This window comes from Sturnus vulgaris, chromosome 3, assembly GCF_052056855.1.
Source record: "Sturnus vulgaris isolate bStuVul1 chromosome 3, bStuVul1.hap1, whole genome shotgun sequence".
NCBI classification, from domain to species: domain Eukaryota; kingdom Metazoa; phylum Chordata; class Aves; order Passeriformes; family Sturnidae; genus Sturnus; species Sturnus vulgaris.
The window spans coordinates 24,617,318-24,689,406 of NC_142245.1; the positions used below are offsets into that span (position 1 = coordinate 24,617,318).

The following is a 72,089-nucleotide window of genomic DNA, read 5'->3' on the forward strand; positions in this document are numbered from 1 at the left end:
CCACACATCTTTATATATGGCAGCTTTATCATTGAAATATCAGCAGCTCAGAAACAAATATCAAAGGAAATACTTTTCCCTTCATTTTAGTTCAGTGAATTGTTAACAGCTGTTGCTTCAACTGCAATTTGGGAATATTCTGTAAAAGGAGAAGAAACTTCATGGTCTGAAGTCCACGTCCTACATATTCCTTCCTCAGAGGCTTGTGACAGTGGCTTGGTCATATGTGGAGGTGCTTGAATTTCCCCTTGCTAAGCTGACAGAGCTACAGGGAGCCTGGGCTTGCCTGGGTCTGTACCTTGCATCAGTTTTACACTGCAGCTAAGTGGCTGTGAAGCTCGTCTGTACTCACAGACCTTCGGACAAACATGCTGTGGCAGTGAACGCCCTTCACTTTTGGGGCTCCCACTGTCTGTGTCACACGGTGCTGGGGAGGAGTGTGGAGTTTCCCAAGGGGAACTCGGGGTGATGTGGAGAAACCTGTTTGTCTCCTTTGCCACCCCCCTGAAGTGTTCAGTGCAGTGGAATCCAGGGCACAAGGGTTTCTCCTGCTACAGGACCATCACTCCCAGCCCGTGTTTGTGCATTTACCCACCTTTCTCAGGACCCATGGAATTGGCTCTGTGATTGAGAGGCTTGGTGTTCCAGAGGAATTGTCAAAATCATGTGCCATTGTGAGATTTCACACTCACAGAGTCATGAGTTGTGAAAGCACATACTTCCCTGAGCAACAGGGCTTAGCAACCCTGTGTCTCTCTCTGTTATAATTATCTGAAGCTGTGGCTGACCCTTCTTTTATTTCAAGTACAGATGGAATTGGTTGGAAGGCTATAAAGCTGTTAAGAAGGCATTCAGTAAGACTGTATGAGACTAACCATTTAGCACTGTTTTCTTGGGAAAGCTAGATATTGTATAATTAGTCCCTTTTATTTGTTTTTCTTCTGATGTCTTCAAGTGTGTTTGAGTAATTTTTCCTCATTACCATATGGGATAAAATTTAAATTCCTGTAAAGCAATAAAGACAAAACCAAAAAACCTGTTCTTGCTTCCAGAAGCTGAAGATGTAAGAAAACACCAAACACTTAAGGCTGTATATAACACTGAGCTGGCACTGCTGCTGCTGTTCTCTTATACCAGGATATATAATACATGCTCCCCCAGAAAGCAACAGTGTTCAGCTTCCAGGGAGCACACCCAGACTTCTCGAGGAAACCCAGAAACCACAGCAAAGAGGCAGATTGAAAGGATCCCCTAATGAGTAAATACATCCAGGGCTTTTAGTTCCCCATCTGCTGTTTTGACAAATGTGTGAGAGCTGTTTTGCCAGCAGATATCACTATGTGTGTCCAAATTACAACTGAGAATGAGAGAGAAAAAGCATTTCTCTACTCATAAGCGACAGGCAGATTTAGGAATGTCTGCTGGAGTTTATGTGCATTATTAGGCACATTTTTAATTCTTTTGCCAACCTCTATTACGAGGTCATTTCACTTCAATGCAAATTAAACCATATTTTTTCACCTTCCTATGTTCTTTTTCTTTTCATAATATATATTTTTAATGTGTTGCTCAATCACAGCCCACTAGAACAACATAAAAGCCTTTAACTGTCTGAATTGAACTACTGTGGCCTTTCTTGTCAAAAAGAGCTCCTGGATTTATTTCTGTGTACATTGACACTATAAAATGTTACTTTCTTTTCTCTCTTCTGCAGGCAAAGAGCTATAAAAATCAAGTTTCATTGTCATTTCAACCTTTGTTCTAAAACATTATGATGTGTAGAAAATTGATTATACTGGAATTTAGTATATACAACAAAAGGAAACTTTGTTGAAATCCAGAGGGCCATTTCTGTTCATTTGATAAATGTATTAGTTTCTTTGGTTTCCTGAATTACCAGGTAAAGGGCAACATTTTCCAGATCTAACTAATTTCACTGAAACATATGAAAGACAAATACCAGAAGTCAAATCTAACATATTCTTCCCATGGGCCTTAAAAAAAAAACCCACCCCAAACTCTTTATTTTGAAAAGCTAAAGTAAGAGTTCAAAATTAAATGGATGATTCATGTGAGATATGTGAACTGAACAACACATCAAGCTGTTGCACCAGCTGATATGGCCTGGGTTTTCTCAGCACTGCTAAAGAAAAGAAACAAGAGGTGAAGGAAATAGATTGCTGTGCTACTCCATCTACTCAAGTGTGGCAACAAAGCAGACCCACTGTGAGGAGTTCTCTGTGCCAGGGTGAGAGCTTCCAGCTCCATGGGTACGGGGCCACATTTTGCTCCCTTTGTCTCCCCTGGGCATGGAGGAGCTGAGTGCTGGACACTCCATGGGCAGAGGGGTCTGCTCAGCACTCTGGAGCCTTTGCTCACAACTGGCAGCCCCAACTGTGCTTCCACAGCTGCAGCTCTGCAGCCATGTGTCATCCCATCCCATCCCATCCCATCCCATCCCATCCCATCCCATCCCATCCCATCCCATCCCATCCCATCCCATCCCATCCCATCCCATCCCATCCACAAGCAAAGGGTCCACCTGGGTTTTGCTCTGGATCTTGCCAGTGTGAGGGATACAGCAGCTTCTGCAGTAAAGCACCAGGAGGAAAAAGCAGTTTGAACTAATAAAAATAATAGTTATCAATTCACTGGCAAAATCACAGTATGTTATATTTCTTACTGAAGGTACTGAAAGAAGAAATCATTTTCTTGTGTCTGATATAGCAGAATGTAAGCATAGTAAAAATTATAATATATGCTGCTATCTTATTTTTTCTTTTTGAGTAGTGATAACTTTAAGCAAAGGGAAATTTTCCCTACTGGACAAATGAGAATTCTTAATTTAATCTATAATCTGAGAGATGCTATGGTCCCCAGCAAGTATTAACCTCTGCCTCTGGATGAAAAATAACCCCTTTGCCAGGGTCACATCTATTTCAGTCTAGACGAAATAGCTCCTAGGTGCTGTAAGGAGAAACAATGATGTCTGAGTGCCTCCTGGAGAACATTCAAACCTTGAGCATATTTTGGTTTGTACTGGAGTTGAACTTGATGTGATAGGTCTGGAAAAATATAGAGCTGACAGTCTATATACACAACCGGGATTTCAGTCCACATGGATAATGAGACCTAAGCACCCAGCCACTTTTTTTTTTGTGCCACTGTCAATTTAAAGTGCATTTTTAAATGAACAGTGGGGTTATTTGGGTCTATTAATTACAGTAATTGTTTCCTGCGTGGAAACCACATGTATGAGATGTGAAAGGCGCGTGTGTGTGAGCAGGAACGCTGGCGTGTGTGAGACTGGAGCAATTCCCCTTTGAAGATTTTTTCTAATCCCTAGAGAAGGAGCTTGTAATGAGCAGCAACATTTATGCTGAGGACTTCAATGCTCCTTGTTGCCCCATCCATTGCCTTGCCTTTCACATGGAGATTAAAGTCAGTGGTTGAAGCTGCTCCTCCTTTTCCCATGTGGCTGATATAAATTCTACATCAAATGGAAAGGAGGAAGGGCAGGTTTGGTTGTCAGCAAAAAATGAAGGAGAGGTCTGAGTGCAGCAGGAGCAGGGGCTCCGTTCTCATTAATCTGGAGGGCAGCAGAAGAGTAAACATAAAACCTTGGGAAGATGCCTACTGTGCCCTTTAAACAAAGAGCCTGTGATTGGCATAGTAAAAAGAGCAGTGCTGATGGGTAAATGGGAAAATGCTTTTCCTAAGGTTTACCTGTTAATGGATATGATGAGAAACTCATGCAGACTTTTATAGTTTATATAAAACTTGAACACTTCGATTTGTGCATTAAGCAAGTACAATAATGATCCTGTCGTTTAATTTCTAACCTGTGTTCTATTACAAGTCTCTCCATTTTAACTTTCACAAGGAAGTTGTCTTTTTGCCTGATTATAGTATTTTTCCTAATGCCAGGGAAAAAATGTTTGGGAAAAGTTTGGGATTAATCTCATATTGTTGAAATGCAGAATGTTATTTCCCCATTTACATCTCCTTTTGCTGTAGTGGCACATCTCAGATGTGACTCAGCCCATGTGTGTCCCTACAATTTGCCCTGTGGAGCAGCTTAGTTTGGAGAGAAGAGGGAAGGGATGAAAAAAAATTAACAATGCATCCTGACAGAGGGCAGCCAGGCAGTGGGGGTTTATTAGGGAAGAGCTATGCTGGGATGAGAGACAGCAGATCTCCTGAGACACCTAAGAGCAGATAGTTTGTATGTTGGAGTCATGGCATGGGCATAAATCCCTCCTCAAATGCAGCAGGGTTCATGGGGTTCATGGTTTATATTGTCATGCTCTCAGCTTGATTTTAGCAGTATTTGCATATTCTCCTTTTTTTTTTTCTTCTGTGCTGAGGTCCTGTTCTTTGCTCATCTGCACCGAAGATGAGTGGCAGAGACTCTGTTCTGATATAACTAGAAATATAAAAGCAAGAGAAGTAGAGTTAGCATGAGGTTTTTTTATCCAACACTTAGTTTGGGAAGGTCCCTGAATATGAACATGGCAAAATTTACTCCTGACACAACTGGGACAATAAACAGTCAGAAATCAATCCTGTTTCCCCTTTTTTCTTTCACTTTCTATCCTGGGGAAAAGTTCATATTTATTTATACTGGTCCTTTTACCTCTTCTCATCCCATCTGAAGATATATGCAAAGACATCAAGGTTCAGAAACGAGGCTATGAAATAAAACTTTTTGTTAGTTCAGCTAGAAACTTGAACCACCACAGAAGATTATTACCAAGGTTTTAGGCTGGGTAGACTTTGGTACTTTTGAACAGAGATGAACATCAGCAAAGATTTATGTCAGCAGTGAGATCCAGCTAAGAGGAAACCACATTTTTCTCTCTCAGAAACCCTGTTGCTACCTCGTACTGTTTACTGTCTTAGTGAAACAATTTCAGGATTTTTCCAGAGTTTAACGTGAAGGTTGATGATATTTGAGTCTCTGCTGATTTTGATGAGTAATAGATGGTTTCTTTGAAGCCACTGTTTTAGTACTAGGTAACATCATGTCACATGAGCACTAAATATCCAGCTAGGCCAAATGAAGAAATAGCTGGCCTGAATTCCTGGCCCAGTGACCCTCTTCTCCTTTTTCCAGGTGGTGAATTTTGCAGTTCTGTCCAGTGTTCATGCAGTGAGGTCAAAAGGAAAGCTTTAATCTTCTTGGCTCCATTGTCTGTACACCAACTGGTGGGACAGGATTCCCATGGCCATTTTCTTGTGTCAAAGCCAGAACAGAAGGAAATTTGTTCTTACCTGGGTTTATTCACCAGAACAAGGAGACTCAGCTGTTTTTTGTGATGTGAGCATTCCAGGACAGAAATAACTCTGGCAGATGCTCACATGCTAGTGCATTGATACACAAAAGGATAAAGTTCTTGTGAGCTCATAAAGTTCTGGGTACCAGAAAAGGAAATGAAGAAAAAGATGAATCTAACAAGGAGTCTGTGTTTGATTCCAGCAGGTATTTTTAGGGAAGGTGAAAAATAAAATATGTTCTTCCTGAAACTTTCACCTATTTCAAAACACTGCATATTTTGAAGGATTTTTATGATTACCAAGTAATCCATGCAAATATTAATGCAGTAACATTTAATTAAGATTAAATAGGTCAATTTATTGTTTCAAATGCATAATTTAAAATGGTGTCTTCAATCAAATAAATAAGTAAATATAATAGTCTCTATAAGTGAACTACATCAGCCTAATGGCTTGCTATATTTTTATTTGCTTTATTAATGAAGAAAAAACCAAACTTCTGCATGAGTTATTTTATGTTCAGGTATGATTAATATCCCCTGATCTTGAAGCATCAGGGGATATTAACAGGCAATTATATTTTGAGTTTAAAATGGATTGATTATTCCTTCCTGAGAGAACAGCAATGCACAGACAAACTGCATAGAAATAACATGTCAGCAATGTCACACTACTGTACAGATTTTAAAGATAAATTTCCATCTGGCAAGCAGACATTGAGGAAGGAACTTCTGTTAATGTGGCTTTCACACAAAGTTCGTCGGGGATAAAACCCAACTTGAAGATTCATTTCTACTTCTCACACTTGGCAAATGTTAATTTACTCTAGATATTTCTTAAAGAGATTGAGTAGAAATAAGGGAAAGATAAGGAAAAATATGTGTTTCTTCTCTTGTTCCACTGGCAGTTTTGGACTACTGAGATGGTCCTCCTAAAAACCAAGAGCCAAACAGGAAAACAAATAAAATTTAAAAAAAGACAACTACAAACTGAGAGCAAAACTGCTCTGTAAATATTAATACTTCACTGAGAACTTCAGTGTGCTGAACAAACAATTAATTTAATCTCTGTGAGGAAAGATAATAAAAATTTAATTCACAAATTAGAAGGCAGGAAGAGACCCTGAGCATACTGGAATGATATCCCTGCTGACTCCAGTGCTCTTTGCAGAAGGTCTCCTCTCATCTGAGCAAGGTCAGGGCTGCTGACTGCCACAGGATGCAGGTGAGAGCCAGGTTCTCTTCTTTCACCCCAGTGCTAACCCAGCATCACACAGGGTAAGATAATGGAATAATACACATAATAGAGAGCACACTGAGTTTGTTTCCCTGAGGTACATACCATTGATAAACATGAAGAATTATATTCTGTTACTGTAGTACCACTTGACCTGAGGTGTTCAAGGACTATTTGCAGGCACTGCATATTTGAAAGAAAAATCAATCAGACAAAAAACATACAGTATTTTGTTAAGCATACTATGGAAGTTATCTTTGCTCATGGAATTGAAGTTACTAATACTGAAGTGCTACTGGTAAAAAAAGTAAATATTAAATCCAGCAGAAGAAATGAATAGAGATAGTTGAGAGATAGAATTTTAAACTGGGACAGCAGCTGGAATTTCAAAACTTACTTCACCTGGAGCTGAAATGAAGTGTCAGTTTCAGAAATTTGAGAGAAAAATATTGACAATGATATCAAAATATGTTCAACTACATGAAATTTTAAATGGTGATGAGATCAAGTGTTCATATAAAATATTTTGACATTATTAATGTATGTTTTGTGAAGGAGATTTCCTTTAAGTGTCTGATTGTCATTGATTTTTTTTTAATAACACTTCAGCTTCATAGTTTTTAAGGGCTAGATTTGACTGGCACTGGCTTAGTCACAAGGAAAGATGCAGCTGGTTCATAAGCACCACTGGACTTGGTCTTTGAAGGCCAATTGTACAATATCCATCAAGCATGCTCCATGCTACCTTATGAGATCTCTCGAGATAAATAGTTTAAAGCAATATGGTCTGTAGTCTTTGCCACTAATAGGAGTTACCCAAATCTGTCCAAAAAAGAGTGTGTCTTTTGGATATTTTCATATTTACATTGCATATCACCTTTCCAATGGCCCCTGTAGATTTGTTCCCCATTTTACAGAAAGCTGATTTATTTGCCAGTTGACTCTCTGTGGTTCCCTGAAATGAAGGTTTGTTTTAAAAGTGAACTATATTGTAATTCAACCTGGTAAGTGTGGGAGACAGCTGTCTGCAGCCCGTATTTTGAAATATTGTTTTAATAATTGTTTCTTTCCTTTTCTTAAATCAGTGGTAGAATATTGCCATTATGGGATTTTAGGTAGAAACACCCATTTCTTATAAGAGAAACAGACTTGCAGAGTATGAGGCTTGGAGATAGGGCACCTGTTAGTTATTTTCTCAAAATAAAGTTTCAGTCACAAACTGGAATCTGGATTCAAATAATTAATCAGACACTAGGATGAATGAAAAAAAATAATTTAGCTGGTAACAGCCAAACTAGAAGACTGTCTCTGGCTGAGCAATGAGCTTTAAAATCCAGGAGAGGAGGAATGAACAGGGCTTATTTTCTCTGTGACAAACAGGGTGAACCTGGCTTAGATGGAGAAGCCAGGTTGGGCAAGTAGGTCAGAAGATGCAGCTACAAGTCAATGAAGAGGGTGAACAGATTGGATGCTGAAGTCAAAAGTCATTGTTTTCTGTGCTGGAAGTACTCACTAAGTACAAAAATTTGCCAACCTACTTGGCAATCTGAGTATACTTTAACTTGCCTAATATTAGTTAGCCACGTTTCAACATTTTGACCTAAACCCCATTTGTTTTTGTAGTCACCTACAGAATTACTGCAGAGCATAAAGCTCTGAACTTAAAAAATTCTGGGTAAATAAGGCCTTGATTCATCAGTATCTGCCAGATTAAATAACTTCTTAGTACACATCCTTTAGACCTGGAGATTTCTTATGGTCCTGTATAATAAACTGTTTGTGCAATTAGCAATAAATTTGTCACTGTAAGTCACTCTTTAAAGCTGGGAACAAGTATAACATTTATCAGTGTGTTAGAGTTTGCAGTTAAAAATAGCCATCCTGTTTTCATATGGCCAGGGCACTTTCAAGCTTGTTTTCTCCAGCTCTGTTGATACAGGGAAGGTAACAGGATCAGCATGAGTATGTGATAGAGAATGGTATTCTTTGTACAGAAATGAAGCTTATTTGCTGAAGGAAAATCTGCCAATTTTGGATTCATTGCATCACCACCTCTTTCAGCATTGTCTTTTGGGCTTTAATGAATGTTTACCCCTACTTGTTTTAATTGCATTTATCTGAATTGTGCAGTCTGGAGGCATTAATGTTAATACACTAAACAAACATGCAAGGTTAACACATCATGCAAACCCAAGCAGCACCCAGTGCCCAGCATGCAGCTGGAGCACTTAGGAATTCACACACAGCAAAGCAGTTTCCTCACATTGGACACCGTGGTCCAGCACAGGCCCCTGAGGTGCCAGGCTGGCAGATGCCTCTGCACCAAACTCCACGGTGAAGTTCCTGAGGCTGCTGCCAGCAGCACTAAAAATGGCATTTAGACTATGTAATGTGGCATTTACCTTCATAGCCTTTACCAAAACTGGTGGTTATTTATTTGGAAATCTCAGATGTGAGGTGTTATTTGATTTAGGGAGCAGTCTGTGTAATTTAGATATCCTTAGAAAACACCTTAATTAATACCATTTCCTTGATTGCTGATTCCTAATTAAATTTAGTGTGCTGCATATATTTATTTAATTTGCAGTATATTTTTATTTCCTTTGGTTTAATTTTGTAATATGTCTTTTAGGCCACTTATCACGTCTATTAGCTTTGCAAAATCAAAACAGATACAAGAAAGAGTTAAGCTCACTAGGAGCTTCAACCTGTAAGAGGTCTCTTTTATATCAGTAGGAGAAGAGCAATCTGAGCCCCCACAAAAATCATATCTGACCTTTGTGTGGAGGGTAGTGCTGGGCAAAGTTAAGTCTGAGAAGGAAAAGGGGGAGACTTGGGGCAAGAAGGATTCCAAAGAAAGGATTTAATTATATTGGAATTAACTCTAAACCATTCAACCGGACTGAAACAAAATTAATTATAAAGCATTTGTTTTGAAGAAGCTGAGCCAGAAAAAGCACAATGCTGCCAAATAATATTCAATAATTGTATTCAAAAATTAGAAAAAGAACCCTTTGGGACTCTTAGTAGATCATTGAAACCAACTGCTCTTTTGATGAAGTATGTGTCTTTCTCAGATTAAATTACGGGGGCTGTCTCATGTTCTCATGAGATTCTGTAAACCTATATTACATTATTTTAGTAAAAGCAAAGTAAAAAGAATTAATTGGTGATCATAGACTTTCTAAGGAAGGGCAGAGCAAAATTTTAATGAGCAGTTACTCAGCTGTCTGTTTTATTGCTTTCCCCCAACCTGAGCCTCTCATTTTCTATGGCACTGGGAGAAAGTTCTTTTCTTGAACAATTTCACATTTCCTGGCCCTGCTCATGTCTTGCAAGTGATGACGTGTCTTAGAAAATAGAGCAACAGAGAAAGAGAGTGATGGCTCTTGAGTGAGTTGGGAAAAAAACAAGGAAACCTTAACAAAGAGAGAAAGTGATGTGTTTACCTTTTGCTTTGGCTTCAGCCATGTCTAGACACAGCTTTATGTGCTTAATGGTACCCACAGGAGCTAGGAGAGAGTCATCTCACTCATTAGTGCCTCCTTGAGACATTGGCTTCAAGGAGGCATTAGGCAGTGCCACTAAAACTTCCAGCATCAGGTCTAGCAGGACCTGGCAGTGTGATTTTGGCTTCTTGAAAACAAAAATCTCGAGTGGCGTTGATGTGTGCTTCAAAATGCATCCAGCTCTGGCACAGGCTGCTCACAAGCAATGCAACTCCCCTGTGAAACCTGAATATGGGTGCACATTCCCTGCTAAATAACTTCAGGCAATGCCTCCACGTTTGTTTTAGTTTGATGGATAAGGCTTTCCGAGATGTTTTGCGTAGAGAACTCAAATGTAGCCACCAATGAGAAAAACGTTAATTGGATCAGACAGTTCTGTGTTAGATCTCAGGTGCCCCACAGCTGTGAGCCTTTTTTCTTTTCAACAGTGTTTTAGTCAAGAAGTGGAATTAATGTTTGGTTTGTCTTAACATTTCTGATTTTTTTTCCTGGCTTAACATGGCTCCTTTCTTGCCCATTTTGAGACTCCCACTGGGAGATAATTGAAGTTCCTCCTGGGAGAGTTTCTGCAGAAAAATGGTGGGGTTTTTTTTCCAGGCTCTTTTTCTGTTTTGCCTCACTTAAAATTGATGGAAATATGGCTGGATGTATTGATCAATTTTTAACAAGGCTATGGGTGACAAAAGCAGGCAAGGATGGCTGATGTGCAGTGTTTTCTAACAAAACACAGCTAAGGCTCTTGGATATTTAGGCATTAGATTTATAATTTTTTACTATCTTAGGGAGATTTTAATGTCTTCTGTTTCATGAAAGCCTTTCTTGACAACATACACTGAGAAGGGTGGGCTGTGTGTGGAACAGCTTGGAATATGGAAAGATTAATTTGGCATTTCGGGATGTGAGCCTCTTAATGCTCTCCTAACAACTGTCACAGGGCTCATCCTCACAGGTAAGCTTCTCCCAGGATGATTATTTTGTAGGGAAATTTGTGCTGTCATTTCCAGATTTTAGTGAAAGCAAAGCCAGTGCTGAGTGTTCTGACCTTGCCTCTACATACAGGTGTTAAATCTTTGTCCAAAGCTCAAATCAGGAGCTCTCCCTAAATTAAGAGAGATTTGGTAATCTCTCAAGGGTTTTGCAGCTCTCTACTGTGACAATGTAGGCTTATAGAATTATTTAGGTTGGAAAAGACCTCTAAGATCAAGCCAGCACTGCCAAGTCCACCCCTAAACCATGTCCCTAAGTTCTATATCTACATGTCTTTTAAATCCCTCCAGGGATGGTGACTCCACCACGTCCCTGGGCAGCCTGTTCCAATGCTTGACAACCTTTTTGGTGAAGACATTTTTCCCTAATATCCAACCTAAACCTCCTCACATGAACTTCATGGTCTCGGAACCTCACGAAAATAATGCTGCAGCAAGGTGAAGGAGTGGAAATAAAAATTCATGGCCAGGTTGATAATTGCTGAGTGGCATTTTTTGTATGAGTACTTAGTGATTATGCATGGCCCTGCTCCTGCTGAACAATTTAACCCCATCTGGAAAAGGTTCTGGATTTACTGGAGACCTACAACAGGCAGTCTCCCTTAATCTCATAATTTCTTTCCTTTTTTTCCCCCCACAAATTTAATGTTGTGAATCAGAAGTAAATAGCAGCAAAACATGTCTAGAAGCTGAGAGATAAAATGGAGATGTATGAGACAACATGTGGGTCATATCTTGATGATCCTTGCTTTCCAGAAGAGCAACAGTGCCTGCCTCCAGGTAGGGAACCTGTATGGCTTTCTGCCATACAACAGGCAGGGCAAAAAGGACATTTGAAGGGCATTTTAAAAAGCTGTAATTGCTTAGAAAGCCTGGTAATTCTTACACATCTCAGACTATCCCAGCCACTCACAGTAGGCTTGGAGGGAGAGAAGATCCCAAATGTCTTCCTGCAGGGAGTGGGGGCTCTGCTGTGCTCCTAGGGTAGTGCTGTACCATGGGAAGCTGTCAATGGGTGGAAGTAAATCTATTCCTGTGGCCATTGTAATGTCCATAAAGGGGCTACAGAAAGAAAGTAACACCACAGTACTGTGGCCTTGCCTTTGAATACCCTCTCAAAGATATAATTAAAACCACCGAGCTTATTTCAGCCGAAGTTCGTAAGGGATGGGTCTGGCATCATGCCGATTGCAGGAAGGCTAATTACACCATAAATTAAACTTTTTTTTTCCTAACCAAACATTATGACCTTTAATAAAATTGTTTTTACAACCAGCTGTCAATAAATCATCCAGGAAAGCTAGTGAGAAATGTTCTGTGAACACTCCACTTCTGTGAATTTCATTAGCTGCAGTTTATTTGATTTTTTGTGAGCTATGATGGTTTTTAAATCTCAAATTAAAAGCCCCGAACCATAAAAACTAATTCAAGAACATTAGCATCTTGGTCTCTGAAAATGAGCCTCTCTAATTGCAGAAATTAGTCAAGATTTTATAACGATCAGGAGGTCATTAAAAAAAAGAATAGTGAGTAGGCTGTGCTTGATGCTTGACCCAGCTACAGCAGCTCCAGAAAAGTTGGTTTTGTTTTTTTTTTTAATACGCCCTTAATGGAAGAAAACTGTCTCCTGGTAGATCGATTTGAAAGCACTGTGAAAGCCTTTTAACCCAGAGGTTTGGTTTCTGAGACATCACTTTTCTGGCCTTGTTTATTCTCTTAGGTGAATCAGGACTTGAGCTTGGCCACGTGCAGGAAGTTTTACTGCGTGTTGTACCCTCGTGTCTGCAGCAGTGAAGTATGAGGTAGTGTCAATAGGCTTTACTTCAGGACCTCTTTTTGTTTTGCATTCTTAAGGCTCCTGTACTACTTCATGGTAATTACAAATATTTGCAAGAAATATACTATACTGCTTGATTTGTGACTTTAAGGTGGACATATTTTAAACCTAGGCATTTTTATTAGATTGGTACCAGAAAATGAAGCTGTTAACATTCTACTCCTCTGCCTCGTAAAGCTCTTCTGAGTAGAGGAGAGGGGTTATTTTGTGTTGTAGTAATATCTAGAAAGCCTTTAGGTTTGAATCTGATAAGAAAAGATGGCAATCCTTATTTTCAGCTCTCTTTTGGAACCGCTAGTTTCCTCACATATCTGTTTTCCTCTCTTTATATTTTGGCATAAAAATTTCAAGTCCTTCTTAACTTTTGCTGTTCATCTGACTTTCCACAGCTCATTTATGTGGAATATGTATCATAAAAATGAGATACACCTTGCTGAGCCTCATATGGCTTCCACGAGTCCCTCTTCAAGCAGTTTCTGACATCTCACATAGATATCTCTATTCCTGCCTAGTGGTGTATATTCAGAAGGTTCCCCAGGAGCTCATCTGTAGATTGTGCCAAATCCCTCATCATATTTTCTTTTAGGGACCTCAAAATGAATATTTAATTTAAAGGAAGGGCTGATACTTTCTATCACCTACTTTTCATTAGTGAATTTTAAATATTGCCTATTTTCCTGTACTCTCTTTTTTTTTCTCCCAGACAGTTTTATCCTTTTTCCTGTCTATTGTCACAAGCATTTGTTCATTGAACAAAAGGTCTGTAGTCATGTTTATACCAAAAAGACGAAAAAATAATGTAAAAAGATTTAGAGTCTTTATTTCTCATTGGAAAAATTTTAGGGAACTTTTGAGATATCCATCCACACTCATTTCATGAGCTCTTCTGAGTGTCAGTCTGAGACACCAATTTCCCTCCTGCATATTTTCCTCCTCTGGCTCTCACAAACAGGTCCATTCACTCATTTCTTGCCATACATGCACGTACACTGCCAAAACCAGCCTATCAAACACAAATACTGTAACGTTGTAATTCACATTGTTCCCCAGCTTCCAGCCCCACATGCACCAGTGTTCCCATGTTTATCTATGGAATAGTGATGGAAGTGACAGTTTTTATTGCATGATTTGATGTTACAGTGCTGGTTCCCTTTGTCTGCTAATATAGTGCAGCCTTGTCATTTCTGGAGCAAACAACTTTCTGTTTATTCCTCATACTTGGTTTTTAGTGAGACTGTTATTATGACTTTTCATGTGATCTTTAATATTTTAAGAATTTCAGTTAAAATGGGGGGGGGGGAGGGGGCTGCTTCTGCAGGTATTTATGACATTTTCCCATGTCCATTTGACATGGAATTGCCCCTTAAATGTCTTGGCAAAACAGTTTGAACTACTGTCCCAACCCAATTAAACACTGAAACAGAAACTCTAAACTCTCCTGTGTGTAAAATAAATCAATTATAAATTAGTAAGATGTAGGCTACTGATGAGGGCAAGAGAAATCAGAATGTATAAATATGAGTTACTTGAACTCCATGAAACACACACACGTCTGCATGTGCACACACACATAATGTTAAACTTGATCTGGACTTTTTCCTTCTGGCTTCATTAATCAACTGGCCAGTTAATCTGAAATATTTCACGTCAGCTTCACAGATCTGTTTTATGTATATACATTTTTCAGCTTTTATTTTGTTTGAGTTTTTTTTAATATTACTTGGCTTGCCCTTCCATTATTCTTGAACATTTAATGTTGAAAAAGTGAATTACAGACCCCCATGGACTGATGCAACACAAGAAGGCAGATGTTTTACACTATTCTCGGGTCACACATTGTTTGTAAACGGAATGTAATGGGTCCAATAAAATGCTTTACAAAAATTACCAATTTCTCATAGTGGTAGGCATCTCATTCTGCAACCATGTTTATTATATGTGGAAGTCACAGGTACTTCAGATGAACAGCCCCTATTTAGTCCCTATTAAGTACTAAGTTAAATTGATATAACTTTATCCACATGGAATATGCATCATATGTATCAAAATTGCCTTGCTGAGCAGTAGATAGTTTCCACAAGTTCTCTGCCTACTGGTCTGTCTATCTATCTATCTATCTATCTATCTATCTATCTATCTATCTATCTATCTATCTATCTATCTATCTATATCTATCCATTTGTTCAGATTACAAAAAACTGACTTTTGAAAAGGTACTGTGCTTCTCAGAAAAGATTTTTTCCATGTTGATTTAACAGGTAATTTTTTAAAGAGTACTCTCTTCACACATTTTCACCACAGGTGAAAATGGAAACCTTGGATACTGAGAGAAGAGAGCCCCTCCATGGGACTTGTGCTTGCTAGGATTTTGCCTCAAACTACTGCTGCTTTTTTGTTTTCCTTTTCCTTTTTCCCCCCTTAACACCCTCAGCATTAGCAGGACTACTCTTTTCGTTAAAACTGGATCTTTCTTTTATTTGGCTTTGTCTTGCAGCAAGACCCAGAGTTCCTACGAGAGACATTATAAATACCAACCGTATCAATAAAGGGCTACATTTGAGGGATACAAAATGTTGCCAGCTGCAACATTTTTGTTCAAATTGGCATCAGAATTTTCAAGTTTGGAAGGAAGTTTTTTAACTGAGGCCTCGTACCAGGAGTGGATACACTCAGCATTTTTAATGAACATGTGATTCCCAGCAGCCCCTGGCTCATCATCAATTGGCCAATTTTAAAGATGTTGTCATGAGATTTTCCTGAGTTTTTGAACTGTTGTCCTTTTATAGCATTTTAGTTGTGCAGGGTATAAAAGACAAGTATTCCTTTTGTGGATAAAGTTTTTGGTTATTGAATGTGTACCCATTACTCTATACACTCTGCTATTTACCTTCAATTCTGAAGTGAAAGTAAGAGGCTTTTTACACTGCTGGAAAAGTCCCTGGATTGTGGGAATGCTCAGGGAAAGCCAAGATACCAAACACCTGTTTTTCACTAAACTTGAGGATGTTGGGTAGGTCAAGAGGGGAGCTGTGGGTTAGCTCATTCCACTGTAAAGCAATGAAAGCCATAAAATATTATGAGCAAAAAGCCACCTGTTCTTGAATTAGTGCTTGCCATCTACCTTTGTGGTTTAAATTGAAAGTTCAGTATCTAGGCAGCCTGTTTTCCTTTTGCTCTGACTTAGCCACAGTGTATCAATTTATACAGTGCCTTCCCAATCAGCTCCAGCTCAAAGCTTTTTGCAAAATATAAATGCAGGTGCACAAATGCATCCCTTCCTCTCCCAGGCACACCAAACTAATAGGAAAGCAACTTTCCTGTAAACAAAGCAAAAAAAAAAAAAATAGGTGAGTGTCAGAAACTGCATTCAGCATCAAAAGTACTGGAGATGAATTTAAGGAAGACAAATCTATCATGATGAATGGCTGCAAGATCAATCCTTGATTTACTCCAGGTGCTGTATTTTACACAACTAAATGCTTTCCAAGTAGCAGCTCTCCTCTGGCAGCTTCACAGTCCTCCTTTGTTGGACAGGAAACTTGATGGTCTTGGTTTGTTGAGATTTAAAATGTAAGTGTGGAAGAAAAGAGTTGATCTTATAGAGAAGCCATGTACCTGACAGAGGTACTCTGAAATCTGAAGGGGCCTTGCTATCCTGTTACTACATTGACCAAAAGACAGCTGGCTGAAGGCAAGAAAATCAACTTGAGAGAGTTTTATCATGAGGTGCCTCAGGGGGCTGTAGCCTAAACAGATTTGCTCTGTCCTGCTCTAAAGGTAATGTCTGTGCAGCTGACTCTCAAATTACATGCAGGTATGTTTATTTCAGGTTTCAGTATGAATCCTTTGACTCTTGTTCTTCTAAAAAATGCTTTTTGTTGCTGATCTCAGTGATCTCTCTGTGCCTGTTTTTGCTTGTGGCTTAGGCTATTTAGCCTGTTGTATTCGCTTAGTGTGCATGCACTTCAGTGGGCTCTGGAAGGTGAGCCTGGAGTGGCCGTGTCATGTTCCCAGGAGGAACTGTTTTTTCATTAAGTCCATGGCTTCTAGGATATTCAAGACAACAGTTATTTGCTGTTATTAATTTACCTATGATGTCTAAGTCAGACCTAAACTCATCCTCCCTCTCCTACATTGTCAGTGAAGAGAGAGCACATCCTTGAGGTAGAGATTCAGGTATCACCTCGCAGGACTGAGGCATCATTTCTGGACATGCAACTCCTCTTCTCTTCTCTTCTCTTCTCTTCTCTTCTCTTCTCTTCTCTTCTCTTCTCTTCTCTTCTCTTCTCTTCTCTTCTCTTCTCTTCTCTTCTCTTCTCTTCTCTTCTCTTCTCTTCTCTTCTCTTCTCTTCTCTTCCCTTCCCACTTATCCAACAACTGTGCAGCCCAGATCAGTCCAGGTTCTTTACTGTTAACATACATTCCCCAAGCAGTACAAAATTCCCAGAAGTTCAGCTTGCTTGTGTTTCAATGGTTTGATATTTTCACATTTCTCTGTGATTTTGTTTGCTTAAAAAAGAAATATTGTCCAAAGGAAAATATTCCCTCAGATAATGCTATAAATTTTAGTCTAGCTCTGATTCTTCTTATTTTGGTAACTCTGGCTTATTTAAACTCCAGGATGAAATAAGACAAGTTTAGTTCTGCAAGCAAACAAATACCAAAGAATGTTAGGAAAATGACAAGAAATCATTTCAGTCTCTGTAAGAACTACACACAGATTAACTGATGGATTTTAAAGCCAGTATTTCAAAGTTAGCTTGTATGACTTTTGTTAGAAATACTATAGAAAACCCTTTAAAAAAATCGCTAAAAGATGAATGAAGTGCCCACTTGATTTAGTATTCATACAGGCTGCTATTTACCAAAAGAAAAACCTCATAGTCTGTTCTGCATACTCCAAATTGACTTCCTAAATCTCTGAGCCTGTGCTACCATCTATTTCTAAAGCTCTCTGGTAGCACCATTAATAATCCTTTTGATATTCTTTTCTCTAATAAACATAAATCATTGTGAATTTGGTATGAGCATGGACATTATAAGTCTTTCTATGGTATTCTGTCAGTTTATAGAAACACTCAGACAGACCTGGATCTGACTAAAACTCAAGCAACATTGAAAACTTGAAGGAATCCCATCTCATGCTGTGAGTATGGGTGCCATTGTGTACTGTGATGTGAATTTTGTCTTCATTGTGGCCAGTGAGACAATGAGGGAGATGCAGGACTGATTCCTGCCTCCCCTGAGCTTGGAGAAGTCTCCCTGTAGCATCCCGGGAGCACAGTGAGACTCCAGGCATTGGGCACAGGGTGCAGACCCTGCACACAAAGGCAGGGCTGGTGTAGCTGGTCCTGCTCTTTTGCTTCTCTCTTTTGGTTGCTCAGGTTAGTGATGGCAAAGGTGTCTCCTTCTTGGGTGGGGCTGCTGGCCACAGAGCTGGGCTGCTGCTCTTGGGTCTGTGTTTCTTGCAAAGCTTCATCTCTCAGAGCTGAGATGGTGCATGTGAACCATGGCTCTGATATTGTCAGGATGTGGACTTTTGCTGTGAACAGGCCTGAAGTCGACAGAGGAGCAAGAAGGTCCTCCTCAGATGGCTTTTCAGCCAGTGTAACTTGCTGCTGCTGTATGAGAATCCAAGAATAATTTCCACAAGTGAAGGTTTGCCTGCTTTGGCTTTTAAACAGACTTCCTCATTCATCTCAGTTGGAATGCTGCTTATATTTCATAGCATGGGGCAGTGCCACACATGCAGGACCTGTGTAAAGGAGAAGCTACTCATGCTCTGCTCTTCTGGTCCCATACTCTGAATTTTCCTGCTCACAGCAGAATTTCTCCAGCTGTGGGGAAAAGTGAAGTGATGGGCAAATACGTGTGCAGTATCACAGCAAATTCATTGCCTTTTGCAGGAGGAAAAAAGGCAGGCCAGAAAAACTTCATGGAGACAACTGGACCAGAATTTCCTGTTTTGGCTTTGAATTAGATTTAGTACATGGCTCTGGAAACTGTGGTTGCTGGTCCTTATGGCAAAAACTAAGCACTGGCATAGATTAGAAAAAGAAAATAAAATCATATTGTCACTTCGGTCCAGTATGAACTACAAAGATGGATTGAAGAAAAAAGTAGAATGACTCATCCAGCACAGCAAAACTGATCTCCTTCCCTACCCCACACAGACACATCTCTTCACTGCCACCTCAGAAATAAAGTCTATCTTGAAATTGCTGACAGACAATTTAAACTCTGCTCTACATTCATACCATGCCTTTATACTGACATTTTAAGTAAGGTTTTTCTTATACATTTTGGGTTTGCTTTTTTGGAGGATTAGTTATTTCCATTTAGACTGGGAAGGCAGAAGACAGACTGGTGTAGAAGCTTCACATGGCTGGCCATTTTTTCATGCCTCATTTTTTCGTTTTTTTCAGTGGGACATTAATTTGGCAGTAATTGCAAATGATCTTTGCACTCCAAAGGTATAAAATGTCACATTCTCGACATCTACTCAAAGTAAGGAAATATGCCAGCTTTTTAATGAATCCAAATACTGGTCTGCATGATGTGAGGGAGGTAAATTACATCCTTTTAGGACACAAACAATAAAAATAATTCTTTTTTTTTCTGTTAGCCTTCTAACTATGGTTAAATGTTTTTTTCCTAAACAGCTTCTTCTAATATCTTTAATTTGCAGTATTTTCACTGATGCCAATTGTTCTGCTGAAGTTTTGCAGAGAATTTAAACCATAGTGGTTTGTTCATTGCACTAGATGAATACAGATTTCTTTTTGTCTGTAAGTGTGCTGTATGATTTTTATGTGAAATTGATTCTGTACAACTGTAACTAACAGGATTTTCCTGGAAACACTCAGAACATCTTGTACCAATGTTTACAATAAATATATAAGAAGAAATTGATAGCTATCAGTTTCCAGGAAGATGGGAATTAATACAAAGCCAGCCTCTGAGTGTTTTTCACAGAGAAAGGTTGGGGTTTATTTTATTTCTACTGAAACTTGTCATGTTATTTGAATTCCCTTGACATTTTTTCATACTTTAGAGTCTTTTTAACATTGTCCAACCATCGACCATTCTGGCCTTATGTGGTGCCTGGGAAATGTTAATTGAGCAATCCTGAGTTTAACCCTTCCTTCAAATACTTTGTAAAAATACAGCTGTTAATAACGTTTATTTGGCTTCAATTTAGATATGAAAAAAATCCATTTCAGGAGGTTACTGAAAAAAGGTTTAGACTTAATATGTGTTCCCCACATATTAAGAGCAATGGCATGTGCTGTAAAGAATAAAAACCACAACACACAGACATCAGTCCTCATGGGCTAATGGAAATCTAGACCTGATTAAAAACCCATTTCAGGACTTTTTTATTGCAGGGGTGGGTTTGATAGCTGTCAGTGTACAGGAAAATAGCACATCTGGAATCTTACTGTGTACTTGTGCTGGCTGGTATAACTCAACCTGTGTGTCAGATTTTTTTTTTAATAGCCAAGATTTATTTGGTTTCTATTAATTTTTTAAAAGTCTTTGGTAAGTATGCTTATTAAGTACTAAATTTTTACCCTCCACAAATTAAAAGCTATATTTTAGTAGTGAGCAGTTTCCTTTAGAGAGAAGTAGGAAAGCCAGAAATACACACTTGTAATGTAGAGAGTTATTTGATTACAAACGTACCCCAGTGGCTTCTCAGGGATGACTATTTTGCAGCTTTTTTAATGAAAGTTGCATTTTTCTTGTGACTTTTCTATCTAGTTATGAGAAATCTAAAAGGAGATATTAAAAGTAGTAGGCTCTGAATACTATTATATCAAGAGTTATTTTTCCATTAGGAAATTGTATGTGTCTAGGAAATTGTAACTATTGTTTAAAAAACACTTGGATTTGCTTGTAAAACATGAAACTTCAGTAAAGAAGAGGCTTTTTTCCCAAGCAATGTGTTGGAGAAAATTGAACAGTCACCTGCATATCAAGAACTTCAGTGTTGTTGTTACATGTTTTATATGTAACCGTAATATTAATTAAATAAGTGAATTTGTAATCATCCTTGAGTTAAAAGCAAGAACAGAGCAATAAACATCTTTTGATGGTCCCCCACAGCCTGATATTTATTGTCTAGTTAAACTTTTAATAGTGCAGTTGCAGAACTTTTATACTTTAATTGCTCTAGAGAATTGTACAGCTGAAAAATTTCATATATTTTCATATATTCAAATCATGGTCTAAAATCATCAACAACCTGGATAGTGCCTGTCTTGGATGGTCATAAAAATCTCCTACACATGAGTTATTAATGTTTTAGTGGTGTCATTTTAGTCCTGTTCTACTTGGCAAACCCACAATATTTTGAAGTTCTTGCAGGTTAGTGTTACCAGGGGAAACTGTAATTCTTCAATGGGAAGAGAGCCAGAAGGGGATAAATTTTAATCACATTCTATTATCTTCAAGATGGCAGTGTTTTTGAAGCAAATTATATACTATTTATTCCATTTATATACATACCCATTTAAATGTCATTCTGGTGTGCAAATGACTCTTTATAAAAGTCATAATAAAGGACCTCTAGAATGTCAAGACAAAGTGCCCCAAAAAGTCCAGCTAGTTCATTTTGGCTGAGGGGGAGCAAAAAAAATGTACACCTTTCTGGCACAGAGTCACCCAGAGGAACAATCATTCATCAAGTACTCATAATCTTGACACAGCAGAGTGTCCATCAATTTTATTTTCACCAAAGTCAAATGAAATCTTGTACATAAGAAATTTGGAGACGTGGTGTGATTCCTTAATTTTGCTTCCAAACATGCCAATATTTTCAGTTTCTTGAAGGCTTTAGAGCAGTGTTCAGTAGTGACTTCTCAGATAATTATCTGTGTTTTAGAAAATGTACTATGTGCATTTCCCTACACTTTAGAAAGTATTATGCATGAGAACAAACGGTACTTTTTGAAATATATGAGCAAAGTGTACATCATAAAGCTGTAGCCTGGCTTTTCTTACTAAACAACAATACTTGATCTTAGAATGTTGTGATTCATGGGTGGTCAGTGGGAGATATTCTAGGCCTTTTTTTTTTTTTTTATGTTGAATGATCCTGGCTTTTACCAGGCTCTTTCCTGGGCTCTTGCACTGGGTTCCTACTTTATATTCCTGATTAGTCTTAAGAGGTGTAAGCCTGGGGACAAAAAATTATTGATTGGCAAAGTCAGCTTTGCCAGACAAGATCCCTCTTGATCTTTAAGTCTCTAACCCAGCTGAGAAAGCTATGAAGTCACTGAGAGGCTTGTGGGCTTTGCAAAGACAGGAGTCTGCAGTTAGAAATTATTGAGAGGTATCACTTTATGTTGTCTTGTGTAACAAGGGACTTCTCTGATTTTGACAAATAACAACAATTTGGAGCTGTACATGAGTGGACAATTACTACTAAAGGTGTGAAAATATCCTCACAAGAGTGCAGCTCTTGTGTCGATTCCTGGATTTCAAGAGAGAGGATGGATCCTAACAATGACTCTTAACCATTTCTGACAGCTATTCTCACATCAAGTTTATAGACCCAAATTAAACCAAACCTTACTTTTTTAGGAAGACATTTGCTTTTGCTATTAAGTTTTCAAGTGACAGGGAATATACTATGTCAAGTAGACTACTTTAGTGCTAATTTACCTACCTAGTAAGAATTCACATTATTTTCAGTCTGACTTTTTCTGCTCTAGCCATTGGACTTTTACATATCCCTGTCTCCAAGCTTAAAGCAGACTTGATGATTTATAAGATGGGAAATATTTTTGGCATGGATGAGCTCATAAACTATGATCAAGTCAAGCATTCAAATTACCTTGGATAAGTTTGAATCTATAGAGTCTTTCAGGAAAAGACAGCTTTTCCAGCCACAGCCCCATTCCTGTAACCCTTTTCTGAGCTATTCCCAGTTTCTGAACATCCCTTTCAAGTAAAAGTCAGCTGGAGAGCACAAGCTCAGAGATTCAGCTTGTCTCATGTGCTTTTATTGCTCAAAGTAATTTACCCTGTGATCCTAAGATGCCCGTAGTAAAAAACAATTTTTCTTTAAAAAATGGTGATCTTTATAAACCTTACAGAGCTCTCTTTCAGGATGGTAATTCTCATCATTTCAGCTGTCACACCATATTTACTGCTGTCACTGTTTTCTGTAAAAATAACGAAGTGAAACAATGCCCGCAATTGTTAACATCATCCTGGGTATGAAACGTTCATGTTTCCTAGCAGATCCTAAACCAGAGAGAGAAGTAAACTGAGGAGAAAACCTTTGGCAAACCTTTGGCAACTTTGCAGAAAGTTGCAGCCTAGAGACTCCAAAAGGAGACAGAACACGAGGATGACAAACGGGAGTTTGTGTGGGTGACACCTCCAAGGATGGCTCTGAAAAGCTCTTGGGTAGGGTGGGATTTTCCTGTATCCCAACATGGAAAGTTTGAGTGCAAGGGCCTGCTTGGCAAAATACAGTTGGAAGAAGGAACATTTGCAACTCCCACTTGGATGCACCAGGTTTTCTGCTCCCAGAAAACAACATAAGAAGTCCTACAACAGGCATGTCTCTCCCCATATTAGCCCTGCCACAACCTGGTAGATATTGAGCATCAGCCTGGTGGTGTTAGCTCTCATTATGGTTGAAGACTTATTAATTTAGTAATTCACAGTACCTGCATTATTGTACATCTTTATTAAATCATATATTCTGTAGAAACGTCTTCACACTTGTTTACAGGGAAAGATTTTTTTTGTCTGTTTGGAGTAAGTGATCTTTCCAGCCCTGGACCTTAAGAGACTGAAGAAATAGGAACTGGTGTGAAATGCTTTGAAGGTTGTAATCCAAACTGAACTGCAGATCTCTGTGGTAGAGGATATTCTTTTGTGAATGGGCCATAGGAGGTCATGAGAATAGAAAGACTGTTCCTGTCAGGTTTCAGAACACCACATTTTAGGTATAGTTAAAGGTAATTTTTATAATGTAGAAATTTATTCTAGATGGTTTCTAGTCTTAGTCCCAACTTCAGCTTATTATTCCTTTCCTGGCTTGATTATTTTCTCAAATCTCCCACATTTTTTGACTTTCCCAGGACTTCCCACTCAGCTATACCAACATCTATATGTATGGGTGTAGAAGAAAGGGAAGCCAGAATGGCTCTGTGACTGTTAAGGTGAATATTCTGAAATATACCAAAAACCCAAACAAAAAAGAGGGCACTCCAGTGTAAAAATTATACTGATGGGCGTGTTCTGAGCTTGTAAGCAAATGTGCAGATTGGTGCCAGAAGGAGGTAATTGTACAAATGCCTAATAAGCTGTAGAATTGAATTACTTGAGTAGAAACAAATATTTTCTTCCAGAAAATATCAGTTTGTGACCTTTAAAGCTGGAAAATACTATCCCTAGCTTATAAAAGCGAAAGGAAATTCAGAGATGATGATATGATTTGCCTAAGATTTCAGAGACGTGTGGAAGAGAACTCAAGTGCAACAGTTCCAAGGAGAAATGATACCTCCAATGAATGTAGACAGTGAGTTTTGCTCCTTGATGCCTCTGAGCCCTGCACTTCTGCACTTAGACTGTTTGAAAAACACCCAGTCAAAATGTCAGCATTTAGTGTGTGTTCTCTTTCCATGGGTGCAAATGGAAACACCAGATGGAATCCAGAATTTAGCTGGCCATGGATACTTTAATGGCTATCTCAGGCATTTTTCTCTTAGGAGGACATAGATCTTCTGCTACTTCTCTTAGCAGAAAGGGTCACTGAAAGAGTTCAAATGATGATGCTTTTCTAACCACTCTGAGCGAATTGGCTGCACTAAAATTCTTCCTGACTCGTGTTACCACAAAAATTGTAAAAACAGTTTTACAAGCTGTTGTGCTTTTCTGCAAAATGAACACATGAAAAACATTTAATGACCATTGCTTCTTGCATCTTCCTGTTAATTTATGTAATTTAGCCCTATAAAAAACTGAGAGCTGTTTGGTTGGAGCAGTTTGAGATGTTCATTGATATTTGTAGGTCGTGCTGTACTCGCAGTGTGAGCCCAGACAGGAACATGCAGCTCTCAGCGCTGTGCTGGCAAGAGAAGTTAACTTTGCATTTGCATAAGCACACAGGAAATAAAAGAGTTATGATGCAGTGAAATGGAATTAAGTTTTTTCTGCTGGATCATTAACTGGAATTTCAAGTTCTAGTGATGTTCATCCTCAGACCCTGAGCCTAAGGGACCTCGCACTTCCATAGCTGCATGACAGGCACCTGATTAGAGGGTGATTGGTGATGTTATGGATACCTAATGGGCACGTGATTGGAGTGGTAAGAGTGATAAGAGTGATGGGAGTGATAAGAACGGGGCTGGCATGGGATGGGTGTGGGATGTGTGTGGGATGGGTGCAAGATATCTGTGGGATGGGTGCAGGATGTGCGTGGGATGGGTGTGGGATGTGTGTGGAATGGGTGCAGGATATCTGTAGGATGGGTGCAGGATATCTGTGGGATGGGTGCAGGATGTGTGTGGGATGGGTGTATGATTGGCCCATGATGGGTGAGTGATGGCTGCTGGTTTCAATTAAAGCTTAAGTGCAGCTGCAAAATTCCAATGGCACCCACATCTTAGGCACAGCTTTCCTGCCTCTCTTCCTGTATCACCGGGTTAATTCGCAGTATATGCAACTGATTTGGCAGATATATGGATTCCAGAATAACTTGGCACTGGCTGTACATATTATTGGCAATTTTTCAAACCTCTCCATTTGTGTAGATCTCAAAGCCAGTCTTGCTTCATTTGTAAATGCAGTAATTTGCCCAAGTCATGCATGTTGCCCTGTAATAAAGTTATATCTCCAATAAACTCAGACCTGTTGGACAACTTTGTGCTGGAACTAATTATGCTTCCTTACATCCACTGAGGAGTGACTCCCAATTTGCATATGCTTGCTTTTGTGTCATAATTCCTGACCTGTCAGTTGATCTTGTTCTGTATATTCAGTATAGTCACACTTTACAGTAGTGTGGTTTTTCATAAATCATGTAAGTTATGCATTTTATCATCTGTAGTTTCTTTGTGTCAGAATATTTGTGCTTCTTTTTTATATCTTGGATATGGATGAAAACCAAAGATTCAATAAGCGAAACTTTATGAATACTGCTGGAATTTTTCTACTGTGGGGCTTTAAAATACACTGAAAGAACATAGTATTTCGTGTTTTGAACTTCTGCTCTAGCGGAGGAGAAAAATGATGAAACAGGACAGAAGGAAAATGGCTAGTGGTGAGAGAAATGCAAAGACATGGTACAAAGGAGACTGGGGCATGAATTTCTTTTCTCTGAGCTCTTGCACAGGGCTTGCACCCAGTTCTACATGCTACAGAGTTATGTTTGATATGTTAATGAAGAGAAAAGAAAAAGTTGGGCATAAATTTTAGGCTGTGTTTTTGCATGGTGCCAATTTCTCCAGTGCTGTTCCCTATCTTTTATTCTCCTCAGCATCAGTCATGTCACTTGGATGCTTCTACTTTTATCCTTACTTTGATAATTCTACTTTCTTCTGTTACGAATGACCTGGGCTGGGTCTAGCTCAGGCTGGAATATCAGGCAGAAGCAGGACATGTGAAACTAAATTTAATCATTACACAATACTTTCTGATAGCCTAGATTTACTAGGGAAAAAATGGAGTTCCTACATTGAGGTTAAATAGGTCTGCAGGTGATATCGCTGGAGCAATAACACACTATCTAATTCACTAAGTGCAGCTTCTGACAGGACTGTGATGTGCCAGCTGGATAGAATCCTGCTAGGAATGGCTATAAACCTTTTTATTAAACATGATTCAGCTTGTCCTTACTTCCTTCTCCCCTCTAGTTATCAGAATTGCAATTTCTAATTTTTTTTTTATATAGTAGGAAAAATAAGGTAAAGAATGAAAGATTTCATCTGTATTATGAACCTCTTTCCTCAGACCTCCTAAATGGAAATTGTTCCTGGAATGTTTGGACAGTTCCTTTATTTCTCTTAATATTTGCAAACACTAAACCACTACAGCAGAAGAGAGATTTGTATTGCCATACACTATCTGGTGATTTTCTGTCCATTATGAATTGTCCCTGTCTCTTTCCCCTGTCCTCTAGTGCATAGCTTGTGAAAATATGTCACAATTCTGTGGTGCAGCAGAGTGGGAGGCAGAAAATATGGATCTAATTACCAGTTTGGCCATGGTCTTCCTATGTGAACATGGGTAAGTAATTTATTTCTGCACTCATAATACAGCCATGTTAATCGCCTACTTCACAGGGTGAGCATGGCTGATCTGTAGCATTCTTGAAGCGTTTAAGCAGTTAAGATGGGACTCCCAAAGTATGTAAATTATGTCTTTGTACTGTGTTTGGCTAGTTTGGATACTTCTGGGCAACCTGAAGCTTCTCTGTGAGACAGAACAAGTGGCTGCCACTGCTGATGCTCATACCACCCAGACGTCCTGGGATGCGGCTGCATGGCAGTCCAGACCTGCTCTTCAACAGCTCCTCAAGTGAGTCATCCTCAGGTTCCACCCTGTTAAGATTTTGGTATGAAATATCTAGGATTAGCAAAGTTGGCTATCACTCATATGTGAAAATAAAAGGAAAATACTCTGAGCTCTGGTGAGAATTGTCAGAGCAAAGCAGGCTGGAAGAGAGCAGGTGGGAGAGAGCACTCCCTCCTGCCAGATGCAAGTTTATACCTGCACGTCTGTTTAAGCCATGCTTTAAAACATGCCACTGATGCACCAAAGTGGTACCAAAGTGCAAATATCAGTATTGACTCATATTATAATGTACCTTTCAGCCATCTTCTTGTTTTCCAAAATAAATAAATTGCTTGGGTTAAAGAGTGCAGTCTTCCCCACACATCAAAAATCTCTGGCTCACTCTGTTTGCTCAGTTCCTCTGATGCTATAAATTATGTGTACTATGTTCATCTTGGACTCCTACTGCCTTATTTTCCCATTTACTGCATAGCTTAGTAATGTTAGAAGGGACATATTTTTCCTCCCTCTCCTTCTTTTTGTTTTTCTGGCTGTGCATTTTATTTAACTGGGACTGTAAAATGACAGCATTAATTGTCAGTCTGGCACGAGCTTCACGTTTTATTTGATAGCAGGCACTACTTACACCAGTGTGTAAATGCAGCAAAGAGCCCTGCTAACATACTCCTTCGAGTGCAGCTTGTCTGTGCAGTGTGTGTAAGCAAAAGGGCCACACTTGGGACTGACAGGGGTTGAGAACAGATCTGGCAAAACTTGTTCTTCCCTAGAAACTGAGCTGTGAGAGTGAGCAACCTCCAGGCTCACAGGCAGCAGCCGAGCATCGAGCTCGGGTTCAAACTCCATGTAAAGCTGATGGATGACAGAGCCTAGAAAAAAGGAAGAGGAGGGAAAGCTGCCTGTCAGTAAACAAGGTGTTCCCCTGTTGATTCTGTTTTAGATCCCCATCCAGCAAAGGCTCCTGTGTGCACTTTGTACACTTAACACAGATCCACCAAGCCAGGCGTGACTTTGGGGTGCTGTGCAATTAATCTAATGTAAAATTATGTCTGAAGATTGGGTGGCTTCCAGGATTGGCTCTTCACTGACAATCTCTGGATCACTTAGAAAAAAAAATACAATCTTTTCAGAGCAATCGAGACACCAGGAGGAACTCATAATATGAAAAATGGACCTGTTTTTCCTCTAATTTCCTAAAATTAAAGATTCTCAAACATTTTATTATTTATTAGCAGTTTTCACCGCTAAGTCTTCCTTGCTAAACTATGCTGAAGAGTAAAGCTTTTTGAAGGTGGAAGGGTGTATGAACAAGTTCAAATGTCTTAAAATTGCATTAGTTGGTAGGTGTAGCTGGTTTACCAGAGTTACCAAACAATGCTTAGCTCCATACAAACACATCATGCAATTAAGTGCATTCATCTTGTTCATCAGACTGGAATTGAATCAGCTTCCAGAATTTAACTGTGCATGACATCTGCAAATAACATGAAATGATCTCGAAAAAGTTTGCTATGATATTTTTTTTTGTCTTTTTCTCAATTTACTGGGAACTAAGGGAGCAAATCTAAGGGAGCAATTTAATCGGAATATGGGGGTAAGTGATGGGAACTTAAAGGAAAAATCAGGGTCATGAAGGTGTTTTGCTTCTGCTGAAAATCATCTTTGCTCCTCATGCAAGACTTCAGCAACTTCTGCTTTTGCAAGTAGCATTGTGGGTCTTCATAGCTGGAAACCTGATACTGTCTGTGGCCTTCACGGGTGAGAAAGCCAGTATGACATGCTCACCTTCTATCGATTTTCCAGATCCAAGAATGCTAATATTTTTCATATGCAATCACACTGGTGTTTACATTATTTTAGGATTTGAAGTCTGTTTTGATGCTTTATGAAGTCTGACATTGCCTGAGTAAACAAATTCTTAATAATTGATTAAAAAGCATAGCTGTACCACTTAATCTGTCTGTGCAAGAGGCATTTTTCCACTGGGACAGGACTAACCCAGCATTTAGTTAATCAAGTTTTAAAAGCTGTGAATTTAAGCTCTTTGGGATATATACATTACCAATTGCAGGAAGTTGGGAAATAAAAGGAACTTTTCAAATAAAAAGATGTCAATTTAATAGCAAAGGAGCTGGAAACAGATGTTTCACGCAAAGCATAAGAGTTGTGTCATTCCTTTAGGTTTTCAAAGTCACTTCTTGTCAGATGCATTGGTTAAGAGAGAAAATTAATGAGCTGTGTTAAGTTTTATTACACAATCTTCTGATGTGGGAAAGCTTCCCTGCAGGAACAGCTCTGTGCATGGCTTAACTGATTTAGGCATGCCTGGTGCAGTATTCTCCAGAATGTGTTGGAGATCAAAGTAGGGAGAGTTATTCAGGTTTTATGGCAAGGTAATTAAAAAAATATGGGGATTATTACACATAAATCATACTTGCATGAATTTGCTGGTAAAATGAAATCTAATAAACACATATAAAAAATGAGAACAGGAAAATATTCAGCCACATTTTTTACCATTGCAGATGCAAATCTGCACCCTCAAGTCCACAGAGTTGATCTCTTTCTTCCATTGCAGAGAATTTGGCCCAGTTGCCTTCTAGTAGTGTTTTCATTCACTTAAAAAAAAAAAAAAAGCATACTGAGCTCACAGAGCTCTCCTGCTTTGTGGCAATGGGAAGATGGGTACTTTATACCAGACAAAAAGTGGTCCCAGTCAGAGCAGTCACAAGACTTCCCTGGGTTTCTGAGGTGATTTCATCTGAAAATTCTTTCTCCTAGAAACAGACTCGTGTGTCTGAAATTTGTTAGCATCTGTTACAGTACAGACTCTAAGTGAAGAAAAGGTTTTGATCAACAGCCTCTGATTAAAGGGGTTAAAAAAAGCCCTAGAAAACTGCAAGGACTTTCTGTTCTCAGGGGAGTGCAGGAAAGATTGGCTCATCCTTTCTTGGGCATGTACAGGAGAAATGGATGGATGCATGCACTGTAGTCCAAATAGGGCTCAAAAATCCCAGCCTAGAAAGAGGGAGAGAAGATCCAGTTGTGAATGTTGAAGTACTGATCATGAAATGCAGAAAATATTTCTCTCTGGGTGGGAGAGAAATGCAGATTATTGTGAAACTTCTGTTTAATCAGAGAAAAGCTTCCACATTTCTGTCACATAAATATGCAGAAAGGATAAGCTTATAGACACAGCTGTCCTAAATTCAGTGATACCATATGATGACACAACACAAATGCACATGCCTGTATAAATATATACACAGTTGAAGTCAAAACATATAACACTGTCAGGACTGAGCTTTCTCTCTTTAAGGATGTGCATATGCCCTCTTTGGCCTAATTAGGTTTATGACTCTCCATGCATGTGTATATGCAAGAGACATAAAATACAAGTACAGTAGCTTTTGATGTGAAATAACATTTTCTTGTACCATCTACAGGTCCCTGAGAGACTACATGTGAAGTTCACAGTGAAAGCTCTGCAGCCAAAGCCCTGGAACAGAATAAGTAGAACACACACTTGGCTGTCATTTTTCCAGTCTTTGCTGCAGTTCCTAAATTGCATTAAAGGGAAGCTATTGACTGGCTACTCTGTGCAGATGAAACAATTTTTACAAGAAATCCTATGCGAAGTTTCAGGTTAAAATCCAGCCATGCTTTGCTGTTCTGGGTGATGAAATAATTTCCTGAAGAAACTGAAGAAACCACCCCATAATGTCAAAATATTTAAATGTACTTAATTGCAAAATGCTGAACATCTTGGTGTTTGGCATGGCTGCTCTTCCACTTCTAATGCTTTTCAAAGAATACATGCTGCATCTAATAATGACAATGAGTGTGTATTAGAGATACACTACCTGGAACTGGAAGCTGATGGGCAGACCTGAAAGTATTGCAGAGCTAAGTTTTATCTGCATGCTCCCTGAGTATGCAAAGCTGTTAATCACATGTGCACAGTCTTGAAGACAAGGACCAGAAAACTCACTGAGATTTTGAAACAACAATAATGTAAAGCCTGTTGCAAGATTTAATATAAAATCTGAACAGTATTCTGTGATGTATCTGGTTCTTGTTTGATGTACTTCTACTGCCAGAGTTAATATAGTGTTTGCAGTGCACACATAAAGCAGATATGCCCAGATTCCTCTCTAAAAGAATTAAATTATTTTAGTCATGCAGTCTATCTTTTCTGTTGTTTCTCTCCTACAATTTCCACAGTCTTTATTTACTTATGTGAGTTGTTCTTAACAGCTTTTAACATAATTTGCTTTAATATAATGGTAGTGATAGATGGTTATAGAGAAGGCTATAAAGATTATACTAAGAAATTTCTAAGTAAGAAGGAAGTCCCTCTTTCTTGGGGATTTCCAAATTTTGAGAAAAAATAATCCTCAAATGAGCTATTCAGAGACAAGTTTTTCTATTCTCAGGTGGTAATGGTTGTGCATTTTACTACAGCAGAGTAAAAATCACCCTCCAACACACCATCAGTCAAAGTTTTCATAATATTTCAGCTTCCCAAAAGTAGAATTGAAGTATCTAAGCCTTCCTAAAGGCTGGTGCCAGTCCTTCAGACATACAGTTCAATTTCAGCCTTACTTATTCTGTATGCTGGAAAACATCAGTAAGCTGAGGATTTTCTTGCTTTTGCTGCAGACATGCTGCATGCAGGTGTGAACGTCTCATGCAAGATCTGCAGAAAGAGAGGAACATACAAAGCCTATTGCACAGGCTGTCACGTCTGGCTAAGGTCAGTCTGAGTCGAGTGTTCCCAATGTATTCCCTTCCTCCCAAAATCAACATGAACTGTCACCTCAGCTGTGTTAAGATTGCCAAAGCCAACCCCAAGCATTTAGGTACTTAACATCATTATTTCATCCTTTGTAAAATGGCATCATCATTGGGAAAATCCTTGAAATTCTTATCTAGAAGCTGCTTTAAAAATGGGAACGTTATTACTGTTAGGTTACTGTGGAACAGGAAAAAAATTGCCATGTATTTTTCTCAAATGTGTTTATGACTAGGAGGCAGCCTACACGAACCTGCATCTAAACAGATCCATGGACACAGCGTTTCTCAAGGCAAAACTCATTTTAGAGCCTCACTAGGTTTATTTCAAACATTTCTGTCTTCCCTATTTGGACCAGCAGGTTACCAGCCTGCCTGCAAGAATTAAGCCATTTATGGACAGGATTTTGTGTTTGTGTGCTAACACCAGTGTCAGCAGGAGAATGATCACTGGAGGTGATGCTAACTGTCAAAAATGTAATTGCTCTCCAGTAACAGTGACAAAAGGCTTTGAAGGGGAAGCAGGACCCTATAAAACCTGTTTCTCCTGATCCTAAAAGGACCAGATAAAATGAGGAACTGTCTCTAAGCTGTTTGGGATGGTTTTGTGATGAGATACATGGCTTGGGCAATCTGGTTATGGGCCATCTGCATCTCGTACCTCCTTGAAGGTGAAATTTGCTCCTTGCCAATTTTTTCTTTGGAGTTGCACTATTTTTTGCTAGCAACTCTCTACACAGACGAGATTTTAATAATTTCTTACATAAGGCAGCTCAATTTAATGTTTTTGCCTAACTAGAGCTGTACTAGTTTATTTGAAGCAAGGGCATACCTTTCTGACCAAGATCTCTCTAAACCATTGAATACATTGAACTAATGTTTATTAATTTCTTGAGGAGTGCAATGATTTGGTAACTATCTATAAATACTTTCTCTTCTGAGTGTGCAGTGCTTAATGTATGGTTTTATTTATTAACTAATAAATAATAGGACTTAGGAAGAGTGACAGAGCAGCTTGGCTGGCACCTGGTGTCCAGACAGTGACAAACCACCACAATTTAAAGAGTAGGCTTCATTAAATTATCACATAATCACATAACAACTTACCTTTTACATACATATTTGCAAAACTCTAAGGCACTGTGAGTTTAAAGACGAAGTCCAACACAACAAGGAGTGGAACAACACACTGAAAGTCGAAAGGGGCCACAAGATGTGTTTTCAAAACATGAAACTGCTTGGTCAGAAAGAGGAATTTCAGTTCTTTGCAATTAACCCTACTCTAGTAATCTTTCTGCAAGAAGGCACAGACATCTGTTTGTCTTTCCATGCAACATGTGCTGTGGCAGGATGAAAATCAGAAGCAGAGCTAGTTGCCCTTCCACAAACTCCCAGATCTGATGTAAGATTAGAATATAGACTCTTTGAGGTGGCACAAATAATGGCAAAGAACAAAACACAACCCAAATGTCCCCAAATTCCAGAACAGAAATTATAGTTAAACCTCCCTTGATAAGCTTTAAAACCAACTTGCATTAGTTTCTGTCCTTATTCCTCATGTTCAGTGCAGGTAATTGATTGCATTCAGGCTTTAAACTAATTATCATTCTGGAAAGCACTTTCCAAACCACAACTGCTCCTGTTCTCAGTGAATCACAGGAGCTCTGCTGGGGACTTTGGTAGGAGCAGGAGCAGGAGCAGGAGCAGGAGCAGGAGCAGGAGCAGGAGCAGGAGCAGTGCTAATGAAGTAGTCATAAAAGAGAAAAAAGCAAGGGGAAAAGTAAACTACTTTACCAGTGCTTTGAGGTTAAGGTTAGAAGTTTGCTATAGTCGTTACAGCAAAATTATTTGTTCTATAGCTTTTTCTTGAACATGTAAGTGCAGTATTGGCTTACTATGCACATCCTGATCTTTGCCTGTGTCCATGCTCTTGCCACATATTCTAATTTTGGCAGGAAGTAAATACTGGAGTCTATTTTGCTTTGTGTTTGCTACAGACAAGTTTTTTTGACTCCATGTGACTGATCAGCTATTTCTCCCCTGCTGTTCTCAAAAATTTTTATAATATCAACCTTAAAAATCACATTTCTTTGGCAAATTTCTCCATGATAAAGCCAACCATAAAATGAAAGACAAATGCCTTTGGGCTTATGAATTCTTCTTTCTCTCAAGCAGCAAAATGCTGTTATTTTGAGAAGCGTCTGTGTTCATTGTTTCTCTGAAATCTGAACTTTTTCCACTTGGAGACAGTTAACTCGCTGAGAATCTCACAGAAATGGTATTAGGTGTTGATCTCTTTGTAGGAGAGCGGGGGGAAGCAGACAGCCAGACCACATCGATCCGGGCCGCGGGATGTGTTTAGTGAAAAATCTATAGGCTGAGCTTAGGGTGTCAGCTGTCAGTCTGCAGAGCATCTGTCAGAGCAGTATTGGCTGCAGTGCTGCTGAGTGTGAGTAATGCTCTCACAATATGGCAGGATGGTGCTATAGATTACAGCCCTAATGGAGCACATCCTGAACAGCTGAGCCTGCTCTCCCTCGCTCATTCAACAGCAAGGGCTGCCTCGCTATAAGAGCTTGGGGGATTATGTACTCCAAACAGCTGTCTATAGCACCATGGATTTATTTGGGCTAAATGAGAACTTGCTTTCTTTAGCTAAATCAAAATTTATCAGACAGTTTTACTGTTGGCAGTTAAAATAAAATGTGTTTGCTGAACAGTAAACACCTTGTTACTGTTAGGAAGGATTATATAAACAAAAGGCATACACAATGAAGTCTTATGCCAACTGACTTACTGTCAAAATAATATACTGCTGTTAGTGGAATTGTGCTCACTTGAAGGAAATTATAGGCCTAAAAACACATCTTGAATGACAAAGAAGCCATTTTTCCACAAATAATCTTTAAAAAGTTTAATACACTGCGCCTCATAGAAGTGGTTTCAGACACCTAGGATGCTGAATCCTCGTACAGGAATGTTAGGAAAAACTGGGTGAGCTGCCTGAAAGCTTCAAAGGTTTACTGAATTTGCATAATGGACCGGATCAAGTAGATTTAACATTTCCCCCCTACGAGATATGTGAGAGTTTTTTTGTCCAACAAAACTACAAACCCTCCCTTTCAAAATAGGATACACTGCTCTTCTTTCATTTATTACACTATGTAATTTATTCAACTACAGAACACTCATGAGCAACAAAATATATGTAGCAGTCATATTAGACAATTTATATAGCATAAATCAGCTTATTTTTACTCCTTGAGAAACTGAAAATAAAGTGGGTATTCTTTTTTGTAATCACAAGGATAAAGGCAGGTCCAGGCCTAGTAAAGTCACTGAAAGGAGTTAAGCTAACTACAACGAATTTTGGATTATTCTTCAGAGAGACTGAAAATGAATTTATTTTCTTTGTTAAAAACTAAAGTCCCAATCCAGGAAAACATAGGGGTAATGTTAAATGCACTTTCTCACTCCATTTGGAATTTCACTGTGCAAAAGATTTGCATTTCTTCCAACAAATGTACAAAGCATTTCTTTTAATTTAGGAGTCAAAGCACCAGAATCCATCTGAAATAACAGGAAATGTCTTCTGCCTGCAGAACCCACTCTGTGGCTGTAATGTAGACAGGAAAGATGACTACACTAGGAAAGATGGACATTATCTCAAAACTCAAGAGCTGTAACCTGCATTCCAGCTAATGGTTTTTCAAGGATACTTTGAGGAAAGATTTATTAAGTCTGAAAATTCTTGAGTAAAACTCTCTAATTTACACAGATGTGTGTTGTGGAACCCCAGTGAAGCATTTATTAGTATATTTAGGCTTATTCCTTACTATGTCTATGTTTGGAAGACTTATTTTTCTAGGAAGAGAAAAATGCTGGTGGTTGAAAAATGGAATTTTAATGATGCCTTATAAATTTTCCTTTAGCCAAAACTGGCTCCAGGTGAAGTTAAGATGAAGCTTTCCACACATTTCCTCACAGAATGTCTTGCTTTCTTAATGTTATTCCTGACATTAGAAATGCTCCTTTTCTATATTCTTACTGAATAACTTATATAATATTATTTTGTGGACAAATATAGAAATTTCTTTGTAATTACTTTTTCCAATTCTTTAGGAAAACTTGAGGACCCAGTAATAATCCGCCTGTGCTGTTTGTCATGACTGTGGTGTAATAAAATGTAGAGAGCCTCTTAAATCCACCTTCTTACATCTTAGAAAAAAGTCATAAATTGAAAGATTTTTTCTATTTCATCCTTCAGTACAGAAAAATATACCTGGTTATTAAATGGTGCTGTGTAAATTTTGGGACAATGTCTAGAACCACCATTTTCTTATGTTAAGCAAAAATGGGTATTTAGGAATCTTTGCCTGGGAAATCAAGGGTAAAGTAACTTCATGAGGATTTGCTATTGGTATTTTTAAAGTATGTATATGATTTATGCTGGTACACAAATGATTTGCCTGGGCTAATTAATTAGGGTCAAACTCATTATAGGTCCACACTGTTAACCTTTGACATAAACCTCAAGGATCAGGAAAGATGATCACCTATTTTAATTATTTTCTGAATTCAGGGTTTTTTTTAAATGCAATTACAGACAGGGTATTCTGTGGAGAACATGATACCTTAGAATTTAATCCTTCCTTCAAACCAGGCATTAAATGGCTTACTCTACCAAGAAAAGGTCTGTCATTTATGAAACTGCATGCAAATTTTTAGCATGTATCAAATTACTCTCTCTGGTATGTGATATGGGACAGGCAGAACAGTGACAAAGGAAGATGCAAAATTAAAGTTAGTTCTCCCATGCACTAACATTGCTCCAGTGTGAAGCAATTAACATTTCCTGAGCAAGCTGCTCTGCAAAGAACAGGTCAAGTGAGGCACAGCTGCCTTCAGATTTATTTCCTTCTGTCCACTGAATTTCTTGTATTGTGTTCTTGACACTTAATGAGGAAGATACAACTATTAGGAGCTACTCAGACCCCAAATGTCGAGTTTGTGCACACTCTTTGGCCAGATGCCTGCTGCTGCACAGAGGGTTTGATTGCACAACTCTACCTGCCCTCCTGTCTCAGCTGTTGCACTGACCTAGCTACTGATTATCACTGCATTTCCAGGAACTTGGTTATCTCTCTGACCTGTAATCCTTCGTCAAATGTGGCTGACATTTGGGAAAGATTTCCAAAGCGAGATAGAGATAAAGTGCGTGATTGCACAGGCTCATTTCCTTAGGGAAGAGTAATACACAAATACATATATATGTATTTGCAGTGATTTATCTGGTAACATATGTATCAAAGCTGTAGGTAATTTGAGATTTTGTGGTAACTATAAATGCTGTGTTCAGAGACTAGCAGAGTGAATTGAAGTTAAAAAATTGAAACACAAAGGAGCTCGAAAAATTCCATCCATTGCCAGAAACATAAAGTATGTTACCTCTAAAAATAAGAGCCCTGTCTTCCAGATGATGTGAGCTTCACCTTTAAACCAGGATCAAACTCTTTTCTTTGTAAGCAATAAATGCACACCTATACTTTGGTTATTATCTCTCATTACTCTCCATGGGAATTAGGCACACAGCCTAAAAATCTCTAGCAAAACTCACCATTGCCTTCAGGTAGCTGCTTTTCTTTTTTCCCTTGCCTGTGTTCACCTTACATTTTAAATTGACGGGGCTGTCATCAGTCTCAGGCATCCTTGCCACACCAATGTCCTAGTTGTCCTTCCTCTTGGTCACCATTCAAGCAGTGTCCAGCAGTTGTATTTTTCATTGAAAGGAGTCAATGGTTAGCAGCTGTTCTGGGTTTCTGCCTCTGGCAAGCAGAGGAGTGCACATCTTTAGCACTTTTTGCTTTACTGCATGTTTGGCTGAACTGTGTCTGGTCCAGGTACCTGCTGCTAGACTGACAGTGTGGGACTTCTCTTGCAAAGTCAGAGAAGTCCTTTTCTGTGTTTCAAAGACCTGGTGGTAAGGCCACTCAATGCCTCACCAGGTGATCTTAGCCCTCCTATTGCTCCACCTGCAAAAAACACCCCCTTGGCTTTGTTGGCATTTACCTTTCTTTCTTAGGTGATAAAAGTCCACGATTGCTAGTGATAGGCTGGCTCCCTGAAACCAGTGTCCCCTCTAGATTCGGTGAGGGGACAATCAGGGACAGCAAAACATTCAGTGAGACTTGGTTCTATCAGTCGACTTGAGGTGTTTGCTTCCAAGAGAAAACTTTAGGAGGAAGTTGCTGGCTTGCACACAAAGAAAGGTTGCCCAAGGAAAGAATGTTTCCATCAAAAGGATTTTTCAGGAAGGCACACAATATCACTTATATTTTCTTTCTGACATGCAAGCAAATTAAGTCATATCAAAGACACTTTATATGTTTTGAATTGCTAAAAGCTCCATAGCTCTTTAAATAATTGCCAGCCAGAATATGGGTTTGCATGTTTTTGGAAAAGCACATTAGTCCTGACTCCCCTCCAACTGGAATCGGTGGGAATTTGGCCAACTATATCAAAGGAAACAGCACTGAGACATGTAAGTTTGATGCAGATGGCTGATTATTGAAAAATATGTATTTGTATGCATGTGAAATAGGACAAAATAAACCCAGGAATACAAGCCCCATTAGATTTAAAGACATGTTTGGAGTATTTTTTTTCCAATTCTGCTCCAATGAGTCTTGTTCCAGAGCAGATTTAAAACTATGCAAATAGCTGCCTTTCTCCATTTCCCACTTTTCAAGATGGCAAAAGTTTCAGGCAAATCAGATTGATCTGAGAGATTACTGGCCCTGTGGAAACTGAGAGCCTATCAGTATGATTAGGACTTTTCTCATGATTACTGAAACATCAGACTTTTCCCTTGATTTGGCCCCAGATGCAAACTTTGATCCTGAGCCTAAAATATTTTCTATTCTAATGTAGTTATCTCTAACCTGAACCACAACCGGTGCAGTGGAATGTGTGCTCTGGGATCTGCAGTGAGCTCTCTAAGCCACATTATCAGCACAGAAAGTCTCTAAGACTGACTCGAGGCACTGGAAAAGCAGCAGTGCCCTTTGTCTCCCTGTATGTAACATCAAGGGAAAGAATCTGGATAAAAGGGGCTGTGAGCACAGCCATTGGGTACCAGGCATCTATATGCACTGAAGGATAAAAGCTGAGTTAATATCTGGAGGGATTCCTTCCTGTATAGGGAAACTCCACCAGAAAGATGCATGGCTACATGCAGGGGATGTATTCACTTTTCTCTTTTTCCCCTCTTCCTTCCTACAGAAGCCCTAATCACAAAACATGCCATTTTTGTCTGAAATGATTTTGCAGGAAATGCTGTGGATTTATGCAGATTACTTTATACCTCTCTTGGCAGTGTCAACAGGATTTGTGTATGTTTCTGTTTGCAGAGTTCATAAAATGTGGACTATGTGCAAAAACACACAAATAGATCTGAAGGTGTTTGATTTACTTTCTGAGTTTTGATGTTCTACTAATATGCTGATTCTCACTACCTGTATCCTTTAAACTGTCACAGACAAACCTCAAACCACCTTTTATTAAAAAAAAGACCCTGCATTGCATTGAAACCCTTTAAAATAAATAGAAAATAACTTTTTTTTCCTTCCAGAGCACTCACATTTGTTCTTTCAAAATTAGGATTCAGCAAATAGTTGGAATACATCTGTACTCAGAGGAATCCACATCAGATCATAAATTTGTTCATGTTAAACACAAACATATGAATGCACTCTTATATCCAGGGACTATGGAAGGGTTTAGAATTTGCACACTTTACTCTGTGTAATGCCAGGGCAATGTTTCACTCATCTATGTAAATAAAAACAGGCTTGTTGCATTAAAGGCATAAGTATCCTTATGCTCTGCATAAACATCACAGGATTCAATTTTGAGAAGGAATCACACAATTTGTCATATCTGTTATTGTGATTGACTTCAGTGACGGGCATACACAAACATGTGATTTTCCACTCAGTGTATCAACGTATATCTTGGTGTGCATTTGCTGCTAGAATAACAGGAAAAAAGATTGACCTCAGATATGCAAATAAGCTTAATTGAATAAAACAAGACAAATTACCCCTTCATTGGAGCAGTTCCTGGTTTGGCGATGCTGCACACACCACAGGAGCACCGGGAAGGGGCTCGTGTTGCTGCCTCTCATTCCTTGCCTGTTTGTTCTGAGGCTCAAGGCAGAGCTGTGCTGGGGTCACAGTGTCTCAGCACAGTCAAACTCTGTAGAAAGGCAAAAGGGACCCCACCTGTACTATGTTACCCCACTGCAGTATAATTTAGAGACATGTGAATTTACCCGAGTCTTACAGCCTTTCCCAAGAGCCCCAGTTTGGCCACTCCAAAGAAAAGAAAAAATCCAACAACCCCTCCCTACCCAAAAATCCCAAACTGAAAACTTCAGCCTTTACCCTTAAAGTTTATAACCCTTGTCATGGCAAAGAGGAGGGTAAATGTGAGAACAGCTGGCATTCAAGGCCCTGGAATGGAGTCTCTGCTAAGATCATTATCCATGTGTTTGTACATTTTCATTGTTGGCAGTGGCTCTCGTGGCTGGTAAGGCTGGTGGCACAGGAGGAGCCCTTGGAAGACCTCTCCTGCCAGCTGGGGCTGCTGGAGGAAGTCAAGAAATCATCTCTGGAGCCTGTCCTCAGGCTCTCTACATTGAGGCTATTTATGTTATACCACAAAAAACCCAACAAGGAATGGTTCAGTATGGTCATACTGTTAAAGAAATGTGTCTTAAAAACAGCATCCCACTGACGAGGGAAAGAAATCTAGAGAGGAAAAATTCTTCTTTAAGAAGTATCTTTCATTTATAACTTTCCCATCCCTGAAGCTTCATTCTTCCTCCCCTCCCTGGAAAAACCCAGGAAAAACAGTGGAGTCTAAAAGAATCTGTATGTATGCCAGATGCAGGTTTTGTTAAGCCATCTACTTCTTGTGAGTGTTGTCCCACTCCAGTCTATTATTTATCATCTTTTACTAAACAGATAAAGAGGATTTCCTTCTTCAACAAATGTGCAGCCTAGGGCCCAATAATAAATAACCTTACTTATAAGAGAATTCCTGTTGAAGCCAAAGGAATTCCTTATTTGAAAAGCACTTGTAAGTTCAACCCATAGGAAGAGAAAGCAGTGAATAATAGATGATGCAATAATGGGGGAAAAAATCAAAATTAAAAGATGAGGGATGGGAATATATGGTCCTGTGAAATTAGAAAAATAATGAGAATATCTAGGGTCACCACGTTTAAAAACAACTGTCTCTTTTAATTCAGCACTGTATCTACATATGGTGAAGAAGTAGATATTGATTTTATCAGCCTTGCTAAAATAGTGTTGGAGAAATTACTACAAATTAAACTGTAATCTAATCTAGCTAGGGTGTTGTGATCTTCTGCTGTGGACTCTCCATTCCAGGTTTGACTTTGCTTCAGATGAAAATTGCAGTTTGCCCTGGCAGCCAGGAGGGCCAACCCTGTCCTGGGTGGGCACCAGGCACAGCATGGCCAGGCAGGCAAGGGAGGGGATTGTCCTGCCCTGCTTTGCTCTGAGCTGGGGCAGCCTCACCTGCAGTGCTGGGGGCAGCTCTGGGTGTCACAATAGAAGAGACAGGAAACTATTAGAGAACATCCAAAGGAGGGCTGTGAGGATGGTGAAGGGCCTTGAGGGGAAGCCATACCAGGAGTGGCTGAGGCCACTTGGTCTGTTCAGCCCTGGAGGAGACTGAGGGGACACTTCACTGCAATTACAACTTCCTTGTGTAGGGAAGAGGAGGGGCAGGCACTGATCTCTGCTCTGTGTGCCCAGTGACAGGACCTGAGGGAATGGCCTGAAGCTGTCAGGAGAGATTTAGGCTGAACATCAGGGAAAGGCTCTTCACTCAGAGGGTGTTTGGGCAGTGGAACAGGCTCCCCAGGAAAGTGGTCACAGCATCAAGCCTGCCAGAGCTCAAGAAGAGTTTGGACAATCCCAGGCACATGTTGTGGTTCTTGGGATTGTCCTGTGCAGAGCCAGGAACTGGACCCAACAGTCCTGTGTGTCCCTTCCAACTCAGGGTATTCTGTGACTAGATTCCACATAGCCATCAGGTAGGGTCAATTCCATTACTTTACACCAAGAGAGATATTAATTTCATCTCATAATTTATTTTTCAATTTCACTTGGTAATTGTATGGTCTTTGATCAAGATTGCTTCAAGATTTTCTTAGGTGACATGGATTTACTTGGCCAGGCTGGATAGTGCTTTGGCTCTCTGGGCTGAAGTCAATTCATCATAAAATCATAGAATGGTTTGGTTTGGAAGAGACTTTAAAGATCCAGTTCCAGCCTCCCTGCCATAGGCTGGGACAACTTCCACTAGAGCAGGTTGCTCAAAGGTCCATTCAACCTGGCTTTGGACACTTCCAGGGAACAAAATTACTCAAACTGAAACCTTCAAGGACAGTTGCTCATGGAAAATCTTTCCAGACTTTTAAAATGCTGAGCTGGTCTCTTGCCATCTCTGCTCTTAAAGCAGCAGTAGCCTTTGTTGTAGCTCTGTGATGGGCTGAGCACACACACAGGACTGGTCAGCCTCAGTAGGGAAAAATAGTCTGTGTGTAGATGGGAAAAATAAAAGTTTCTTAAATCTGCAATTATTTCCAAGCTGTATTTGACCTTTTTTCTTTTTTTCTTTTTTAAGCTCCAAGAAGAGATTTTGTGCTCAAAAGTATGTCCTTTTTTTTCAGTACCAGGCAATTTAACAAAATCTAGCAACCTAACTCACACTTGAAAGGACCATCATACAGCATATCTTAGGCTAAATCTGGTCATAATAATCACTGCAAACTGTTTATTCAATAAGCCCCTTTTCTTGGCTCTTGAACAGTTTCTTTATAATCCTACTTTTGACATTCGTAATTCTTGAGTCTGTGAAGTTTGCAAACATATTTGATCTGGGAACAGCACATACAGAATTTGTACTTGCTACTCTGAATTTGCTTATCCAAGGTTTGTGATTGATCATAACTCTATTTTACTTGTTAACTGGATGATTTATGTGTTTATAAAGTGTATCTGCTTCTCTGCTTCCTATGCATTCAATTCAATTTATTTATTAAGCCAACTTCTGCTACTGGCCCAAGATATATATTCTACAGATATTTACAGAGAAGAATTTTCTTTGAGAGCATGCAGAAAATGAAATGCAACTAGAATTGCCCCAGAGCTAAAGAAATACTTTTTATATTTTTTCTCCCCTGCCCTCCCCCCACCAACCCTGCCACTGTTTAGACACTGAAAAATTCAAACACCTGAATTAAAACAGTATTAAACATATCTACTTTTCTTTTTTTCTGTCTCTGTCCCTTCTGTTCAATTAATGCAATACTAAAATATTCTTAAAATAATTCTAGGTGCTAGGATTAATAGTTTGTAAAATGCATGTGAAATAGTATATTCTAACTGCTGAAGCAAAGAACACTGAAGAGTTTTGGTCAAGACAGTATTCTGAGAGTCAGATACCTATATTAATCTCTGCAAAGAAATCACTACCTTTCTTTTTTTTTTTCTTATTTCTTTTTTAAAATGTATTTGGTGCAAATTTCATGTAACTTTTTTTGCAAGGAGCCCAAAATTTTTATCATCCTTCTCCAATGTAATTCCAAGCTTTAAGTTATGAGAACTTACGACATTCTTGTAAAGAAAATTGTGAATAGGAAACTAACTCTGAAATAACTGTGGCTGGTTAAAAAAAACCCTTTGCATTACTGAATATATTCCACTTTTAGTTCCAGATCTGTAGAGTCTTCTAAGGAATTGAATTAATGTGTCTTACTTACAAAGTGCCAGATAAAAAAATGTCTGCATTCAATTCTGATGAGTCCTTCGTGAACTGCAGCTGAAAGTGAGTACTATGTTACTGTCATTCACAGATTTGTTTTGGAATGGTCTCCTCCAAAGGCATATATAAAAATATATTTAGTGTTATATGTGTACATGCATAAACATACATATCAGCTCACATGCACTCTCATGCTATGGTAAAAAAGCCCAGACAATTAAATAATCACAAGAGATAGACTTTTTCTATGCACTACTAGAAATTAGAGTAAATATTATGCCTGTAGTCTCCTACAGTTCCATCCTGGATGGTTCTGTTAGCTAAAATACATCTGTTGTCAGCACTATGAAGAAATAAAATCTATGGTTTAAACATAAAAAGTGATGGGATATTGCCTGGAATGTTTTCTCATATAGACAGTGTTATCTGAGTCCTTCCTTGGCAAGAAGTTCAATCTGAAGACAGTTCTCAGATGGTTTCAGCAGCTTAGTTTTCAATGCCTCTGGAAGCAGCACTCTGCTGTCCTCTGAAGGAATTCCCCCTCCCTAATCCTTCGAACTTTTTCATCTTTTGGGAAATTCACATTTGACCAAGAAATCTCCTTCAACCACTATTAGCATTTCTGGAAATCAGTTGTAGAATTACCTTTTTACTACTGGCATTAGTGGCACAGTCCATGCCCAGAGGACCCACGTGCACTTTGTCACCTTCCCTGGTGGCTGCAGCATCCCAAGGTGCAGCCTGGCTAAACCCACAGCGAGCACAGAGATCCATCCTGAGCCCTTGAATTTGCTGGTTGTGCTGGGGGAAGCCACTGCCACAAGCTGTGGCACTTCAGCATGTGGATAGATGAAGCCTTTCACAACCTATAAGGTGCACCTAAAAATAGACCACATGGAAGACCTATGCCACAAATTTCAGAGGCTTCAATTTTTTTTTTTTTTTTTTTGAGAGACCAGCCCTCATAAAGCAGCATAGAGAGGACATCACTGTAAGGAAGCAGGCAGTAAATTTGCAGGGTTGCCTCTAACAGCTGGTTTGGGAGGGACCAGCCATTAAGACAGAGAAGGAGGAATGTGGGATGGGGGAGTGAAAGGGAGATTGTAATAATACTCATAATTAAAATACTGCATTCTAGCTGCAGATTTCTGGAAGAAATTTGATTCCATGAAGTGCTAGAGGCCATGAGTGAAAATTCTTTCATAAGCAGGAAGTGAGAGAGGGAAATATAAGGAAATATTTTGTTTATTTTGGCCATCATTCTAAAAAACCAGGGCTAAAAGCAAAGAGAAATGAAAGAAAGAATACTGATAAATGAAGTGTGAAAAGTACCCAGAATTTTTGGAAACTGCAAAGCCTAATTATGAGCACGAGTAATTTATTCATGTGTTGTCCCGGAGCTAATCAATATTTTGCACTTTATTAGGAATGGAAGCTTGCGTTGTCTCTTTCAAACATACGGTAGTTGGCTGATTAATTGAGTGGTTTGTTCAGTAGTATGACCAGCTGTTATAAATGGCTTAGTAATTTTTTGGCACTAAAATTAAACAGGGCTTTTTTTTTTTTTTGTCTTTTTGGCTGGGCTAAACAGGAGACCACATAGCCAATAAATCTAGATCTTGTTTCAAATCCTGAATTCTGTTTTAAATGCATAATAACCTTAAATGTGTTGCTACATTTCTAAGCAACCTCTCAAGATGCAAAAATAGATAGTTATTTTGCTATGATTAAAAGTTCTTTTGATGCCGTTATTTTGCTTTACCAGTTCCCCTCTGACTGGCTCTAGACACAGCTAAAGAGGCCTCCTTGAGGAGGTTTCTGAAGATTCTGACATGTATTTTTGGAATAGGCCTCTTTTCCTCCTGGAATAATATAAGGAGGTAACTGGAAAGTGCTGGAGATGCTGAGTACGAGCCCAGACCCTCCAAGGAGGGTTTGCTAACGTTAGAACCGTGCAGCATGTGAAAACTAGGGGTATTGTAAAATGCATAGAGCAGTCTGAGCAGCTGAATGGGGGTATACTGAAAAGTAGTGAAGGCTGTGTGACGAAGGGCATGGCATTGCACTTCCTTCAAAATACTGGATCATCTAAGAAGTTTGAGAATGGCTCGTGGCCATGAAAAACATGTTTATCAAAATGCATGCCCAGCTGGGGGATGGCATGATTCAAGTGTCAGACTTTGGTTTGGATTTGCAAAGCTGAAGCCCATCCACATTTGTGGATTGACTCCTTGCTGAGCCTGAAGATGCTGTCAGGCCGAAGAATGGCATTGTGTAGTTTCCACTGTCGGCTGTCACACTGCATATGTTTCGGGACTGATCTGAAGTTTTGTTTGACATCATGACTTTTATAAGAATCAAAACCCCCAAATCCCTCAGATGAAATCCATATGGCTTTGTTCACAGGCTGAAATAAAATCATGCTCACAGCCTTTACGGCAACTGAGGGATATTTGGTGGGAGTCGTTTTGTGCTTAATAAAAGCATAACGTTCAAATGCTTGAAATGTGGATATTATTAAGTACCTGCTCTGTGAGAATAACTCAAATGCTATTTTATTCCCTGCCCTTTCGTTAGTTCATATGCACAAGAGTCAGATCTGAGGCTGACATGAAGAACGATCTCCGCAGCCTGGCATGGACCCAGCTTCGCTTGAACTCTGTTTTAGATATTATTGGAGGTTTGTCTGCATTTTGGCTCCTTGCAGCTCAGTGCTGAACATTTGGCATAATGTGTGGTAAGGGTTATTACGATACACAGAGGTGAGGTAATTCACATAATTTCTGCAGTGTAGGCAAGTTTGCTTGGCTGCTGGAGCGGTTAGAGCAGGAAGCTTCCCGGTGTGCCGAGATTCTGATTACTAAGGGTCAGGCCTGTGCTCACCATGACATCATAAAACACAACCAGGGGCTGATTTATTTAAGAACTGTCATGTCACTGGTTTTGTCAGCAGAAAACCAGAGGACAGAGAAGGTGAGGGGGAGCAGTAGGCTCGCACCACAAAAAATTTATGTTGAGGAAGAAAACACCGAAGGCTCCTTTGCCAATGATGTAAGAAATGTTTCAGTCACCAGCGGCCCTGAGGGATGGAGTGGCACTCTTCTTCCACTGTGTCCTTTCCAAAACAAAGAAAACATTAACAGCAAGTCTAGCAGGAGAGGAAAGACCGAGACAAAGCTCTGGGCAAATATTTAGACCTCCTTAGCCATGGCATTTGTCAAATCCAACCCCACTTGTCATGTGGAAACACCTGCAGTGTTTGCACATGCACAGCACCATCGTAGTGCCTTCAAAGGCAGTGCAGTGCATGAGAAAACTTTACCAGGCTGTCTTCCAGAAACAGCCACCTCAAATGATGCTTCCAGTGTCCCACTGCTGGGCTTCTGTGCCACCTCCTCCTATTCCTTGTGTAGGACATGATACGTGGTGCTGGATTAAGCACGCCAAAATTGCTGGATATTGTTCCAATAGTCCTGTTTGAGTGGTGCAAAACTGGCATATTGGTGGTGTTAACCTGACCACTTCTGTAATAACTTACCAGAGAAATATGTTCTTTTCTTTCTCCTCACAAAAATTGTGTTTGCTTCTTGAAGATCAACACAAGACACACACTCTCAAGTTTAAAATTAAATTAGTTAGACTCAGGCACTACAAAAGCAATGGAAATTCCCATTAGAAAAGAGACTGTAGCATGAGAAAGGGAATATATTTATAAATGGACAATCTCCATACTGATGGGCTTTTCCATATATGCGGTTGTAAAAGCATGTGCTTAATACGGCTAACATCTCACTTTACGACTGTTTTCAGACCAGATTTCAGCTTCAGCTCTTTAGTATCTTTCCTGGAAAATGTATCACTGCTTTTTAGGCCAAAGAGTGCTCAGTGTTTGGTTTGATACCCTACTGACTAAGTTATTTTTTGTAGTTCTAGTATTTGCTTCATCTTCTGCCTCAAACCCTTTCAAATGTGAATTAGGACGTGCCACAGGCAGGAGATATTGTTAATAGGGGCAAATGAGACAGGCAGCTTCACTCACACTTCACTGAAGACCCTGAAATATGGGACTATAAATGCAAAAAACGTCTGGTACCTTAAATAAGTAGTTCTGCTGAAATGAATGTTTGCATGCAACTTGGTAGAAGAAATCTCCTGAAGAGTGAGTCTGAGCTGGGTTAATATACACATATATCCCTTAAAATGGGATTTATCAACCACTCTTGAATTCACTGTCACACATTTTTCATCTTTAAGTTCAAATCCTGCTTCAAGGTGATAAGGGCTAGCATCAAACACACCTTTTATCCATAGGTTGCTCTTATACCCAGTTAAAGATAGGGGGTATAACAACTGAATTGTTTTGTTTATTTTGTACTTGAGAAAAGCATAGAAGAATTTTGATGAGAGTGCACTGGTATCTTTCAGCACTGTTACCACAGGGATGCTGGGGAATGTTTTCCTTTCCATGTTGCACGCAGCAAAGAGAAGTGGAGAACATTAAGCAGGTGTCAGGTGTCTCTTTTCTTTTATTACTTGTGACGATGCCCTGGGAAAGAAGGAAAGAAATAAATACAGGGGTGCATGTTTCCCTCTGGATGTGCTGAAAGCAGGCACCTTTTGGGCAAAGGAGAGGAGGCATCTCTATCCAGATCCCATTCTGTCAGTGTAATATTGCCATTCACACTCAGGTCCCAGCACCTTTGCTCTGTTCAAAAAAGGTTTAACTGAAAACACAGCTTGTGTATTTATTGTAGAAGGGGGTTTTTATACATTCTGAAAATTCTCTGGATTGCTCAGAGCAGTTCCCAGCTCTGCATGAGAAGAAAGCTTGACTTGAAGGAGGAGTGGATAATTGAAGCTGTAATAGAAGCTAGTGGGAACTCAAGATGTTTATCTTACAAATCAGAATATACCTGTCTTTAGTGTTAACTCGCTTTATTTGAGAAATATTTAGGCCTTTTCAGGATAGTTTCATTTAAAAAGTAAAAATTCACAAACTGTGCAACTTAAACTTTCCTCCTTGTTGCAATCCTGTATTTTTATGGGCAGTACATGGGAAATCCTGTGTTTCGACGTGCAGCAAGTCGAAGTGGGTGCAGTTGTTTTTTTGTTTTTTTTTTCATTTTCTCAGCAATGAAAGTCTTCTTTTGCAGGATACCCTTCTAGCCTTATTCAGGGATGCAGGACAGGGGTCAAGCTGTGAGCTGGCAGCAGGCAGAGGGCTGTGGCTGCTTAGCAGGGTCACAGCTTGGCTGTGCCTCCTCTGCTCCTTCCCTGGGGCTGCTCAGTGCCCACTGTGCCCTGGGGGCTGGCAGAGAACAGAGACAGAGTGCAGGCAGGTACAGTCCTGGTGAGAGGGTGGTAGAGGGCAAAATCAGTCTTTTCCTCAGAGGACTAGAGGTGTTCAGGTCCCTGCTCGAGCAAATGATTTCTGTGCTGAGAGATATGGCAAGATCACTGCCCAACAGACTATAAAAGATTTTTATTTCTTCAAATAGAATACACCCTTAGACTCTGTGTTTGGGCCAGACAGGAAAGAACACGGGGGCCAGACAGAGAAGGGCTTTCTTAAAAATTGAATTCCTCTGCATTTCGACGTGGTTTTAGTTGGCAAGCATGTATTTAATACACAGGTTATAACGGGCCTCCCTAAGTCAATGCAAAGAAATGGTATCTTAGTTAACATTACAAAATCACCACAAAGGACAAATTTTGCTCAATTTTAGCAGTCCCAATGACAGCCTGTATGAAAATCAAAGTATTTTCCTTAAATTCACAGTCATAGTTTCAGGGCTTAGTTGCATAGCTATGCAATTGGAGAATTGCTCCTGGGATATTAATTACATGAATATATTTTTGTTAATGTGAAAAAATTTTAAAGGACTTGTGTCAATTATCCCTGTCTCCCTTTTGACCCTAACTAATTTAAATCTTAGGCTATTGAACTTTATATTGGTAGTACAATTAATTTGCAGCATCTTTTTTTTTTTTTTTTTTTTTTTTTGACATGAATTGCAGCAGTCCAAGAACTGGCAAACTCATTCACTAAATGGTGACTTGCATTGGTGGTGGTCCTTGGTTGTCTGAAATCAGAAGCCCAGAAATATAAGAGGATTTTTCCAATCTTGATCAATGCTATGTGCAAACCCTGTTTATTTAAATAACAGCAGATAGTTGAATGTTCATCAGTCAAAGGGAACTTTTTATAACTTTTTCCTCTGGATTTGAGCTTGCTTTCTGACCCTACTGCTCAAATAAACAGCAGGGTTTGTTGCTTTTTACATACCAGCAGTTTAAGTTCTAAAGCCACTATTACTGACCTGAGATCAGATAAATACTCTCCTGGGAAGTTTTAGGTTTTTTGCTGACATTCAGTTGGATTAGGAAGGGTACATTTTTGTGAAAAGGCAGAAAAAAGTAGAGATGTTTCTTTCCCTGAAAGATAATTGACCCTTGTTCTTTGCCCTGGAAAAAGGGTTGAGGGAGCATTTCTGCAGGGTGTGTAAAAAGGATCGAGCACCTTTTCTTTTGTGAAGAAGCCTAAACCAATCTACTTCAGTTCTGTGGTCACAGAAGATCCCCAAGCTTCACTGGAATTACCAAAGAAACTGAGTGAGCTTCAGCAAGTATCAGACAGGTCCAGACAGTAAAAATGTAGGATATGGCATAGGCTGTTAAAAACCCCTCCAACAACCCTACACAAAATGCCCAGCCACAAAACTACCAAGCAAACAAGCCCAAAAACTTGCAGATCAGCTGCACTGTCTTCCCAAGTCAGCTTGGGAAATACTGATAATTATGAAGGATCTCTTGCTTCTAGTTCTCACAGCACAGTAAAAACATAGTGATTGTAGAACTAAGGAAAATAGATCCTCATGCATTTCAGAAAGGATCTGAGTGAGGCTGGGAATGAGGGATACTGCACCAAAAGAAAGCTTGTTTTGCTGTAAAGAAAGATTTCTTGGGTGGACTGGATAGAAAGCATGTATGTAGTTTAACTTAATGTGCTTCTATATAATTCTTCTTTCTGCCTCCTCCTTCTCTTTACTTCAGTGTTTTCTTGGAGAAGTTTTGCCTGATCTGAATTAAAGGAATGATATTTTATATTCACTGGAATGCTTGCCTGTTTTACATCTCCGAATGAACATTAAAAATGTGCATTACTGCTTTTTTCTTCTTTCTTGCTGTACGTATTTGAGTGCCAGATTTATCAGTTTTGTTTTTCCCAATGCTGGAAAATGAATTTGCTTCAAATTATAAATGTTTGAATGGGACCAATGCACAAATGAATGCCATTACTGTGTGTCTACGATGGGGCCAAACCTCTGATCTCAAATTCAATTTTGAAAATAAAGAGTTGACTCTAATAACTTCAGTCAAATCACCTTGGATTTACACCAGGGTAGAAGAAATCAGACTCTGGACTTTCATGTTTGGTCTGGGAAGCATTTTGAAATTCTTGTGGATGAAAGATACTAAAAATGTATGTTATTATTATGTTATTCTTTTTCCATATCCCACTTCACATCACAAGACTGACCATATATCTTAGGATTGTTCAACCCACACTTTCCCTAAATTTTACCCCTTTAATCTGATGATTATAGCTCATTCATATCATAAATCTACAGTTAAGGTTAAGCAATCACGAAACCATTCTTTTCAGTAGTGTCCTGGGAAATGTGAATGAAACCTATTCCACAATTTTTTGAACTAGAATATGTGAAGTCAAAGTTTCTTCCCATTTTTAATTTATCCAGCCTTTTCTTGCCAGTAGTTTACTCGAAAGCTTCTTAATGCACAGTCTGCAAACTTGGCTTGGACATCTGAGAAAACTTCGTATATGTTAAACATTTGCTAATAATAGTCCCAAGCAAACTGCAAGAGCAGAAATTGCTGGCTTAATGTATAGTAAATACAATAAACATCTAGTGGAATAAAAGATGTTTGGAAAGATAAGAATCAGTGCTGAAGTTAGTGCATACTATTGTGCAATACCATGGAGCTATCTCTTCAGAAAAGTCTGGATGATGAACTTAGAACTGTCCTAAAGCTTGCAGCTTCTTTGTCTAGATCTGGCAGTCCCTGAATGCATATCTGCAAAATACAGCTTAACAGTTTAATGAAAAACTGAAGCTTAAAGTTGAAATGGATGAAAAAGGGGTTTAATGTAGATGCATGAAGCTATGGTCCTGGAACAAACACACTTGGCCAGTCCTAACTCTGGAGGACCCCACAGCTGGGGGCTATGGGGAACTGGAACCTCAGATACATAGGGCCTCTGATCCCAGCCCTACTGAAATCAGGGGGGAACAGACTGTCAGTTTAGCTGAAATTTCTCTGGCCAGGTTCAGGGAAGTACATTTAAAGCACCTTTTCAAGCATGGGCTTTGGTCTTTTTGACCAGAACCTGCACTATTCTCCTGCTTGATATATGCACCTCAAATTTTGTCCCAGTAGTGTGGTTTTCAAGATTTAAAAAGAAGTTGGCTAGCCTAAAATATATAATTTTTTAAATTTTTTTTTGCATGGCTCACTTGATCTTAAAGCAAGGATCAGAATGAAACTCTGTAGCTCTTTCAAACTCTGGGTGGTTTTATGGCTTTTTGGTTCTTGGGTTAATAGTTCAGGAAAAAAAATCTGGAAAACACAAAACAACATTTTATATCTTCTGATAAATAGTTAAATTTTCTGGAATAATGACAAACTTTGTTCATTACTACAAGTATCTAAATTCAGACAAGCCAGGAATAACAGAACTAAATACATTTCCAGGAGTAGGGTCTTTTAAGATCCCCTGCTAATACAATTGTAACAAAAAAGATAGTGCCTGAATCTTCTACAGGACTTTTGCTCTTGGAGTGTTTTACATAAAGGATTGGTGATGCCAAGCTGCTGTTAAATGAGAAATCACTGTGCAGTATGTGATGGGAAGGTGATCCAGCAAACTAATGGCAAGAGTGAGGCTAAAGCTGGCTCTTCCTTGGTGAGTTCCAGCACACCCATGCCTGGTTGGTGCTGTTTATTGCCAAAGACAGACTGCAGTCTGCCCTGCAGTGCACACTCTGCCCCTCCTGCTCCATCCAAAGAGGCAGGAGCTGCCTCACCTCCTCTTGAGGTTCCTCCATATCTTGAAACAAAAACTCACTTTCTCAATTCAAACTCTGCTCAGAGAGAACACTGAAACTGAAACTATCAAACATGACTGGGACAAAGGACCCAATACTAAAACCATCTCAACTTTTTACCAGTTTGTCTAAGACTCCATATAAAAGGGGAGAGGGAAAACCACACACTCTGAGACCTATAATTGATGATGGCAGTCATTGAAGGCCTTGGGACATAGTGGTCTGTGTAAGAACAAGCACAGTTTGGTTTGTTTGATGAGATACTTGAGCATAGTAACCAAATGGCAATATGTGTGCTTACTGAAGACCAAGTACAACTTCTCATGTTGGAGATGTAGCAAGAGAGCCAGAGGAGAGGATTACCTCGAGGGCTCTTAAAAAATGAGTAGCAGCCAATTAACAGTTGCCTTCCCTACTCTCATGCTCAAAAATGGTAATTTCTAATGCATAATGAAGTGTACAGACTTTGCACATAGTCCTTCTCAAATAAAGTTGTTGTGATGGGAAATATCTCTACTTGCTCCTAGTAGTGCAAAACAGTTTTCCCACAGGTGACAGCTGTAGAAAGCCCTCCCTACTGCCATCTCTAGCCAGCCCTGGATATTTAACTTCTTAAATCCATCCTTTTACATTCTAAATGGAGGAAACAACAAGTCTAGTTGCGCTGGTGTGTATTTCAAATAACCTTTTTCATAAATCTTTTCCAGGCCTATCAGTTTCTTCCGGGCTTTTGCCCTACAAAAGAGTTGTATTATATAAACAGGAAACATATAGGAACTTGCTAATTGCTGGTTTATTTTTCTGGTTTATTTTTCTTCTGCAGCAACGTAGGCTGCTTTTCTTATTGTCACTGGAGGGATCAAATTACGGCATGGAGCTTGGATGCTGGAGAAGAATGTTAAAGCAGTAACCTTGTTCAGGCTCGAGGAAGAGGGGAAGGTTAGGTCTCTGCTCTGTTGATAAAGCCCATGAGTTGTTTCTTTTAAAACTTCCTTTTGAAGCCTGTTGAAAAGATAGTCCCAAAAATCAAGGACCAATAGATTTTTGGAAAAGCTGTTTTTATATCACAAGGTGATGCTTAATGCTGTGGGTTTTAAAGATGTTGTTGCCTGTGAGTGCTGCACAGTATTAAAGATTTCTTTTTTTTTCTGGCTGTGCTGGAATCCATATGTAGATGTCACCTCAGCCTTGCTTTCAGCTGAGATAGATTCTCTCTGAGGCCTCGTGGCAATAATGCTAACACAGTTAAAAATATCCAAAAGTATTAGAGCTGGCTCTTACTTGAAGAAAAGAGGAAAAGCTGCTCACTGATAAAGAAAGCTGGAGACAGCCCTGTAAACCACTTGAGGATCTCTTGTTCCCAGTTCAGAAAATGGCCCATTCTTCCAGGACAAGATCCTTTAACCACAGATCTGGATCAGCTTTTAAACCCATGGTAACCTTTATTTTGGGACTAAGTTCTTGGTACAGTTACTCTGGCTTCTGACTTTGACTCTTTCAAGGTTCTCTACCACAAAGGCTCTCAGCATTTTCTTTTGTTTTTAGTGCTGTTGTCTGAGGGATTGTGACTGCCTCTTATGTTGTCCCTTTTGGGCTTTGCTTCGGTTATAGCAAGCTGTGAACCAGCTGGAAGAAATCCTTGATAAATATAATAACCATGTATTGATACAGAGCTTGCTTTCCTGATGCATCAGAGTTTGTGCTACAGTGGACTGATATATGACTGAATTTAATGTATGCCCCTAGACACATATCTGAGGAAAATATATAATGTTATTGCCCTGCTAATAATAGTTTCCTTGTTTGCCAAGAAGAAAAATGATCATTGCTGGGATCTTTAGGAGTTATCATAAATTAACTGGAAAATAACCCCATATGTGAAGTGCTGGAGTGTTTCTTGGAGCATGCTCAGTCAGTCTCCCCAAGGAAAAACATCCCTCCTTGTAGTTGTTCTAGGAAAACAGAGGTGTGAATATTTTCCTGAGAGAAAGGGGGTTTGCTGTTGATAGCCTACTGTCAGTGCCAGAATCTCATATGCTTTTGCCATATGTATTTACTGGCATTTAGAATGCTTGAGGAGATAAGTAAGTGATTCAAAGGAGCAGAGTGTTACAGAAAACAGGCGGTGATTCAAAGAGAAAAAGTGGAGCTAATGAGACAGTGATGATACAATGAGGAGTTTACCAGTAATCCTTAGGCAGTGCTTTTCTCTCCCTCCTGAAATTCTGTCAATTTCTCTCACTGTTATAGTAAAACATTTCTGAAATGAAGACCAAGGCTCCACATAAAACAAAAATAAATCATGGGCTATAATGAGGGACTCGTCAAACGTTTCAAAAAGTAACAACCAAGTAGCAGGGAATGTTACACTAACCTGGTACTTCTGCTTGGTTACAGTTATTGATATAAAAACTTCCTTGGAGGTCTATGGCTCTCTTAGGATGGCCACCTCATATACTGAATTGTGTGTTTCCCAGGCAACAAATGCATTTTGCTTCTGTGCTTCAAGTTTATTTAGGGAGAAATGAGCCTGTCAGGATGTAGGGGACCTAAAAAGGGGAAGGAAGGGAATAGTTGCAATATGAGAATATCAAACAACAACAAAAAAATTAAGCTTTTTCCTTGCCCAGAGCTGGGTCCTGCATACCTCAGTGCAGGGTAGCCCCAGAGAAGCTAGCAGAGAAACCTATGCAAGCTGGGTGAAGCTGGCTCCAAATTGGAGGTATTTATCTGAAAATGCCTTAGAAGTAGAAAATCTATCAGATTTCAGTTAAAATAACAATTCTTTGCAGCTCTGCCAAATGTCTGCAGGCTTCTGGTGATTTATTGTTCAACCAATGCATGGAGAAAGCTGAGGTTTGCCTTCCCCTCTTTCCACGCCAAACAGAGGAACCTTCACAAGACCTTGGCACTTGTCAGATTTAAATCCTTAGGGCAGTATTTCTCACCTCGAGTGCAAAATTCACCACTTCCCTGTGAAAATCAGTCTGGGTGAGAACTGCACATGGAGCAGAGCTCACTACCGGCGTTTATACAAGATTGATTATGTGGGTTTTGGGTTTGCGCTTGGTAGTGTCAGAAACTGGGGGGAGGAGGGGAAACTGCTAATTATCCTCCACCCCCTTTCCCAATAAAGTTAAAATAGCTATGCAAGAGTGCAATCTGGACCTGCCTAATCTCAGCACTGGTTTTGAGAAATAATCTCATTCCCACTCTCTCAGTTTCTTTGAAACATAATGAATTGGAATTACATGTAAATGCCAGCAGTATTTCAAAGGGAGGCTGAAGCACAATGTCTGGGTTCTAATTAGTATTGCAGTGTGTGGCCTGTAAACTTGATGATAAATGAAGCAATTGGCCATCAGTGGCTTCAATTAGTTGGCAGTAAAAATGGTAACAAAATAAAGTCACCAGCAAGGAAATTTGCTCTGAAAAGTGCTGCTGTGGGTGGACTTCAAGCTTTGCAATGAATTGGGGCTAATTGGCGTGTTTGTTCATTGTTTCTCAGGGGCAGTGCAAGTGCCTAATTAGAGAGAGCTTTCCAGGGCCCAAAGAAAACAGGAGGAGATGTGCCATGGTTCCTGTCTCAGAGCACCCTGTCACCCCAAACCAAGCAAACCACTGCAGGGAGAGCCGGCACTCCTCTCGCTCCTCTTTTTGGAAGATTTCTCAGGCATGTATTGGCAAACCAGACTTCAGCAGAGCCTTATCAGAGCCTTTTCTTGAAGCAACACCCAGAAGTCAGGAGCTGGCTTGGAGCTGGCATTGTGTTGGGGGGAGAAGTAAAAGCCCTGCAATTACTGAGCCTGGCAGTGCTTCCCAACTGTGTCTCACTGTGCAGTGCATGGCTCTGTTGGTTTTGACACTTAAGTGAGGGGTAAAAGGAATGGTATGGCACTTTTCCTAGTGAGAGATTCAGTGTTTTCCCACTTTGCCCAGCCAGTCTTTTATTCCAGGACACTCCCCTCTATATAAACAGAACAGCTTAATTGCCACCAAAAATACACAATAGGGAACAGAGTCAGGCTGGTGGTAAAAACTGTTTTCTGTCTGCTATTCTGAATATATTTGTCTGTCACCACCTGTAAAGTCATGCCTCTCAGTGGTAATTATCATTATTTTAGTGGGGGACTTTGAGGCTGTCTCACTTTCCATAAATGCTTTTCAAACATGATGAAGACGCACAAATAAGATAGAAGCAAAGTGTGAAAAAACAAGAGATTTTTTCAAATTGGGGTTTACGTTTTCAATTAGGAGACTTTGTTATTGAAAACAAGAAGCCAATTTGTCAGAAGCAAAGGCTAATTTGTCTTCACCTCTAAAAACCAGAGGGAAATAATACATCCTGCTCACTCTAGACCCTCTGGGGAAAACCAAAAGGGCTGACCAGTGGAAATTCTCCCACTTCAGCCTCTCTAGGAACTGCTGTACCTGTTTTAGAGGATGATGAGTATTTCTTTCCAATTTTTGTGGTATCCTGAAATGCATCCTAATTGAAATACAGAAACTAGATGGGGGCAGGGGTGAGGAATAAAAGTATTGTAATGTCAAGTTTGTGTGATTCAGGAGTAGGCTAGGGAGAGCTGAAAAATTCATTTTTGAATGTGTTAAGCCCATCCGCTTCCAGGAAAGATATTGTATTTCAGTACAGATTTTACCAGAATGAGATCAAGATGATTTGGACAGTGTCTGTGAAAACTGAAAATTCAGTTTGAAAGTATAAAAATGCTGCTGTGGCACACTTTAATGCTAAATTTTCTTAATTTTTTTGGCATCTCAGGGCTGACATCTCTAGTGGCACTTCACTCACGGTACATTCATTGCACAACACCCTCAACATTTTACTTAAAGCAAAACAAACATTTTACCTGCCTGTCTGTGGTACTGGATGTGCCTGCCCATGTCTCAAGGAACCCTGTGTCTTGGCTCTGCCTGGAGCAGGTTGGGAGGCACTCCTGCTGGCAGCAGGCAGCTGTGGGTCAGACCCACGCTGAGCTCTGCAGGGACAGCTGGACTCTTGGGAGACAAAAACAAATGTCCTAGAAAGGCTGGAAGGCACCACAGTGGGTGGATCTGGTCCAGCCTCAAGCAGGGTCATCCCAGAGCACACAGCACAGGACTGTGTCCAGACAGTTCTTGAATATCTCCAGTGAGGGAGACTCCACAGCCTCTCTGGGCAGTCTGTTCCAGTGCTTGGTCACTGCACTGTAAAGTTCTTCTTCATGTTCGGGTGGAACTTCCTGTGCATCAGTTTGTGCCCATTGTGCTTGTCCCATTGCCCAGCAGCACTGTATCCTATGTGCTCAGAATTGTACCTTTTCCAAAATGACACATTTCCAACAGTAACCTGCTTCTTGATGAATTTCTTTTCTTCAGAGGGTTGTTTTTAAACTTTCAGTGCTGCTACCTCAGTTCCCTGAGCAGTTGAGCTGTGGTGTTGGGAAAGGCTTTGTGGTATTTCAAAGAACAATCTACCATTTTGCTTCTCTTCAGGGAAGTGTGAACCAATGCAGTTAGCAATCCTGGCTGACATCTAAATTCTTAATGAGAGGAGTATGTTCTTGCAGAGCAGAGAGAAATAACTGAGGCTGCATTGCATCCCCTGCTAGTTGTGGTTATTATCAGTATACATATATTACTAGCAAACTGCTGGGCTGGACGTTTAGCCCATAAACTAAAAATACTTTTATGTTTTGCTCCTCTGTTTGAGGATTTGCAATTGGAAAAAAATAAGGTTGTTATTTAAAAACAGGCTGCTAAAATGAGACACATAAAATATTGCTGTATTTTTTATTATATATAAAATGAAGTCTCTGCATTTGTTTTTTATTACTGCGTTACACACAACAAATGAATATGCTCTGAGCCAACAATTTCTACTGTTACACATGTGCACTGTGTTCCTCTGACTGCAGAGAGTTTTGACTAAGCCCTTCTAACCAGTTGAAAGAGTGGGCTGAATGATATTAGCTTAAGCAATGAGAGTCAACAGGAAATGGGGGATTTGGGGTCTGAATACTGAAATGAGTATTGGAGCATGTCATTTGCACAATGGCAATTCTTGGCATCCAGTGGCTTTGTGCTAAAAATGAGAGTTTATTCCTTAAAAATCTCCAATTTGGGGAATGTGTGGTGGGCTTGAAAGGGCTCAGAACCTCTTGCCTGAACGACACCACTGGGGCTGGAGGGCAGATGAAGACTTTAATCACTTCCAGTCATCTGCTTTGCATGGTTCAACAGGAATGAGTTAGAGAGCATTACAGTGAGCAATGCCAGCATGTAAGACATTTTGAATCACTGGTACTTTAAGACCGGTAAAGTCTTAGAGCCAACAATATAAAAAATATTACCATGTTCTTACTCTTTTATCTGCAGTGGTGACACAATACCTTGCCTGCCCACTCCACAGCTCTCTGTAGAGTAGTAACTGAATGCCAGATAAAATTGCCTAGGAAAACAATTTTTTTTGTTTTAGATTCATTGTAGAAGGACAGTCAAAACTGAAGAAAAAACAAAGTTTCCTCATCTTGAAGCAGCTTCAAGGAAACATGCAAGGTCTGGGACTCCTTTTGCTTAGTTCAATATTAGAGTGTTGTATCTCTAGAAATATTCCTTGTGCACATCAGAGGAAGCCAGGAAAGAATAAGGTCTGATAACTTCATTCAGAGATGAATAATGGGGTAGACCAGCAATCAAAAATCTTCCAATATTAGAGGAGAACAAAGTTTTCTTTGCAAAGCTGTAGCTGGATGCAAGCACAGAATAGAGGTTTGTCACATCAGAGAGCCTTCAGAAGCATATAAAGCAAACAAAATAAAGATCAATGAGAAGTTTGGAAGGATGGTTTTTCAAGGATCTGAGCATTGCCAGGAAAACTCCTTTTTCTTTTTCTTTTTACTTCTTTTTGGTGTCCTAATCCATTGAGTATGGCAACACCCTAAGGACAGGAACAATTTCTTGACCCTTTCCACATTGGTCCACAGTGAAGGATGAAGCTGTGTAATGCATAAACTGTTGTCAAGCTAAAGCTTAGCTCATCCTGCATGCCAATATTAAAGTGTACTGATCCCATTTCACTGTGATCTTCACCTACAGCTGTGCCTTGAAAACCTGCATTGGTTTCAATTTGAATCTGAACCCTTCAGTCCCAGTTCACGATGAGCTTAATTCTCATGCACTTTCAGTGGCTCCTGTCTTCTTTGTAATGGTTGCTGTTACCTGGTGAAAGCAACAGGAACAAAGATTGGAAATCTACCTGCCCCTGGTTTACCATTCTCCCTGTTAGTGCAAGATGGAATGTCCCAGATGAGTCCCTAGGTCTTTTCTGTCACAGTATCTTTCAGAGTGAGCCATAAATCTATTTTCACTCCAGAGGGATTAGTCTGATTGCAAGATTAAACTATGATTAAGGAAGTAGAAAATGGCAGGGGGTGTAAGGTCCATAACACAAAGAGAAACCTTATTCCTTATTATTAGACTATTACCCACCACAGGCTGTTCCTTCATGGATCCACTGCCAAATGGCTTGGTCAAATGCTCATTCCTTAACTCCCTTTATTCTCTGGATGGCTGAAAATTGAACTTGGTTATAGAAAATGAACATAGCAGCCAAGGAATTGGTGCAAATAAAAATGTCTTTCCTGACAATGTGTAGGTAAAGAAATTTTTGGATGGGATGGTGTGAAAGAAGATGAGAATATTACTGTTCTTCCAGTCCTGGACAAGTATTATGAAGAAAGTTTGTCTAAGTCCTAATAGTCATTCATGAATATGAGGTTATTTAAGACAGATTACTTTCACAGGTTGCTCAAAAACTAGCTCCCTAGACTGCAAAATTAAAAAATATCAGCTTACAAAGACAGAACATATATATATATATATATATATATATATATATATATGTATAAATACTTCTTAGTCATCTATAGTATTCTTTTCATGTCTGCTCATCTGCCTCTACAAATATTGAAGCAAAAATGTATTTGCAGCTTATGAATATGTTATTTACTCTGCATTTATTGGTAACCTACAAATTATGTTAAGATGAATGAAAAATCCTTCCATTCTTTCAACATGGCTATCCTAAAATTTGGGATACAGGACCATGGACAATCCCTTGATGTTCCAAGGCTACTCATAGTGGCAAGGTAGATGTTTGCTAGACCAAATATCTTCTGGTGTCTGTCATGGGCTAATAAATCCTCTGTGTGCAGCAGAATAGTGAGGAAGAGCATAAGCCCTGACACCTGCAAGAGAATTTTGTGTCTTTATTGAACACGTTCTGTTTTAAACAAGTCTCAGTAATTTCTCTGGCAATACCCAAGACACTGGTGGGAATAGTTTCTCAGAACTTGGAGATTTCTTGCTGCTATCCTGACTCTTTCCTCTGTGTGATTTGATCTTACCATTCCATTTCAGGTGAATTAGGAAATTAATAAATGACAACCAGTAGTTGAGCAAAGGCAGGGTTGTATTGATAAAACTATGCAGAAATTTGAAGTCCAGTGTTGTAGCAATTGTATAGTTTTGCCTGTTCCTGGCATGAAAGGGTATTTTTCAGGCTGCTTGGCAAAAGCCACATTATTGACTTTGTCAAGAAGAAAATTGGATCTACTGGACCAAGTTCTCCTTGCTATCATCACCTGCCTACCAGAAAAGTTGCATTTTTCTGGCCTTTTCTGAGCCCTCTCAGCTTCAAGAATAAGGTGTGACACTGACTAAAAGACATCAACCTCTGTGAGCAAGAGGCAGCTTGAGGTTTGTTGGGCAAGCTCTGCAGCTCTGTCCCTGAGCACTCTGTCACTAGTGATGCTGGGCAAAGCCTGAGGGAAGCATCAGAGACAGCTGCCAAATTGTTTAATTGTTTGAGCAAGAAACACTGATGTCCAGTTAGAACTGGCAGTGAGATACAGAGCTGGGGGCAGCTCAGGAACAAGAGACAAGTGCCCCACTGTGGCCATCTCTTTCAAGGGGCTGCCCAGGTGCCATGAAAAGGAAGGACAAATATTATTAAACAACTGTTCAGGACAATAGTAACAAAATTTTCTTCTTCTCTACTCTCATAATATTTACTTCCATGTACTAAGAACTGAGTTTCAATCCTTTGAGGTTTATCTTTAATGACTGAAAACATTCAGCCTAGCTGAATCATTCACAGTGTACCATTCTATAAAAGAAAAAGAAATAGGAAAAAAAGCCCTCTCAGCTATCAAGGAGACTGTGGCAAGGAGTAAATAAATGCCAGGCTTGAGTATTTGCCTGAAAGTTAATAAAAAGGTGGTAGCAAGGGTAGGCTGCTGAGAGCACCTCTCATGTTTGGCAGATGCAGTGTGTGATGGAGACTTGGGGCTGGTGTGTGCTGTGGAATGACGGATGGTTATCTCATTTAAGCTGCAGTGAATAAAACTCTGAGAAGGGCTGCCAGGCTTGCCTCTACATCTGTGTTTTCTACAGCCAGATGAAAGTCATTTTCTGAGAGCTGGCAATTGCTTACAGGGTGTGCACCGATGGGCTCTGTCCAGAGGTGAAGGTCTTTTCCACAGGGGCTGAATGCATTTTTGGCAGCTTATGTTGCTCTGAAAAATCAATGGATTTTTGTAACTGTTTGTTATCTGAAGGCTGTATTATGCTCTCCAGTGGTCTTCAGAGCAAGGTGGATTAGAAGTAGATTAGAGTTGTTGTAAATATGGCTTTGCATCAGGCTGTTGTTGTTTGAACTTTCTGCAGTTTGTGGTGCAGGGCTCCTTATCACTGAGCTTCTCCCAGCCAGGAATCTGAGGAAAAGGAGTGTTTGTACTTGAGGACCATATTTTGGTTCTGATTCTTTTCCTGTTGGGTGTTTTATTGTTGTTGAGGGTTTTTGTGTGTGTGTGGCTTGTTTCTTGTTTGTTTTGCTTGTTTTTATTATTTTTTAAAAATTCTGAGTACTGCTATTGCAATATGAAGCAGTGTCGATAAATCTGACCCCAAATGATTTCCTAGTGTGCTGACATAGTAAAGGCAGATAGTGAGGTGGCCCATACCCTAGGGAAGCTTGCAATACAAGCAAATAAATAGAAAAAATGAAAGGGCATGATGAGTCATGCAGGGATTATATGATTTTCTTCTGTCTTTGCAACAGATGGGAAAGCAGAACTCTGATTTCTCCTGTTGACATGCCAATATTCTGTCCATTAGTCCACATAAAAAGTAAATGATGCTTACGTTCTCTTTTCACACAATTATATGCTGGTTACTGCCAGCTCACAATTTTATTAGGTTATCCATATGTTCTCCTGTTTTTTAAAATCTTAGTCCCTGGATATGTGTAATTACATGAGAACCTCTCTTAGAATTTATTTTGCTCATTCTTGTTTTTATTTTTAAGTACATCTAGACCTTAAGGAGGAAAGCTTAAATGTGCTTTGTGAATACAAATTGCTCAAAAACAAGAAGGCAAATAAAAGAATTAGAAAGGGTTGTTGCTTTGCTGTGTTTCTTAGAGACATTGGAGTAGTTAGGCCAGCGTCCTGAATTTTTTAAGACTGATTCAACATTTTTTGAATCATTTGGCTTTTCTCTACCCTGGTTCTGAGAAGCCTCTGGAAGAGGAGTCCCACAAACCCACAGAAATGGGCCTGGTATGTTTTCTCTCTGATTTGATTTTGCTGCATTTCATAGGAATCCTCATTCCCACCTGGGGAGAGTGAAGCACAGTTTGGAAGCTGGAGATGAGCTTTCCTCAGGCACCTAAAATGCTAGAGGCTTAGAAATGCTTCCTTTCTGTCATGAAAAGGCAGCATGACAGAAATGAGAAGGGAAGAGAGATTTAGGAAAAAAGGAATGAAAGAGTGGTTGTGATACATTCTGAATACCACTGTGCTATTCCTTGGCTGCTGTCCTCTAATTATTAAAACATGCTGTTGGCTAATACAAATGTTTTATTCCCGGGGGGTTTGCACAGAATTATTCACATTTATGCATTTCGTGTCTCATAAGCCTGGGTATAAATAACGAAGGCAGACACCTGATTGTCCTGAGCAGCTGAATGTCAGGCAAATGAATTCTCCAATTCAAACCAACAGGTAGCAGTAGTTTCTGGAAATGGGATTTTGTTGTGGAAGTAGCATTATTCAGGTTAGGTGTTTTTAAACAGTGATGGTGGTGTGCTCAGCACTTTTTCTTGTGAACTGGTATAGTTGTGTGGCAGTTCTAATAACCTAGGACTCTCACCAGTGTTAGCACAGGCAAATAAGGGAATATTAGTCCCTGACTCTGAGCAAAGCATAACACAATTCTGACTATGGATAAGCTGATGGCCTCAAATGGATCTGAACACCTGCCTACCTTCCACCACTTACACTGAGGTTATGAATTGCATTAAAAGTACAGCTTCTGCAACCATTCTGCCTGTGAACTTCACAATCATTAGGTATGAAGTACATTATTTCCTGCAGTGGCTGGCTCTGATCCATCCTTCCTTGCTGTCTTGATATTCCCTGTGGGACTCACCTAACAACAATGCCACTCTTTGTTCAGGTTTTTTAAAAAAATTAAACTATAAACCTCACTAGATTCCCTATGGATATTCATCCCCACAAAAAAACCTCCAAACACAAGGCTTTTACCTTAAGGCCAGAGTCAAGCCTTCGATTAAAAAGTACCCAGAGCCACAGTAGACCAGAGGTATCTTTGTTATTTGGAGCAAGGCAAAGTATGCATCCCCATGCATCCCTGTGGCTGAAACGATCCATGTCTGTGGGGGTTGCTTTGCACTTCTCCAACACTGCAGGACAGGCAGACCTTCCTGTTGCAGGCAAGCAGAATGCTCCTTCATCCCTCTGCAGAGTAATTTAGCCTGGCTCCAAGTCTGTCCCCCAGTGGTGCCTGGCTGCCTGCCTGGGCCCCTGGGCAGGGCATGAGCTGCTGGTGCACCTTGCTGGCTGCAGCACATGTTCCTGGGATAATGCCAGGAAAATGCTCCTTCCCTCTCACTGCTCTTTATTATTCACTAAATAGAATAATTTAGGTTGGAAAAGACCCTTGAGATAGAACCAGTGCCAATTCCATCACTAAGCCGTGTCTCTAAGTGCCATGTTTACATGTTTTTTAAATGATGGGAGATGCATCTCACTTCTGCCCCTGCAAGCTGAGGGCTGCCATCACTTCAGCCTTTACTGGCCTGCTCAAATGGTGAGAGCTTGAGAGCAAGTGAAAGAATTTGTATGCTTTAGAGCCCAGTACCAAGCTGGGGAGGAAGAAAAGGTATTAGATCTGACACCTGATGCTATGCTAATGCATGTGCAGAGCTAGGGACTGGGAGACAGCAAAAACCAGTCAAATCAGACTTGACTTAGGGGTGATGAAGGGATGTGACACACACGTAAGGAGCTGAGAGTGGTACTGGCCAGGTGGTTCCTGGGCTCCTGGGTGGGCATGAGCAGTGCAGGGTGCCAGCCTCATGCTGGGGGGAGGTCTGGGACCCCAGGGGGATGATGGTGATACACCCTTCAGAAGCCTTTTCCCCAAATCTACTCACTTTCCTCTGAATGCCAGGACTGGGATGTGCCCAAGGCAAACATGTTATCTTATACTACCATGAGATTTTGTGGAAAAAGACTATCCATTGATTTAAGCTTAACCAGACTTTGCTGTATGGAGAGCTGGGTGCCATTTCCTGCTGGATGATTTGTCCTGTGACAGCTACAAGAGAGGCTAATGAAAAATGAGAAGAATGTGCTGGCCATCTTAGCAGCCATATTTCACAGTGTGGTTTTGAGACCGTTTGTTTTCTTAACTTCCCGAGGTCAGTGGTTACGGGAGATGGATGTCACCACATGTGCTCATTTGGAAAAATAGCCATGGTCAGGCTTTAGGTTAGTGAGCAGCAGTATGGGAAGGCAAAGAAATTAAAACAAAACAAAACAAACTCTAAAAAAAAAAAAGTGACTTATCTGTTTGGGATATGGCCAAGATTTCAAAAATCTCAGTTTAGGATGTTGATTAGGCAAATTCAACAGGATTTTCAGTTAATTTATAATTTGTTCTAGATCTGAATAAACAATATGTAAATATCCAGAGTTACTCTAGGCTTTTAAAATTACCATTAAGACTTTCTTGAATTCAAGTATGAATACAGATGGACTCCCATCTCTTCCAGAAGCCTTTTGATCTCATCTTAGCATGAAAACTTGTTATTCATCAGGTACTGGAAATGCATTAATTTAGGATACCGATTGAGTACTTGAAGGTAGGGATTATTAAGGAAAGTAGTCACTACCATTGTTTATGGACGTCTAAGTGCTTGGAGGTTTTAAATAAAACACATTTTGAATTTGAGTTGTGAGACAAATTCGAGCAGTGCAAGCGCAATAGTAATGGTTTTAGCACTGACATAAAAGCCTCACTGCCAGCTCCAATCTATTTCCCAAATAAGGATATGCATCCTCATTTTACAGGCAGGGAAGGCTGACGTAATTTATTGGTGCTTAAGGGCAGGGCTAAAGACCCTGAGCCAGCTGCTAATGGGGCCAAGAGAGAGCGTGGGTCTCTGTCCTCCCCAGTCAGTGCCAAGCCCAGGCAGGAGTGGGGTGCCTGTGGCTGGCTCAAAGCCCCTGGGACTCTCACAGTTTAAAGCCCAACATTAACCTTGTGCCTGCTGGATGGAAGTGCCACCCAGCTGGATGTGCTCCCTCCCTGTGGTACAAGGCACAGCCAGGCTGGGACAGTCCCCGCTGAGCTGGCAGCAGCAGTGCCTCTATTTGAAGCAGTTGTTAGCTGTGGGATTTGTCACCCAGCACCCACTGGCTCTTCTGGAAGAGATGCTGGCTGGCTGTCCGACCTAGGGAGCTGGGAATATTCTGCTTCTGGCAATAATAAAGGGCAAGGCAACGCTCCCTCCACTGCTCCAGCTTCCTGGCTGCGTCATGCAGCGCATTTGGTGATACTCAGTGCTGGCTAGTGATGAAAAAGAAATTAATTGGGAGGAAAGAGTATGACAAAAACGAATGGTATGGTATAACAGAAACTGGTTACAATGCGTGAGACGCCAGTGTGCAGCAGTTATGCTTAAAAATGCTGAACAGATGGCATAGGACAATGCAAAGATTGTTTAACATTACCCTGAGGTATAGTGAAATATTGTCAGGTGTGGGAATGGAGTGAGATTTTCCAAAGAGCTCTTCTGGGACTGCTCACACGCCCCAGTGTGTTGGCAAGCGTTGGGAGACAAATTGAAACTAATAGCTGAGCAGGTGAGACCAGCAGGATCTGCACTCCTGTTGTTAAAATGAGTCTTTAATAACACAGGGTGGGACAGTGCTGTATACTTGATAGCTATTTTTGTTGTCATTACAACTAATTTGTTTTATGTAGACATTGGAAAAGATAAATTGCTAGTAGCATAGGTGATTAATATGTTAGACAGAAACACTGCAGCTCTTCTTTCAGATGCCAGTGTCCATACGCAGGAAAATTTACAGGGAGCTGTGAGCTCTGGCAGCCACTTCAGAGTGCCAGAAATGAAGGCACTTACTAGATTTAAACCAAACTTTAACATAATACATTTCAATAAAGAAAAAACCCTAAGCAGTCTGCTAAACTTTTTAAAAAAACTTAACTATTACAACTAGTTAGTTGTACAAGCGTTTAAAAGAAGTAATTACATTGGATTTTTAAAATGATGATTCCTATAGCACATTAAAATAATTAAGAAAAAAATACTACTTCTTTCTTGACTTCTGTCTGAAAGTATGAGACAAAAGTTGTCAAACACTTGCATGTGGCTTTTGTGGAGTCAGCCACAAGAGTGTCTCAGTTAAAAGAAAAAATGCCCTAATTTTTTAAGAATTATATTGGCTTGGGATGTGATGATGCTGGATAAGTGCTTTCTGTTTTATTCATAAAAAGAAAAATGTTTGGAGGTCATATGTTAAACTTGAGTTTTTCCTGTTTTCTACAAAACCAGCAGGTGGTACTTGCAAGAAAAATCTATTCTTCTAATTTGCAAAAATTCCCAAGAAGAAAATATATGAGAGCTGCAGTTGGTTCCAGTGTGAAACTTGGCAAGGAAAAATTTTGCCTGCAAAAATCAGGGCTTGCTTATTACATTTGGCACTTATTCTTTTTCATTATGCAATAAGGACATGAAACATCTACTGGATGCTCCCTAGAGATGGACAAAGTTCTCCCTTGAATTCTTTCCTGCAAGAAGTGTATGCACATAATTTTTTTTAAGGATTTCCATGAAATAAAAAAGTGAAAGCTGGAAATGTTGTGAGATTGTTGAGGATTTTTTGTCATATGCAAACAAAAACCCAAATAAATAATTTTTTTACAAAATCCCAGAAAATTCAAAGACTATTGTTTACTTATTTAATTTCTGCTGAAAGATTTTGGGAGCTGTTTTCTCTCCTCTTGTCAACTTTCCTAACCTTCTCCTCCCTCCTGGACGCATCTTTATTTTCCAGAACTGCTTCATAAGTCTTTGTTATTGTTTACAAATATTAAAATTCTCTGTAGGAATCAAGAATTTCTAGGAGTTCCTGCCTGTATTGTGTTTTGAAAGTCCAGGTTTATAAACATGGGCACTTTGGTTGTTAAGAGTTTGAAACTGCAGTTTAGGACAAGTAAATACCCTTCCCTGTGGATGTCAGATGTTAAGATACCAGGACTAAGCCCAGTTGCTGTCTGCCTGCAATTCCTTGGGGTTTTGATTCCCCAAGAGGAGATGGTTTGGTGGTGGACTCTGCTGAAAGGCCATGCCCTGGAGAGGGATTTCATGCCACAATGGGCTGGCAGGAGATGACACAGGACACCATAACCCTGTTATGTGCCCTTCTAGGAGCCTTATTTTAGCTTTCACATGCTGTCTGGAGCTTGAGGATGCTCCTCTGATCCAGCCTCCACCATTAAATACTTCTTGCTATTCCCAAGGAGAACTGTAGCCTGCTTTGCTTTATAGGCTGCTTATGGAAGTTGTGGATGTCCCAACCCTGGAAGTGTTCAAGTTCAGGTTGGACAAGGTCTTTACTTCTCCATAACTGCAGGCCTCCTTAAAACTAAATTAAGCTTTCAGACCCTATATCTGATTCCTCCCTGTCTTATACCAGGAAATGTAAGTAGCATGGCTGATGTTAGCAGGGCTAAAATCCAAAACTGAAGAATAAATTCTTGTGATGCATTTTTGCATTTACTGAAAAGCACATCTGTCAATATTTTTAAAAATTAAATCATCAAATTAAGATAGCAATCATTTCTCATAAAATAAACTATACTTTGTGTCCCAGACAATACATATGTGGGAATTAATCTCAACCAGGCAAAGCCTTATTTAATTGATTAAGTTTTAGATATGGTAAGTAACCACATTGGAGTCTATGCAATAAAACTAAACATATGCTTTGCCTCTGCAGAGCTGGAGCCTTAAAGCTGAAAAGGTATAAAAGAGCTGCTTGGCTGGAAACCATCAAATTTGTAACCTTTCACTCTTTTACTATGTACAAAAGAAAATACCTTGTATTATCAACAACTTAATTTATGGTGAATTTAAATGCAGTTTCCAGAAAATAGCTGCCATTAGGATCTAATTAGAAGACACTGCCACTTTTTCCAGCATGTGTTACTCAATTCCTCATGAAGTTTGTGGGAGTATTTTATCATGAGCAGGATTCAACCTTGTACCAATCTGTAAAAATTGCCCCCAGACATTTTGGCTGCAGGTCCTTGTAAATGCTCATTTCAGCATATCATTTCTACTTAAAACATTTGGCATAGATAGATGTAAAAGTGAAAGAGTTATTTTGCATTCACAAATTCTCCCATCCCACTTCCAGAAGTGGCCTGGATGTAGCTGGTGCCTGTAAGGCATCAGGGACCACGGGCAGAGGAGGAGGGGAGTGAAGGTTGGCCATGAAACCCTTGTCGGTCCAAGGCTGACAATGAGCAAGGACCTGCCTTGTGATCCAACTTTGAAACTCTTGTGTGGCCTCTCTACCGTGCAATATTAGCATCTAGATGTGATGTTTCGAGGTCTTCAACTTTTCCCTGGTTTTCAGTCACATGCTGAAAATAGCTGGGTTCCCAGAGCGATGGCTGTGAAGGATGCTAAGAGACACTTGCTCTTTCCCCTCACTCCCACTGACCTGTTTAAGTCAGGTTTCAAAGCCATGCTGATAAAGGTAATTTCAGCCCAATTTTAGGCTAGGTCCAGGGGGAAAAAAAAGAAGTAAGTGAAAGCCCTAATTTTTCTATTTGTGGATTTACATTGTGCTGCTTATTTTGGATCATCTCTGCTGACAGCTCAGAGTTACTCTGTCATTATGCACCGTGCCGCAGTCATGATGACATCTTGTAGTGGAGTGCAAATAACATTTATTTTTCAGGCAAAATATAGACCTAGTGGCTTTTAAATGTTTATTTTTTTTTTTTTGGTGCTGTTTCTTTTTTTAAGGATTTTTTCTAGATTATATTGAACCTATGTCAGGAGTAATATTTTCCTGGTTTATACAATACTGGCAGCGGAGCAGTGAGGCTGCTGTGCCTCAGCTGTGCTCAAGGTACGTCAGGGCTTTTTGTGGAGACCATTGCATCCCTCCCACTCCTCACACTGCTGATTTCTGGGCTGGGACTCTTAGGAGCCCTGGATCTGGCTACTTTTACACTGCTGAAAGTAAGCCAGATCTGATGGTGGGCTGATCCCCCAGCAGGACAGCTGTATGGGATGCCCACTGCCTCATGATAAGCACTGAAGCATAACAAGGGACTTTTGGGAGGGATATGCCCTTGTACTGAACATGTGCCACTGGCATGTTAATTTAGAGGGTGTGTTTTCTTGTTTGGGCTGAGTTTGGGCTCTGCTTTGAACAGTATAGTTTGAAAAATTCAGAAATTACAGATGTATCAAATAATCATATCAATATTATCCAGCATCTATTTTATTCATGCCTAAGAATGCGTGTATATATGTATATATATATGTTTGGACAGGTTGTATATAATTGATTCAGACCATATTCTGAATTGTTGCAATATTGGTCTTGTTTCAATGAAAACTATGCAACATATATGAAGAATCTGGCTTTTTCAATATTAAACTACCAAAATATATGCTTGGCTTCACACATTCACCAGACCTTCTGCTACATGAAATAAAGTATATAAAGCACCAGACCTTCATTCAAATCAAAAGCTTGTTTTACTTAGTCAGAATATTCCTTTGTGGAGCTTTCCCATTTTTCATAAAAGATGATGTTCTGTTATAAACGCAACAGTTTCAAAAACAAAGAGGAAAAAAAAGGAGAAGGAAACCAGAGTAAAAATAGAACAACATATCCCTCAAAATTAAAACCAGGATGATATTCTTATGCAGGCTGAGCATGTTTTGGACTGATATGTGTGTGTATGTATATATATACACATATAAAGAATGCAGACAACTAGATGTTAGTCCAAAACATACACAGTGCTATGTCTGCCAGAAAGGAGTTTTGTTCATGTGTGAATTTGTGAACTCTTATCCAATTAGACAGTTTTAGATAGATTTTATAAATATGTAGACCGTTTACAGTGGGTGGTGAAGAGTGTAGGAAAAATTTACCTGTATCATCTCTGCATTTAGTCTGATTCAGTGATTAAGATTTTCACATGGTCAAATATGGAAAATGGTTGGAATATGTAAAATAAAACTAGAAGTAGCTGATTGTGCAGAGACCCTGGGATGTGATTCTCTTCCTACAGTGCTTTAGTGCTACAGTAATAAACACAAGTTTGTTCCCTGAAAAGCTGCAGCATAAACTACCTTGTGTTTATACGTGCAAAAGCAGGTCTTGTTCCCAACCTGTTCCATGTTTACAATTGAATTCTTCTAAGAATAAGATCTGTACATGGAGAGAAGAGAGAAAGTGTTTAACAGGGAGGAGGGAGATTTGTGACAAAGGAGCACTATCAGCCT

General features: G+C 39.7%; 1 long non-coding RNA gene across 1 annotated transcript; it reads left to right on the forward strand.

The window, feature by feature from the left end:
- Nucleotides 1–10,863: 10,863 nt before the first annotated feature.
- LOC148224233 (uncharacterized) lies at nucleotides 10,864–31,491 on the forward strand. Its single transcript, XR_015802844.1, has 4 exons — nucleotides 10,864–10,971; nucleotides 26,989–27,095; nucleotides 27,251–27,386; nucleotides 30,827–31,491. It is a non-coding gene; the product is annotated as an uncharacterized LOC148224233 (long non-coding RNA).
- The last annotated feature ends 40,598 nt before the right edge of the window (nucleotides 31,492–72,089 follow it).